This window comes from Vicugna pacos, chromosome 16 (assembly GCF_048564905.1).
Source record: "Vicugna pacos chromosome 16, VicPac4, whole genome shotgun sequence".
Classification (NCBI taxonomy): Eukaryota; Metazoa; Chordata; class Mammalia; order Artiodactyla; family Camelidae; genus Vicugna; species Vicugna pacos.
In genome coordinates, this window is record NC_133002.1 from 24,571,514 (window position 1) to 24,643,602 (window position 72,089).

Below are 72,089 nucleotides of genomic sequence, written 5' to 3' on the forward strand. Positions count from 1 at the left end.
CACTTAAGTCTCAGAATAGAGCATTTTAAGATACGTTCATTCATCTACCATAAAGGGAATGGGTTGCATTAGAAAGACTTACTCTGGTTTCTCAGTTTCGTTCCTAGTGCTGGTTTGAATTTCATGCAGTTTTCACTGTAAAGTTGACTTGGAAATATTACCTCCCATATATATGTGTATATTGTTTTTCTCCACTCAAAAGGATCTGTGTGTTCCCTACAAGCTAACCGATAGATGGCTTTTGAACACATTCATCTCTCAGAACTGAGCATGGAGAGAGGCGTTCATTCATCTAGGATGAGGGCAATGGGTTGCAGTAGAATCACTTAGTCTGGTTTCTCATTATTTTTCCTAGGTCCGGTTTGAATTTCATGCAATTTCCACTGTAAAACCAAGTTGGTGCTAGTATCTCACCATATAGATATTGTGTAGTTTCCAATAGAAAAGAAACTGTGTTTTCCCAACAAGCTAGTTGTTTGATGGCTTTCACACACATTCAACTCTCAGAATTGAACATGTGTAGAGGCATTCGTTCATGTAGCATAAATGGATTTTGTAACTTTAGAAACACTGTGATTTGTACGTATGTTTTCTAGTGCTGGTTTGAAGTTCATGCAGTTTTCAGTGTAAAATCGTGTTGGAGCTACTAGCTATCTATCTATATATATATATATATATATATATATATATATATATATATATATATATATATATATATTTAGTTTAGTTCCACACTCTAAAGAAACTGTGTGTTCACAACAAGATAGGTCATTGACCGATTACACGCACATTCAACTCTCAGAATTGAGCATGTGGAGACGCGTTCGTTAATGCCGCATAAAGGGATTGAGGAGCCATAGAAACACTTAATGTGATTTCTCAGTATGCTTCTTAGTGTGAGTTTCAAGTTCATGCACTTTTCTCTGTTAAACCGAGTTGGAGCTAGTACCTCCCCATATATATTTATGTCGTGTATTTTCCCACTGAAAAGCAACTGTGTGTTCTCAACTAGCTAGGTGATTGACGGCTTTCACACACACTCAGCTGTCAGAATTGAGCATGTGGAGAGGCGTTCGTTCATCTAGCATAAATGGAATTTGAAAGCGATTATAATGACCTATGTTGGTATTAAAACAGTAAAGGGAGGATTAATTTAGAGCCTGTATAGTTATGATCAGCATACATGACAGAATTTCATTTTCAGCATAAATTTCTTTTTTTAACGTTCAGAAAACTTAATTCTTTCCTGTAACTGGATATAGATAGTGAATGTTTTAAAGTCTTTGAGCAACTGCTTTAAACTAGAATTGTTACTTTGCTTCTGGTCTTTAACCTAAGGGAATATCCAGAATTCCAGTGGCAGTTCAAAGCAAGGGCCTGAAACTTGCCTATTACTTGTTTTAAGTACAGTAAGAATAACTGTATACTAGGGTACTGTGGATAACTGAAGGGCTGCTTGGATATGTTGTATGTAAGTTATATTTTCAAAAATTATTAATATCATGAAAATCAATCAAACTTGGTGATCTATTTGGTATAATTTAATCTTTAATAACGTAAATTTTGATAGCCCTTTTATTTATGTAACTTATGAAAAATAAGTTGGCTTTATATAACTACTTTTTAAATAAATGATTAAATTTTGGGTTTTTTATCATTTGCTTATTAAAAATAGGATATTAATTACACAATATGTATTTTCCTTCAAGTTCATACATTTTTCCCAAAACTATCTTGACTTGTTTAGATAAGTTAACCCATAGTCTGATTTATTTTAAACACTCAGAATGTTCTTATGTATGTTGCTTTATTAGAGAGCAAGAATTCCTTATTATTTTTAATAAAATATACTTGCAGGAAACTATACTGGGATTCTTTCATTCACAGAGTCAAGCAATGATTCCTGTTTTGTTAGATCAGGTGTCTAGGTCTCTCAACTTCCAAAAGATTACATGGACAAAGTTAAAAACGCCATTAATGATCTACTAAGAATGTTTATTGTGTTCCTTGATTAAAAGTATAAATATGGGTCAGCCTTAAATTCGGATGTAAAACTGTTATGAATTACATGAGTCTTCTCCAAAATTCTTTTTTTAAACATTTTTTATTGATTTATAATCATTTTACAATGTTGTGTCTAATTCCAGTGTTCAGCACAATTTTTCAGTCATTCATGGACAATAACACACTCATTATCACATTTTTTCTCTGTGAGTTATCATAACATTTTGTGTATATTTCCCTGAAAAATTCTTTAATTTGGGCTTTAAACCCTCCAGTAAAATACTGGTTTGAAGGAAGAAGAAAGTTGAGAAATGATTCAATCCAAATTCTATGGGAATAAACAAAGCTAAATGTTTCAGTCATTATTTGAAGCAGAACAGATATGTTTTCTGCACCATATGATTTTAATATTATTCATCTGAACATACGGTATAGACACCATGAGACCACAAGCCAACAAACAAGATGTCAGGTAAAGCAAGAAAAACAACTGAGGGGATTTTCTACTGCAAAATTTCCCCTAACTCGAACTGTAATAGAGAACAAATCTGACGCCACATTGGATCTGTTCCTTTAGTTTGAAGCACTGTGCCCTGTTTTCCAGGCTTAATCTTGCTGGCTCTGCACCTTTTGTAAAACAACGTTGCCTTTAGCCTAATACCTACAGGAAAGCCTATTCTTGGGGCTCTGACCTTTAATGATGTTAGCACTTCTGCACTTATGCAGGGATGGCAAGTTGCAAAATAGAGAATAACCTTTGTTTTGTTGGAGATTTACAGGGACACCACAGCCTGACACACATGGATGACTGCAAGAACAAAGAATGCCTGCAGCAAGAAGTTTGCACAGTCAACCACACTCCCACCCCTTTTTAGCTTAAGAGGGGCCTGAATTCTGACTTGGGCAAGATGATTCTCCAGGACATTAGTCCCCCATCTTCTTGGTCTGCCAGCTTTCTGAATAAAGTTACTATACCTTGCTCCAAAACCTTGTCTCCTGATTTATTTTTTTATCGCTGTTGTGTAGCGAGCAGAACAAGTTTGGCCTCGGTAACAGAACCAGCTTTGTCATTTCGTCTGATGTGAAATCTCTCTGGGTGTACACGTGCTTGCCTGGTGGTGGTGGTGGTAGTAGGCAAAAATATTTCACTTCTCCTGATTTCAATAGGCTAAAATTTCCTGCTATTTAAGTCAACTCTAGACTTTTACAGAATCACCTGCAGATGTGCTTCTGGAAGCTAGAAAAATTCCAACAATGAAAATAATTGTATTGTCTCCAGACAAGATACTTTTCCTCAAAACTGAGTAGCTGTGAGACACAATTCAGGAGTACAGATAGATGCAGTGTGCTTCATTTCCCATGTTGTTCCAACACAATTTTCCAGTTATATCAAAGTAAATTAAAATCAGTCTTCAATAGCAGATGCTCTGGCATGATACAACAATGTCAATTCCACATATTGAGCCAGAGCAGCTTTAGAGTAAATAATTTTATACCAAATCCTGCTTGATGTCCTGTCTTCTCCCTGGTGGCTAATTCCTTCTTCTGTCTTCCTAAAAGTTCTCCTGTTATGGGAAGTTAGCCTTTACTGTGCACATTCAATTGAGAAGACACAAATTAAATATAGGAGGGGATGACATGCATATTTAATTCTTACTTATACATAAATACAAACACACAGGACCTGTGTCTTGGAAGACGTCACTTCCTAATATGGGCAAGAGGATGGTCTATAGTTCAATCAATGATCTAAAAGCAGTTTTCTAGGATATAATAAAGCAATGCCTGAGTTATAAGACAGAACAACCCCTGGATATGAAACAGTGGCACCAATCAGTGGGGGCACATGTGTGCACACACACGCCCATGCACACAGAGCAGCCTTGGAGACACTCCATCTGTGCTGATGGAGCAAAGTCATGCTGGGGAGATGAGGAAAAAGTGCCTAATACAATCAAACCAGGACACCTGAGGAATGGGTCATAGGAGTCAATTAAATTTTCTGGTTAGCTGTAGGTCAAACAAAAACACTTTTAGTTTCAAACGTCATTATTAAAAATTTTGTTAAAGCACAGGAGCCTGTTTTCCTGCCTTGCTTAGTGTCATATGCCATATTAAACATGACAGATTCATGCTTCTCTGACTGTGGAATGGGAAAGGTCTTGCTGTCCTATTCTGAATATTAGTCTATGTTTTGCAGCACAGTGGATACTGAAAATGGGGCAATTTGAGTGAATGGGAATGGACATAACCTAGCAGTCATTGACTGTGTGTGATCTGCCAACTTTCTCCAAAAAGAAGGGGTAGCAAGCAAATCAGATTAATTCAGGGATCTTGGGGTGGGGAGTCGGGTGGGCTGACAGCTGGGTGGTCTCATGTAGCTGTTTTACTGTGTAAAATAGTGACTATGAGCCACAGTGACACATTGTCAAATTCTTGTGCCTGTAGCTGTGATACCTGGCCAAGTCTGTGCAGCCAATTTTATCGATGGTGCATAATGAAAATAACTAACCTTCCCTGAGGACCATCTTATGTGAAATCCATTCATTGTCTCACTGAATTCCCTAAGCACACTTTTTGGTACATAACAGTCTTAAAATATGAAGCAGGGATAAAATGAAGCTCTGAAGTGTTGAAGCCTTGCCCGAAATCATGCAGTTGGGAAGACGCGGTGCTGGGAGCTAAGCTCGAGCCAGACTACAGAACCTGAAGGGCCCAGCAAGTCCCCTCACCCAGGAACCTGGCCCACAGCCACTGCCAGGTCCTGTTCTGTTTCTATGAGTGCTCATGGGAAAGTGCCAGGGACTTAGTGTAAATATGACTTGATTAAGAAATTCAAACTGGGATAGCCTTTTGTTTGGGACTGCAACCTGGGAGTGAAACTGGCAGTGAAGTAAGGGAGGAAACAGCCCTGGTTGTAAGAACATTTCTAGGGAAGAAGGCTCCCTGATGGGCTGGCATGGGAATCGCTGTGGTTGTGAGCTCCCTGTTGCCCTGTGGGGGTGTGGGCAGGGAAGGAGAGAGACTGTTCAAACTGGTCATAGTCACTACAGCTTGTAAACAGCTGAGTTCTGTTCCCTCACAGCTCAGACACATGCAGGACATGAGGCTGCTTAGCTAATGACCAACAGTGGGTAGCAAAGGCCAAGAGTGGGGTGGGGAGGAGAGATGGGACCACCTTCTAGAAGAACCTCTGCCCCAGGGGTCCAGGAATGTAATGAATGATTGGGGATTCACAAAGGGTTTATATGACCTCATCAGGTAGTTCCTACTTTAAACTGAGAGTCTGGAATATATGGTAAAATACGGTGGAATGACTGCTCTTATTTTAGGTTCTGCAAAAACTTAAACAGATGGATTTCTATCTCCATTATACAAGCACTGCTGGGTAACCTTTAGAGCCATGTGAGGATCAAACGAGTGAGTACTTATTAATACTATTACCATGCTTCTACTGAATTAACACTTCTGCAACAGTATAATGGCCACGCTTCTTAACAACTGCCTCTGTAAGAGCTCTTGTAAGTCATAAATAATATTTATAAAGAAAATATATTAAAATAATAACAATTACAGTTACAACAAATATGTTGTTTATAGCGATGTCAGTGTTAGCATCTGCCTCTCATATTAAACAATGCCCAACACTGGATTCCTTAGGAAGTAATGCCAATGCATGTTTGGACTTTTCAAAGTCTTCAGCCCATGAAGACTTTTTACTCACATTGGTCCACCACAGCCAGAATTGCTGTTCCTTGCATGGTGGGCTGCCATGCTGCGATGTCCTGGGCTTTTTCTGGTACCATGCGTCTATACAGGGTAGTCAAGTTTCCACATACCCACTCTGATTTGCAATATATTGTTCTCCAGAGCCAACAGATTGGCCACTGGAAAGAGGCCACAGATAAGGTGGTGAACCCAAACTGAATACCTGTTGAAGGAATGGACACACAACATGGAGTGGTGGATGGATGGAAGGACAGCATCAATTCCTTTACTCCTGTAAAGAGAGAGGGGCAAATGGTGAACTAAATCCCAAAGAGAAAAGACATTCATGGTAATAATAATGTTCAACAGTGAAAGAATCCAAACAAAAGGCAAATATAAAATCTCTCGGAAGAAGACACATTACAACCTGTTTCTTTCACGTATATACCCTTAGTAGGAATAACATACTTAAAAATTTTCAACCAATCATAGTTATTTTCTGGTAACAAACTTGGGAATCTTGAAGCATATTATTCACTCTCAGTGTTGAAATAATACAATCTTGGAAGATGATTTGTCATTGAGGATTAAGAAAAAGAATATTGTGGTTGTATATAAGAATTTAAAAAGGAATAAGGAATGTACTTTTGGGAAAGCTCTGCATAGAGAATGTTGGAGGAAATGCACTGAAAATAGGCAAGTGAGCAAGCTCCCTTGAGTCTGGGAAGGTGAGTGCAGCACATTCAGAGAGTCTATGAAGTTATTACAAGTCACAGAAAGGTATGCAATTAAAGTGTCTTCCTAAGCAAAATATCCTTCTTCAGGAATTTTTATCTTGATATTTCTATGGTCTGTGTGGTCACAGGAAGTCAAAGTTATGGTGGTGGCTTAGAAGTTCTTTTCTCTCTGTCTGTAATTTACAGGGCATTGCTACAGATGGGGCAGCAGAGATCTGCGGTAAGCTGTTCCATGGGGTGGGGGAGCAGTTAGAAATGATAAGGCCAGAGATCTAAAAGACTTTTAGACCCTAACTGGCAGACTTTTAAGTAAACTACCACAGGTATGTAACTAAGACAGTGAATGAAAGGCAAGTTTGTAGTCCCTTTAGTGTTACTGCTCAGTCAAGGGATAGGGACCACTCTGGCCAGGAACGGCAAGACCGTGGATTGGGTGGATGAGTAGGAGGAGCTGACATTTGCTTCTGACCTGAGAGGCAGGGGTGTGTTGCCGAAAAACCGACAGTGCTGGAAAGAAGCCTCATGTCCCCAGCCTAAAAGGAGATGTCATATTCAGGGAAGTCACAGAGAAAGAACCAGAGTTAGTGATGCCACAGGGTCAGCAGCGTGGCAGCAGTGATGTCAGTATCTGTTTCCATAACCCACCTAACCCTACATGAACAAGTCTGCCTACAGGGGGCGGGTAAGTATCAGAAAAATGTGGAGTAGGTGCAGCCACTGGCAAATTGGCAAGTGGACATCTTAATGAAATGCACTGCTCACAGTCACCATATTGGAAAGAGGGCCCCACACTGTCAGATCCCTTTCTAATTCAAGAGAAACTAGAAATTAAGACTTCATTAGCAATCATCCCTGTTCAAACCCAGAAAAGATATCATTTATAATGACAACCAAGGCACAGACTATTCAGAAATAAATTAATGAAAAATGTTAAAATGATTCTGATAAATGACTTAAAAAAGAAAAAAAATGATGATTGAATGAACAATAGAATGCACCATCCTCTTCAGTTGGCAGACTCAAATTTGGGGGACATAGAACATTTTTTCTCCAAAATAAATTTAGTATCTGAATGCAAATTTACTTAATAAACCCGAATGGATTTAAGAAAAATTTCTGAAAGGTGATCCTAAATTACTTCCAGAAATATACACAAATATACAAATAAAATAATGAGGAGAGATGTTTGAATTTGTAATATTAGGCACACTCTGGAAAAGGATAAAATAGGACCAACTGTAGGAGATATTAATCTATGGTCATGGAAACAGTATAGAAATAGTGCACTGAGAGTATGAATGAAATAGAATACATTTCAAGAATAGATGTGGATATTTAAGAGATTTTAGTAATATTATAAAACTGACACTTAAAATCAGTGGATTCAGGTACTGGTGTAATTAACTAAATCATTAGAAGGCCTGGTACATTGTCCGCACTTTTGACATTAAAATAAATTCCAGAAAATTTTTTAATTAAAAATAAAACACTAGAAATAACCCAACATGATTTAATCTGTTCAGATAGTCAAGCGAGAAGAACTTTCTAAAAAGCTTTTGGAACAAATACCAACAAGAGCAAAGGCCTAGCAACACAGCAAGGCCAGAAACGCCCCCTGTAAAACAAAACTGACCCTTGCCCAACCCTCTCTCACTGCCCTGTATTGCTCTCTGATACTTTCTATACTTTCTTCTTCCCTTTAAAGTCCAGTATCTTGGAGAAGTGCCTGCGCTGATGACTCCTCCAGGGCTCAGAGCCCTGCATCCCCCACGGCCTTCACCGCGGCACTGAGAAAGGAGTTGCACTGCCTGTGGCTGCGTGTTTCAAACCAGTGGGCATTTTCAGCTCCTGTTTATTTGATTACCAGGTAGCTTTTGCCGTGGACAAATATTTTCCTCTCAGTGGAATGTTTTCCCCCCTTAATTTTTGTTTTAATTAAATAAATATTAAAAGCCCAGGCAGAAAAGTGTGTGTGCACATATGCACACACACAGATACACACAGATCTGTTTTTTAAAAGCTACCTAAGTGTAGTCCTCCTCCGCCTTTTCCTCAGTTTAGACAATTAGAGGTGGGCTTTAGCCCTTGCTTTTATGCCCCACACAACCCCCTTTCTCACTACGCTCCTTTTATTCAGTGTTCAAATCCCTCTTAAGCCAGGTTACAGCCTTCTCTGTGTTGCCTCAACTCGTTTTCTCTCAACTGCACTGCTATTCTTCTTTCTCTTGGTGGTCCTCTCTTCTCCCATTTGCCATGTACATGGCCCTTTTCCCCAAGGCCTCGTCTTCAGTCCTCCACCTGGCAGGACTGAATCGCCCCCACAGCCTCACCCACAGCTCCTCTGAGCTCCTGACTGGTGAAACCAGCTTAACAATGGACATCACCCCTTAGATGTCCCATAGACACTTCACACTCCAAATGTCACACACAGAACCATCTCCTCGAAACCAGCTCCTCCCCTTACACTCCCCCTGCAGATCTGCTCTCTGGATGGGTCACTGAAAGTCAACTCAGCAGCTCTGCGGCCCGCCGCCCCGGTCCTGCAGTCCCCACTGCAGCAGTCACCACTTATGCCGCCCATGTCTCTCTCCTTCTGCCCACGGCCTCTCTGCAGGCATGTGCCAATTGTTGTCTGGGTTACCTGGGTTGGTCCCCGAAATATCCTTTCCCCCAAAATATGGGCCTCCCCCCAAAAATAGTATCTTCCATTCTGCTGCCAGAATAACCAGATATTCTGCAACATAAACATTATGCAATTCTCTTACAAATATTCCAATATATCCCTGCTTCCTTAAGGATATATTGAAGTCTAAGCACACAAGGCCCATCGTGACAGAGGCCTTGTGCACCTGATATTCCCACCTATGGATCCTTTGTTCTAGCTCTACTTGTTGTTCTTCAGTCTGGCCAAGCCACTTCATGCTGTGTACACATATATGTCTCTACCTCTCTGCATGAAGTGTCCACTCCCTCTACCACAAAATTGAGAGCTAACTTCCTTTCACCTTTCAAGATTCAGTTCAAATATTTCCAGCTCTAGGAAGTCCAATTTGTGTTCACCTGCTTAGCAATCCATTAACTACTTGCCATGCCTCGCCTGGCCTGGGAAGTGCAGACACCAAGTCTTACCTGTCTTGGTCTCCCCAGCAGTTGATGCAGTGTTTGGCATAGCAGTACTCAATGTTTGTTGGTTGGATAAATGAATGAATCAGTAAAGAGATGAGAGGTCTAAAATCGCCCCCAGTTACTCAGCTGCCATTTTGGAAAGTTTATTCTGCGGAGTTAAGGAAATGTCAGTGCAGGTGGTGGGCAGTCAGAACAGAGGTGAGGGCGTGGGGGAGACAGGCCTGTTCCTGGAGAGCGCAGGAGAGGAGTGGGTGGGAGAGCACTGGAGAGATAGGGAAAGGAGGGGGCGGGTGCAAGGAGATGTTGAAGAACAACTGATATTAAATGCAGTAAATTAAATGGAGAACATAATATATGAAGGGAAGATCAAGTTAACACAGCAAGGGTGGAAAAGGCAGTACCAGAGATGCAGAGCTCTCACTTCATCCCTCACAGCATTCCACTTATGGCACCCGCCCTCTGGGAAGGCAGCGTCAAATTCTTGAGAGACTGGTGTTTGTGCTGTGGGTGCTCTAAGTACAAAACGGTATCTTATGGCTTCCAGATTTTAAGACTGATAGATTATTTCTCTTATGTCCCATGTCTGAGTTCTCAGGCAGCAGGATCATTCACTGGTGGGGGGAGAGATATTGTGGTTAACAACTCAGGGTTACTCTAATAATCTTCAAAGGACAGTGGGGAATTCATGAAAACAAATAGAAGATAAATTTCACTCAGAAAAAACCATTTGCCATATAGAACCTTGTGGGGGCATTGGGGGCAATGTTACCGCCACCTCATCTAATAGTTGTATGTGAGTGTGTTGAAACTCCAAGCTCAAGTCACTTAAACACGTAGGAGAACCAGGGTCCAGGCTGTGGTGCTCCAGACATGGACGGGAAGATGAAAAGTCTGACTACTGCCTCCGACAGGATCACTACAGTCGGGGAGCACAATGGACATGGACACGATCATGCACCATCAAGACAAGAATCAAGTACAATTCATGCCTAGACAGGAGAGCAGATAATCTCTAAAAAGTGGAGGGGTCCCTGTCAAGGCTTGGCAAGAGTCCTTCCAGGCAGAAAAGCAGAGAAAGGTAATTCAGGCAAAGGAGACTAGGGTTGGTGGCTGCGTGCAAGGCCTAACGAAGCACGGGTGGAGGGCTCCAGGGTCATCTATCAGTAGCTGTTCCCCTTCAGCAGCTAAGAGGCATAACTAAAAGGCAGGTGGGGTGTCATTAATGATCATGGGGAAAACTGGGAGGAGGAAACTGAGGTCAGGAGATCACCACCAAAGGCAATTTATTTTAGAGGAACAAAAATAATTCAAAAAGCACTTGGAAATTCTATCTCCCATGAATGAAAAGAACACAAAATAAGTTTCACTCCAGCATTGAATACAGAATAACAGACTTCCTACTCTCAGAAATGGATTGAATTTTCTAATTCGTCAGGGATTATTTAGATAATAGGAAAACGAATAAATCTGAAAAATCTCTCTAGAATAGCTGTTACTCCATCCTGTTATGTAGGGTAGAGTTAGGCTGAATTATTTAATTGGTATTTTAATGAGACTATAAAGTTCTAAAAGCCCTATCAATTTCTCCCAAAAGCGTACAATTTTTCCTTTCATGACATTTATTTGACTTAATTAGAACAATAACTTTTTTCCAAGGCTTTTTTTGTGTGTGTTAAAATACCTAATGATATGCTGCCCCCAGAATGTTGTTGTTATTATTAATGCTGATAATACCCCCAATAAGACATATTTACCATTATGACTCATTTTGGAATAACAGGTCATTGGCTTAAAGTCCTTTTGAAAATAAGAAGAATAAACGAACATAATTTCTACACCAGGGACAGCAGCTGCACCCTTCATGGAACCTGGTCACTAAACACAGCAAAATCAAAGATGAAACTCAAATCAGACACCAGGCCACAAAGCATAGCTGACTGAAGATGCCACAATATGACCTTTCATTCACCGAGGGAACCAGATGCATTTCTATGTATAATGTATATTTTTAAAAGCAATTATTTTATATATAGAATGTAATTTAGGAAAAAGAAAACTCCATCTGTAGACTTATAAACAGGAAGCACAAAGGGTGCCTTTGCAGACAAGAACCTGCATGCATAAATGCAAAGCCTATTGACAAAAATCCTTTCCTGTCTCCTAAGTTTAAAAAAAAAAAAACTACTTCAAGGCAGTGGTGAGCTGAAAGGTTTCAGATACAAAACGTGCACATCAACAGCCTTCTAGTAGATAAAAGTGCACCATGCATAATAGAAAAGATAACGTTTCCTATGGAAATCTATTTTGAGATGCAACAATTTAAAGGCAACTGAGAGCTCAAAACCAAGTTCAACCAAGAGGAACAGAGCCCAAGCAAATGTACGGAAATGGACAAAGACATTGGAGAAGGAGGGGATCTGTGTTCTACCGATACTCCAGATCAGCAAATTCATCCTGAATTCAAGCCAGTGATGTGTCATGAGGTCACTCAAGGAACCAGGCAGAAACCATCAGCCAGAAGAAATAGGAACAATATCAAAGGCAGGTGTGAGATGTGGAAGGGGTGACCCGGTGCACCTTGCTGCAATGAGGCAGGATGCGCTTGCGGGCTTTCTGTACAGGCTGACTGGCTCACATGACTCTGTTTAGAAGGATATCAGCCAACAGCTGTGCCACACGGGCTACAGCCTGAGCTGAGTCACATCTAGTAACGGTTCTGAGTTCATCCTTAGACGACATGACCAGAAGGATCTGAGAATCAATGGTGGAGACATATCTGAATAAGTATTCCATTTCATTCCTTGGCAGTAAATCTTCAGCTTTGTACAACATAAATATTGACAAAGATATACACAGGCACCCTATTTGAAAGCCTGACTGCATAATTGCATCTAATGGAAAAAAGCGGGCTCCGTTTCGGTATGCTAGGACATTGTTTGGCTTGGTAACCGATGCTTCTGAGACCCAAAGCATACTCTAGTATAACCGACAGCACAGAATTCTCCACTGATGACTTACTCATTTCAGGGTATTCATAAAATAACCCCAGTTTGCTCATGGGATACAGATGGTTTTCCCGTTCCCATCGTGGGTTGGTCTGTTCTGCTCCCGAAATTGTGGCATCATTAGATTCATGATCCAGCTGTCAAACAGATCAAATTATAAGGCAGGATATTATCAGACCAAGGTCATAAAAGTATTACTGATATCTCAAGCTGAACACATCATCTTCCCAAGAATTTAATTTCTTGTTTTCAGGATAAATTTCTTTTTATTGCTGCCTCCCTACCCTCAAATATTGTGAAAACTAGTCCTGACTACGTGCCTTGGGTTTACCAAAATTGTAACGACTACTACTACTTTATCTCCTACCTCCTTTTCAGGTGGGCATTTTAGCTTTTAGAAGATGCCTTCCCTCATTTGTCTTTTTTACCCCCACTTTTCTGCTATTATCCACCATGGCCTTTCCAGTCTGAAAATCGTCAGAGAAAATAAGTAAAAGAAAGAAATACAGGTTCTGTGAGCTGGTGATAAGTGCTGTGGAGGAAAATAAAGGAGAGTGAAGAATGTGTGCTAGGGAGGAGTGGGGATGGGGCAGTGACCTTTGAATAAGGCAAAGACGGGAGCAAAGGGGTTTGCAGAGAATGGGCAGAGGAAACAGTGATCACAGGCCTGGAGGTCCCTCACGCTGGACAGACAGCATGGAGACTGGTGTGGGCCACAGTGAATAGGAAATAAGTGGTGGTTTTGGGGGTGGAGCCTTAGAGGCTGCCGTGAGGATGTGGGCATTTTTCCCTTTGAAGGAATTGCGGAGCCCTGGAGGGTCACCGAGCAAAAAAGTGATACTCTAATTTGGATAGAACAGGTCCAAGACCCTAATATAAGCTGAACAAATCAAGGGCCAAAGAAGTGACATGCCACCTCAAATTCAGTGCAGAGCTTGAAAGAAACACAGCCTCGACTCGCAGCCCAATGCTCTGCCCCCTTCTGGATGCTGTCCCACAGAGCTGTCTCTAACGTTATGTTTTTTCCTCACTCAGAGGCTTGTGGGCCAACTGAATGCTTCCCCCTTTTTCAAATGGCAATTTGTCCTGAAAGGAAATCAGAGTTGGCAGTGAAACAAGGCATGGACCTGTAGCCTACAGAGCTGTTGTCTCTGAAAGCAACAGGTGGCACGTGGTTTACTCGTGGAGTTCAGCAGAAGAGACAGAGCAACAACAGACAACTTAGCATCTGGCTGAGCTTCGGCTGACAGCACTGCACGTTTGGATGGATTTCAAATTTGGACAGTGAGGCGGCTTCACACGAAAGGCAGGTGTATACATCATACATGCCCACACGTCTGTATGCATACACACGTAGACACACACAGAGCATATGATGTGACTTGTAAAGAGCTGCCTCTGCTTGGTTTCCCATGGCCTCTAATTTCAGCATTAACCTTTCATTGGCCATGCTCCCAGGTCTGCTACGAGATTTCTTTGCAATGGAACATGCCCTTCGCTTCACAATCTTTCCCCACTTCTTTCAATGACATTAGGGGAAGAGCAGGGAGCCCTGGGAAATGCTGGGGATATGGACTCGAGATACCGCTGAATCTGAATCCACACTTCATGGCTTATTTGTTATTTAACTTTATTTACATTCAAAATGCAATTGTTGCAGATCTCAGAAGATGATTTACACTCACTGCTATGGCAGAATGTTGCGGTTAGTAGACTCACCACTGGATCCTCTTATTCAACACGTTCTTCCAATATTTCAGATATTACTGTATCACAAATGCCCATTTCTATATTTTGATATCTGCTTTTCAGTATAATTATCTTCCTTCTTTATTCTCTAAATCTTATGGTTTTAAAACATTTTTCTGAGAAGTGTTCCACAGGCACTTTACATATGATAATTTGATAAAGAGATCCTGGAGATCAAAACCACATTTAAATCCTGAGATAAACTCAACTGTGTCATATACATGGCTAGGTTTAGTCTGCTTACTTTGTTACTTTGTTTAGTAATTTTTGTTTCAAACAACAAGATCCTTCTGTATAGCACAGGGATCTACACTCAATAACTTTTAATAGCCTTTATTGGAAAAGTATATGACAAGGAATATATATATATATATAGTCCAAGAATTAAACAAGAATTAACACAATATTGTAAACCAACTATAGTTTCAACAAAAAAAGTTGAAATAAAATTGAGAGATGAAACTTCCACTGCCCAGGCTGCTATGAGGATGAAAAAATTCAAAGCAGGCCAGGTATTAGCAACCCCCCTGACACAGCAAAACCCCATGTGGGGTCTTCCTTTTGAGCAGCACAGGCTAACCGGCTGTGGTCACCTGTAAATAAGGTTGAAGTCACTTAGACCCTTGGCTTGGGATCACCGTGGCCACAGGGGTGGGGGTCACTGTAGCGCCTACGAAAATGACGGGGCCAGCCTGCTGCTGAAGCCACTCCCCAGGCTGCAGCCCAGAGCGCTGCAGGCAGGTCTGTGGTCCGGCCGGGGGCGCACAGCTCCACAGCCCCTCGGAGCCCTGCAGTGCGGGTGGCGCTGGGACCGCACTCGTCCATTACCCTCCCTGGCACCCAGACTCGGGATTCTCCTGGGGGAATTTTTCTCTGCCTCATACTTCCTGTCTCAGCCACTTGTGGAATCCGGTCCATGCCCCAGGGAAGAAGGGCTTTTACCCTCTGGGACCCAAATCCATCACGGTTTGGATCCAGAATGAAACTTCCATGTTAACTCACCTGGCGCTCCCTTCTTGTGCTGAACTGCCCTCCCCGGTCGATGGCATTAGGTCATATTAGAAGTCCCGACTTGCTTGTCCTTAGCTAAGACTCTGAGCCTCTTGCTCATTGTTCCTGAGTGGAATCACTCATCTGTGGCAGAAAAGCTTGGGCTGTCTTCTACCCATCATTGTCCACGGTCTTTTGGGCTTTCTGTTGGTTTAAGGTTCTTGTGCAGGGATATCAATTTGCACATGAGAAGCAACTGTACACATTTTAAAAAATACAGACACTGGATCCTCCCCCCTCTCCTGCCAAGGCTGGAAGCTTTCTCCCTCTAGCAGGGGTTACACAATCATTTGCTTGGGAATTGACCACACATATTGGCATAATCATAGTATATTGCCCTTTACTCTGTGCTTGCCATGTGGCATTTTCTACTTCATGTTGTCTTTGTACCTTCATTATCACATTTAATCCCTGCATTATAGATTATCACCATTTCTGTTGAGGACACTCCTACTTGCTAATCTTGAATACAAGTATCTTTGATTCTCTTAAACTATTTCATTCCTGAGTTTCCTGTTCCTGAATTTAAAGAGTGAATTATGGACGCATGTATTTAAGATTCTCTTATTATATGTATCTGACTCATCCTCTAACCAAATCATATCTGGAGAAGAGAAATTTTCTCTTTTAAACATTTGCTTTTTCTTATTATATAGTAGTGCATACACACAGTGGAAAATGTAGAAACATATAAAGTAAGAAAATTACAGCAATACATTATCTAAACACCAAAGGACTATGCTATGTCATTTTGGGCATTTAACTATTTTTCTTTATATTTTATCATAAAATTTCCCTAGGAAAGTTGCTTAACCCTGGAATTGTACTAGCCTTTTGTCCAGTACAGAATAACATTCCCAGAAATGACCCCAACATCAAAATAGTATGTGAGGCTGGGAAGGCCACAGGGCACTCAGCTTATTGTCTGAGTCCTACAAAGTATGCTGTTAATTCACTGATGTTACGCATTCGATGCCTGTGAGTCATTCACTCACTCAGCTGGCTCGGACTGAGACCTACTTTATACCAGGTGCCGATCCAAGTGCTGGGGAGACCCCAGAGGGAGCCTGGATCACGGCATCACTGTCCTTAATTTGCTCCCAGAATCCTACTCAAGAACCCTACATGGGATAGGGGGGGCGGAGGCAGGTGAGATATGGTGAAATTCATTTCATTATGTTCCTTTAGACATATTTAAAAAGCATGAAAATAGTCGCTAATTTTGGTAAGTTTTCTTTTCCTTTCCTATGTATTTTTGAGGATGGGTATAGTTTTGGTGCAGCAAGAGTAATTGATAGATCTTTGGTTTGTTAGGATTTTATATGAAAAATTAAGAAGGAAACTGCACTTATACAAAGAGAAGAGGCAGTGAGGAAAAAACAAGCCACCCTCGAACTTGGCTTCAATTCAGAATTCCTGGTTTTCAAAAAAGGGAAACATAATTCAAAATAAATTCCCTAAATATTTTAGCCCATAGTAGAAATACATGGAGGCAAAGTTCAGCTCACTGGAACCTAGAACAATGTGCTTACTTAAGCGAAGGTATAAACAGACCACAGATACTATAATGCATCCTTTATTTTAAACTAGTTCATGTGAGCAAGTTTCATTTCACATAAATTGCTAAGTAACAGTTTTGGAAATATATCCTTCTTGATTGGTAAAAATAGCTCACGGATTACCAGATTCAACAAAATTTAGTATTAAATAATTTACTTATTTCCTTCAGGAAATTATTTTGAGTAATCTGAGTTAAGTGTTTCCTCTATCTGATCTATTACTTTTCACAGAGAAAAGTAGTATTATTTGCACATGACCTACTTTTACTCCTCTGGAAATATCTGACTGTGAGCTCAGGTTAAGGGTTGTCTACTGCACAGTAGGGAAAAAAAAGTTTCATTTCACAGCGGAGATCAGAATCATTTTTTTGAGGGGCGTGGTGAGCTGGGGGACAAGGGAAATGCCTTTGTTTCGAGACAGACCCCAGGAATCCACACTGAAGCTGAAAGATGAAGCCCTTGTGAAGAAATGTGGAAGGACACACTGACACGAAAATGTGTTCACTCTGCAAAAACAGAAAGAAAGAAAGAAAAAATAATTTAACTGCCCTATAAAGAGAATGGACAGAAACTTGGTAATAAGGGAGAGAGAAGGAAGGTTAAGAAAGGGAGGAGAAACAATGAAAGGAAACTTGGATGCGGTGGGCAGAATACCAGGTTTCTGGAGCCTACAATGAAGGATGATAAGAAAAAAAGTACAGTTTAAAAAAAGTTACAAAGTTTAAAATAGTTTAAAAATTAAAAAACAAAGTTAAAAAAATAAAATTTTATAGTGGCATGGAAGATTTTAAAATGATGGAGGTTTTTTATTTCAAAATTCAAGTTGTTTGAGTTTCTCCCCCATGCTACAAACAACAATAACACCTGCTTGTGTAAGTGGTTTTGGGGGACACCACAGAGAGGGACGAGCTCTGCAGTTAGGTTGGCCAGGAGCATAATGCTGGTGTGGAAGGCAAGACAGAAGAGAGATCAACAGTTTCATGAAAACAGATACTCAAAGCCAGAAATTATCTTAAAAAGGTTAGTGTGGTAGGCAGAAAAATGTTCCCCGCCAATATGTCTATGTCCTCATCCACAGAACATAGGAAGAGGTCAGATTCCCTGGCAAAGGGGCCTATGGTTGCAGATGTGGTTAAGGTTGCTAACCAGTCGACTCTAAGAGAGACCAGCTGGATTATAGATTTGGGCTCAGTGTAATCACCAGGGTCGTTAAAGGAGGAAGAAGGAGGCAGAAGAGGGGAGAGAGGAGAGGAGATCTGACCACAGGTTCAGAGCCAGAGGCACACAACCATGCTGACCTTGAGACAGAGAAAAGAGGTCACAGGCCAAGAGACGCAGGTGGCCTCTGGAAGACAGAAAAGTCAAAGATACAGTTTCCCCTGAGGCCTTCAGAAACAGCCGTGTCAACACTTTGACTTCAGCAGGCTTCTGCGTTCAAGAACCCTACAAGGTTAAATTTGTGTTGTTTAGTGGAGACTTTTTCTTTTTTCTTCCTACTACCATGATGTTTGGGGATACTAGTTACAACAGCAACAGAAAGCGAATACAGTAAGCTCCTTGAAATGTTCAGAAATTGCAGATAACACTGGACTGTCCACTTTGATGTGGGATTGGGCTTATGTGAAAATCAAAAGGACAGTGTGACCTTTGCTAACATCTGCTTTTCTCATTTTTAGGAAGAGAACAGTAAGTCAAAACCTCTGTTGTTATTATTTTAGACAGTGTCTCTTAAAACATTATGTAACCCTGTGCCTTAGGACCCTAAGAGAGTCTCTGTTCTTAGAAGAACCTGGATTCAGAGAGATAGGGTCTTACATCTGAGTCCCACAGTGGTCTCTTATTGGCAATGAGAGCTTGGGCAAATCAGTTACCCTCTTTAAGCCACAGGATCTTCATTTGCAAAAGGAAGATAAGAATAAGGATTGTTTGGGTGATTAAATTGTACACACACACACATGCACACATACATATATGTACAACATTTAATACAGTGACTAGCACATACTAGGCACTCAACAAATTCCTGTTATGGATTTTTAAATGCATATATAAAAGGAGGAGAAATTTGCAGGAAGTTGTAGGAAAACTTAGTTCATGGCCCCAAAAAGGGCTCTGATCAGTCAGTCCCCAGTGCTGTGCTAATAAGCAGAGACTATAGCACTTGAGGATTTATGTTAAACATAAAAAGGAAGGTATTTAAACATAATTATTAAACAGCAGGTACATTTATAATGTTGGCTGGATCATCTTATCTGGAGAGCTTTAATAAGCAGAGAGTCTCCCCTGTTCTAGAGATGGCCACGCAGGAAAATGACGTGGGTGGGTGGGCTGTTCTCACCCCAAGATCACATGACTGAGTACTCACGGAAGTAACACCTCTTGTATGTTATTCCAGATGGACTGTCCTCCCATGATTATTGTCAGCTGTGTCATCAGTTCAAGGAGACAGCCACTTGAGTCACACTGGAATATTAGAAAGAAAATCTCATTTAAATTTTGGATAGCTCTAACATGAAATAAAGTCATTATTTTATGCCTAAAATATCTAAGGAACAGAGAGTAAAGACACTCTTCATTGGGCAACTAAGAGAAAACCTGAAACAGGTTAGACTGTCAGAACACAAAGCTGTATTCACACCTCTTCAATTCTGTATTTTTACAGCCAATACACCAGATCTCACAGATAAGTCACAAATCTGCCCTTAAAGAATGTGTTGTAGAAACACGAGGAGTAGTAGTTGACAAAGTGGAACAAGAACACCTTCATGGCTGGGTTGTTCTCATAGTCAGTCTGGTCCTTGGGAGCTCTGCAGCTAGAATAAAGAAAAGGTAAGTCTGCAAAATTGTGAATGGCTTTGAGACCCTAATCAAAGCCACGGACACATGAGTTAACACGCTAAATATGTATGTGTATATATATATATATATATATATATATATATATATATATATATATATACGCAATTCACACTGTTTTATATCAGCTGTTTTGAATTTCTTAACTTATCCACTATGTTATTTCCAACTGTACACAATGTTGTAAGAGTTTCTCCCACTAAGAACGCAATATCCCACAAGGCAAAAAAAAAAAAAAGTCACCCGTTCCTTAAAATTTATAAGCACAACAGTATCCAATGGTCAAGAACTGTCCTCTGTCAGGTGTAATTTGAAAGAAAGCTACTTCTCAACATCCTGCTAAATAAAATTCTCTTGTCTCCCTGAACGGCAGTAAGGTAGGACTATTGAAGAAGACAAACAAAACACGGGGCAACTTGCTAGAAACATTTGGGGAACATAAAACGATCATCCTCCTAGTTCAGAATTTGAATTGGTCTTAGTATTTTCAGAAGATGACCACTGAGCAGACCACTGGGAGAACCACCCAGCCACATGCAACGTGTGGGAAACACTTAACTTAGGCCGCTAAGCCGCTGGGTGGGATACAAGCCAGAGAGAAGAAACATTTATTATAGAAGCCGCAGCTGATGAGAATGGAGCTACACTAACAGGAACAGCATGGGGGGAGACACATAACAGTGTGATTAATTGTCCTCTCCGTAACGCGCAAGCAAATCTGCCACTGGAACCATGACCCTCTTCCACTTATTTGCAATACAGAGACTATTTACTTTCAACAATAGGGTACATTATCTAATGTAATTGAAATTATTATTAAACACTGACATATTTACACAGAGCTTGGACATTCTAAAGCGTCCTTTGTCCCTTTTACTAATGCAAAAATGGAGCTAATTCACTTCTCATATAGGCTAGAGAAAATAGGTTTGCAGTTGAAGTTAACTAAAGACTGTAATGTACTGCAATTCAAGTTCCTAAAAGATAGTCTCTGTTTTGACCTGGTTCTAAAACTAGTGTAGAAATTATCTCAGCTGCAGGAGGAGCTTACCAGAGTCAGTCATCATGACTGACACGTTCTCATATATGGCGTTCAGGGTCATGAAGATGATAAAACTGATGAGGGAAGCAGTGATGGGCGTGGCCCACCTGCACAGTCAGGTACTTTTGGATTGGGTCTGTTCCACTCAGGTTCTTGGGAAGTTTTGCAGAAAATACAATGAACACTGAAAGTCCGTAGACAATGATCCCAATAACTGAAGCAATGGTCAACAGGACCTGACAACCCAAAAACCCAGCAGCATGAGACTCACTAATGATCGTATTTTTACACAGAAAACTTGCCCCCAACCCAGCTTAAACAGAAAACATGCATGTGTTGTAAACTTCACATAAACGTGAGAAGTGATATAAATCGCACGTAAATGCCATAAGAGACGTGAATATCAGGCATGTTAAATTTTAGGGGAGGAGGAATGAAAGATGTCAAAAAGAATGAGTGCATCCACTAATGTAACACGCTGGCAGCAGGAGCAGCTGTGTGCAGGGCATAGGGAATATATGGGAACTCCACTTTCTGTGAATTTTTCTGTAAACCTAAAACTGCACTAAAGAAGAAAGCCTATTAAGTATATTTTAATGGGTCAAAATGGGGCAACTGGTGGCATGTTCTTTTGGAGGGAAGTCTGTGATAGCAGAACAAATGAAAGTATCCCTTCTACATCTGTAGAATTACTTATGTTATGAACTAGTTGTAACCCATGAAGGGGATATGCTTCCTTTCAAGGGGGAACCTATCACTGATTCAGGGTTCAGCAGGTGCTAGCTGTCATCTTCATTCTGAATAGAACCAGTGAAGCTGTGGACATGCCCTGAGGGAAACAGTAGAAGTGACAGCATGTCTCTGCTGATGAAAGCTTCACATGCTTTTCATACTCCTTGAGATCTTAAAATGGCAGGTATTCCTACTCCCTGCATTTGCACAAGATTCATGTCCCTGATCCACTGTAGTTCTGACTGTGTGGACCCAAGGGCAGCGGGGGTGTCTGAAGCATAATTTGCACGTGGCTAATAGGGTTTCAGTTCCTCACTAGGCAGGTTTTTTTCTGGCCACTGAAGAATGCGCATTAAAGATCCCATTTTTAAACTGTTTTCCTTCCATCTACCTTCTTGGTCATAGTCCAGAAGCATGTACTCAGTGTCCCTGGCTGCTCCTGATGGCTGCCCCAGAGAGAAAGCTACAAAGAATATGAATTTCAGGACTAAGTGAACCACATCATGTTATTTACAGCAGCGGGCGGCTGGTTTGCACCTGCAGGGGAGAGCAGAGGGAGTGTTTACAAGCCCCTCCTGGAGCCACACTCCTGCATCTGGATCCCAGCTCTGATGCTAGCTGTGGGGCCTTGTGCAAATTTCTTAACCTCTTGTGGCTTCAATCTCCTCACCCATATAATGGGGGAATAACAATAGCAATTCATAGGACTATTGTGATGAATCAATTATTTACTAATTGTGAAAAAATTTGGAACATTAACCGCAGGCATGTGAAAAACTCTGCGTAAGTATTAGCTATGAATATGGTGACCAAAGTCTTAAAAAGGTGTTTTTATTAGTTTTTAAGCCATCAGTTTGTAGAGAAAGCATTTTATTTTCTCCTCTACTCTCTTTCATCATCCTTTTCTTCACAGTTAAATCTTCATGCTTGTGAAAGGAATAACTTTTTGGTGTGTGTGTGATTAAATGTGAAAATTAGTTAAGGCTGAGAAAAATGTATTATAGAAGGTATATTAAGCCTTCCTCTCTTGTACAGCACATAAAGGCCATTTAAATAGTATGTATTTTTAAAAGTCTGCATAATAATTTTTTAATTATATATGAAGTAAACATAATAGTTAAGAATCCTTAAATGCTTACTATTGCTTCAGCACACATCTATTTTTCAAAATCCTCACAATCACCCTGTGGGGAAGGTAATATTATATCTTTTACAGATGAGGAAATAGAGCCACGTGGAGATGATGCAATTTGCCCCAAATCAAGCAACTATTCAGTGAAAGTACTGAAATACTCAAAGAGCCCAAAGACACACTAACTGTATAGCACTGTCTCCTACATGGTCTGTAAAATCAATTCTAATTCATTTCAGAACTTTTACAAACTTGACACATTTCCATTTTTCTTCCAAGCACTTAATGGGTTCACTATTTCTTAAGAAACAGGAAAGCTTTCCATTCTCCTTCCTCAAGTTTCTTCTTATTTATCACATTTTCTGATCATAAATTTAACATTTGCTCATTAAAGAAAATTTGAAAGTACTCAGTAGTGGACAGAATTGCTGTCCTGGATCTGTCCCCAGTCTTAGAAGAGGACCCAGAACTTGCTATAGGATAAGTAACCTCTATTTTGTTTATAGTCCTGTGATTTAACCTCGATTGACCCACTCTTTCTGAAGCACCAGAAGTAGATCTCAGTTGGTTTAAGACAAATAATACCCCTCATAGTATTGGCCTCGCACATGATTGGAGAATTGGCAAATAACCCAGGAAGAGCCACTATTATGTGAGGAGATACTTACTAGTGCCCATGTGAACCATAAGCTTCCTCTATTAAGAGAGGAAGCTGCCAAAAGAGACCTGTCTTGGTTTGGATGGATGATCTGGGATGCTGCGTGCCTAGAAGCAACATGCTGAGACATCTTTGGACACAGAATGAAGACAGGACAAAAGCAGCCCTTGACATCATCTAGGCTAGAGTATCTCTCCTTGACTGAAGCCAGACCTCAGACCTGAGGTTTTCATTTACAGGAACCAATAAATCCCATGCATCCCCATTTTTTGGTTGTTGTTTAAACACATTGGAGATTGATTTTGTCACCTACAATCAAAAGACTCCAAATCTGAAAATGAATAAAAAAAAAATAAGAATAATGCTTTGACCTATAGACATAATTTCTTCAGAACGGTGCATTGTTTGTATATTACAAATCATTTTATATATTAATTTTATTCTCAAATCTATCATAAGCATAACACTTTGACATGTCATAAAATATTTTCATGGACACACTTTTTCATGGCTGCATACTATTCTACTTTGTGAATAGTTGGAAGAATATTTTGGCTGAGATTTTATATATGTCTGTGACTTGCATCCATAATGACTTTTCCCTGTCATTTTGAAATAATTCCTGATTAAAAGTTTTTCAAAGCTGAATTAGTGGATTAAAACATATGAATATTTTTGACTCTTGATATCAACTGTCAGACTGCTTTCTAAGAAGGCTTGAGGAGTACACCAGAAATTAACACAGCATTGTAAATCAACCATACTTCACAAAAATTATCCAGTAACCTAGGCATGGGATTGGTGATCACTGACATTTCATCCTCATAAACAGAGCTGTGTCACTTGAGAGGTGGAAAACTATTTCATTTTGATGTGCACTGAGTGAATTACCATTGAAGTGTGACATCTATTTTTTCCTTTGTGAATGTGTGTTCATCTTCTCTGCCTTCTACGCTCCTGAGATATTTTGATGTTACATTTGAAGTGATCTGAACTCTCTATGTATTGAAGGAATTAGCCCCTTGTCGGATTTGTAAACAAATAACATCCTCTGGTGTTTTGTTTAAAATTAGGATGCTTATGATGCATGAAAATCTTTGTATAATTTCCTCTGAAACTTACTGTTCATCTAGAGGTTGTATACTCATCCATATTTATTTCTAGTTTTTTTTCTAATTGTGTTACTTTTTAAATGTTTCTGGAATTTATCATAATATATGGTTCACTGTATGATTTCAATCTTTTCTTTTCCCCCCAAGTAGCTAACAAGTGTTCCATTCACTGAATAACCTTTATTTATCTCCCTGATTTGTAATGCCTTCCATCTCTTATAGTAAATTATTATTGATATCAGAGCCCATATCTGGACTTCCTGCCCTACTTTCTAATCTGGCTATTCTTGAACTAGTAAAACTCTCATTATCTTATTAATTATTATATTGCTAATATGATTTTATTCACAATAAACCCAAATGAATTTTATAACTTCTGATATTTTGGAGATATGATCTTTTAATCTAGAATCATGTGATTAAAGCATCTTTTATATCTTTCAGTAGTTTACTTTTATTTTTTGATAGTTCCTACTATCCTTTTGTTAGGCTACTCTTAGATATTTTACCTAGGTTGTTACACTTGGAAAATTTTAGAAATCTTAATGCCTCCATCTGGTCTCTTAATCAAACCCTGGAGAATCCTAAACCACTGATCTGATTTGAACAAATGAGGTGAAAAGAATTGGGGGAAGCACTGTGTGCAGAAGAGACTGTGGAACCTCCAGAGTGGCGCCCTGCGTTGGCTCAGATTTTCTCTGGAAAAAGTTTTCTCTATGAGACTACATAGTTCCCAACTTGACTTTCAGTTTTCTCAGCATTTCACATTAGATTTTAAAAGTCTGTGGCAGGTTCTTACCAAGAAAAAGAGCACTTGCACAAAGGGTTATATGTATACACTTTCCCCAGGTGGTAAATGGAACACGCTCTTCTTCCTTATTAAAAAAACAAATTTAGTCAATCAAGGGATTACACCAATGAAATGCTATTTCTCCTTACTGGTCACTAAATCCTAAACATAAAAAAATAATAATAATTTTCAGACATTGCCTCCTTGTTTGTAAATGCATGGGTTTTTTTCCTGTTTTTTTTTTCCTTTTCTTTTCTGTTAACAATGTCAAACACACAACAAAATATGTACAGTGTTCGTTTTAATACTATTTTTTGAAAATGCACATGTGAACAGTAAACTGTCCCTGCCATGGTCTGAGCACCTGACGAGGCCAAGCTGTAAAGCTCTATTCCTTAGCTTGCCTTTGATTTCAGAAGTGAAGGTAGTGACAGCTTAGAGTCTGTGCAGGACAGAAAGTATCATAGGTGTCTGCAGCTAACTGGTCTCCACTGTGTGTTTCTTGGTTGAGCTTTATGTGTTAATTAGCTACAACTATGAAGTTTAAGAGTTTCCATTTTAGAGTTTATATTTAGAATTTTTTAACAGATGAAATCAGTTAGACTCAAGATTTAACTGGATTATAAAACCAGATATAGTATAATAATAGCTGTAACTAAGTACATGGCCCTTCCTCTATGCCAGGAAGCTTTCCAAGTAGATTCTGTACATTACTTCGACCCGTCCTTACCACTGTCATGAAGAAGCAACTCTCTTATTCTTATTTTATAGGAAACTATGGCACAGAGAAGTTAAGTTGTCCAAGATCACTCAGGAAGCAAGCTACTGTGTTCAAATATGAATTTAGGCAACTTCATTCCCAAGATCTCACTACCACAACGCTGACCTCTCTAAACAATGGAGCATGCTTTCACAAGTAAAGTAAAATACTTCAAATACAAAACTAAAAAAAAAAAAAGGCAATTTTTTAAATAAGGAAGAACTATAAAGTTAAATGAGTCTTCATCTTCAATTTTTCAACAAGCATGTTCCAATGAAAATTTAAACTAATTAGCTGGCAATTTTAAATTTAAACTTGGTAGTTTAAATGACCAAAAAACTTTTCTTCAGTATTTTTTGTATGCTGCCAATATGATAAGTTTTTTGTTTTTCAGGACTCAAAAGCATTATGAACATCTAATTTTGTCTAAGATTCAGCTTTCATCTCTGAATGTACAGTCATTCACCAACATATGCTTTTACCCCCATCTTCAGTTGTAAACAATGGGAGCTATTCATAATGGGGATTATTAGAAGCTTATTACATTGTAAAAGACAAATGTCACTTTCTATTGGTAGCTGAACCTCATTTTTTTCCATTTATAAAAGAGGATTTCGACCTGCTTTCTCCATATCTTTTCAATGCCAACATTATGTAGATCTGTGATTCATTTATTAAATCTATATTTGGAGACATTTTCAGATGCTCCTAATAAAAGCATTTTTTCCAAGTGTTATTCATGCTCATAACCTTCTGTCCTGCTGCTGCTGACTGCAAGAACAAACAGCTCTAAATTATCTCAGCTGATGGAAAGAAGCAATAATACAAATGACTCAAAAATCATCTTTTCATAGCTCTGGAATGTTGATACAAAGATATATAGTTTTATTTTTTTTAATTTTGCAGCAGGAGTGGCAGCAATAAATTTACATTTCCAATTATGTAACATGACTAGCTCAAACACTGCTCAAACACTGATGGCACCTCAACAAATGTTTCCCTGCTTCTTCTACCCTTTCTGACTTTAGGATGAGAGCCATGCTTCTTTGTGCACATCCCAACAGGAAGGGGTAGCAGTGACTGGGACTTAGTTCAAGACAAAGGGGCACTTAGTCTACTATGAAAACGAGGCCGCATGTGAAAAAATGGGAGTCAACTATAAAAACCAATTTGTCTTTCCTTCTACAACTATGTCATTGTAGCTAATTTATATTTTGCATTTTTTTTTGGTGTTATGAAAGGATACAAATCAATGCCTCTTATACACTTATACCAGTCTTTTTCTTTTCCCCCTTTTTACTGTTATTATGAAGGAAGGGCCTCACTTCTCTTCTGTGTCCACCATTCCAGGCAGTGCTCCTTCAACTTGGCTGCACATTAGAATAACCAGAGGAGCTTTAAAAACTTCCCTATGCCAGAATGCACCCCAGGCCACTAAGTACCATCAGAGTTTGCAGTGATGGAATCCAGGCACCAACATTTTTTAAGGTCCCCTGGTGATTCCAACATGCAGCCAAGGCTGACAAGTCCAGAAGTAAACAGACTAAAGTGCATCTAAACAGCACCCGCTCTTCCTGGGTAATCTCATCTATCTCCACGTGGGGACACCGCGCCTCCTATTCTGGTCGGACTTGTTCTTCCTGCTCAACCGTGTCCCATTTGTACTCAAGTTCTGCCTGGCGCTGCTTTCAGAACTCCAATAGTAAGGTGACTAACATCGAGAGAGAACAGCAGAATGTGGATCTTCAGTGATGACTGATGCTTCAGAAATCTGTACTTAATATTTATTACACTTAACACTTTGGTAAATGGTTAATAAAATCACATTATATTTATAGGCGATACTAAAAAAATGAGTTAATACCTTTTGTTTAAGAAAAAAGAAAATGTAGATAATTTATTGAACTTTTGGAAACAGACTAGCTCTCTAGCTCAGGGGAAAGGTATTAACGTGATGGTCAGAGGCAGGTGACTGTGTCTGATGCTAAAGTACCTGCTACCAGCACATTATGCCCACTAAAAACACAAATATCGGGGGGAAGGGTGGGTATAGCTCAGTGGTAGAGCACGTGCTAAGCATGTACAAGGTCCTGGGTTCAAGCCCCATTACCTCCATTAAAAAAAAAGTAAAAAAAAGCACAAGTAACTGTCACAATTTAAAAGCACTGCACGGTGCACCCTCCAAGCCTTCTCCTCACATCCCTCTGTCTCTTCTGTCCAAAGGACCTGAGAGTGGGGAAGGGGATGAGAATGCTTTAGTAGCCCCTGCATTTCTATTTTCCACCACCACAGTCACACAAACTTAAAATAATATTCTTAAATATGGAAAACTGCCATTTTCCTCAATCATCGGTAAAGTAATTTTTAGAAATCGTCATTCTGTTTTAAGAATCGTAACTTTAAATAGCAGACAAAAACAACATGAAATGGTAATTGAAAATGTAGCTTCAGGGGAAATCCCCTAAGCCCTTCTTCCCACCAGACTGTTACCCCTAGGCCCCAACTCTAGAGAAATTGCAGAATAACCACTGTGCCCTCCACCATTGTACCTGAGTCTGTACAATGCTCTGAGAATAAAGAGGAAAAAGACACAGTCCCTGCTTCTGGGAGCTCCTAGGTGCACAGGACTCAGTGAAGTGATGGCTGAGGAGGCGTGTTAAGAGGGCTTGGATAACAGTCAGCAGAGGGTGCTCAGGGCAGAGAGCCGGAACTGTAGCCAAGGCTTTCCCAGAGGAGGGAAACACTGTGCTGAGTTCTGAGATGCCCTAGAAGTGATCAGGTGAACGTATAATGTTAAGGCCATTTCTCCCTGGGGAGCTGCGCATGCAAAGGAGGGAGGCCAAAGAGAGCCAGGTCCCTTCCAGGAACTGTAAATAGTCTACAAGCGAGCACAGGGTGCGGGAGGCAGATGAGCAACCAGGTGGAGAGATCACAGGTGCACATCTCAAAGGACTCTGTGTGCCTCCAAGGTAGAGGAGACATGCAAAGTGATCTAGAAAGAGACAAGATAGAGGCAGGGAGGACTATTGGCAGGTTCATGTGGAGGCCTGCTGAGGCCCTCTCAGGAGGAGAGAGAAGAAAACATTTCAGCAGGTGGACGGATTGGCCACAGGTGTGATGGAAGGGCAGGAAGAAGTCAAAGATGCAGGCCAGCTTTATGGCTTTGGCAGTGTCTAAATTATAGTGCCATTCCCTGAAATAAGAAGGGCAAGAACCTCCTAGCGGAAAACATAGGCAAAACATTATCTGACATACATTTCAAAAATTTTCTCCTAGAAGAAATAAAAGCAAGAATAAACAAATGGGACCTAATGAAACTTACAAGCTTCTGCAGAGCAAAGGAAACCAGAAATAAATCAAGAAGAAAACCTATGGAATGGGAGAAAATTTTTGCAAGTGAAACCGACAAAGGCTTGATCTCCAAAATATATAAGCAGCTCATATGACTCAATAAGTAAAAAATAAACAACCCAATCCAAAAATGGGCAGAAGACTTAAACAAGCAACTCTCCAAGGAAGACATACAAATGATCAAAAAGCACATGAAAAAATGTTCAATATCACTAATTATCAGAGAAATGCAAATCAAAACTACAATGAGGTATCACCTCACACCAGTCAGAATGGCCGTCATTCAAAAATCCACAAATGACAAATGCTGGACAGGCTGTGGAGAAAGGGGAACCCTCCTACACTGCTGGTGGGAATGCAGTTTGGTGCAGCCACTATGGAAAACAGTGTGGAGATTCCTCAAAAGACTAGGAATAGACTTACCATATGACCCAGGAATCCCACTCCTGGGCTTGTACCCAGAAGGAAATCTACTTCAGGGTGCCACCTGCACCCCAATGTTCATAGCAGCACTATTTACAATAGCCAAAACATGGAAACAACCTAAATGTCCATCAACAGGTGACTGGATAAAGAAGATGTGGTATATTTATACAATGGAATACTACTCAGCCATAAAAACCGACAACATAATGCCATTTGCAGCAACATGGATGATCCTAGAGAATGTCATTCTAAGTGAAGTAAGCCAGAAAGAGAAAGAAAAATACCATATGAGATCACTCATATGTGGAATCTAAAAAAAAAAAAAAACAAAAACAAAGCATAAATACAGGACAGAAATAGACTCATGGACAGAGAATAGAGACTTGTGGTTACCAGGGGGGTAGAGGGTGGGAAGGGATAGACTGGGATTTCAAAATTGTAGAATAGATAAACAAGATTACACTGTATAGCACAGGGAAATATACACAAAATGTTATGATAAATCACAGAGAAAAAAATGTGACAATGAGTGTGTATATGTCCATGAATGACTGAAAAAATGTGCTGAACACTGGAATTTGACACAACATTGTAAAATGATTATAAATCAATAAAAAATGTTAAACAAAAAAAGAAGGGCAGGAAGAGGGGCAAGTCATGAGAGCAGACAACTGATTCAGTTCTGGCTGGGTGCCTGTGGGCTCCAGGAGAGATGTGCAGTAGGCAAATAAAAGTCTAGAAATCGGGAGAAATTTCTAGGCCGAGCCAAGTAGTTTTCCTGTTTCAAGAGGCTAACGGGTATGAGTGGACAAGCTCACAAGAGGTGTAAAGGTATAGCTCTCACCCTCCTGCATATGGGAAGCATCTGGGAGCCTTTAAAAAATAGTGCACCACAGCCTGGAGTGGGGCCTTTGTACTGTTTATTGTTTTTTAAACACTGTTTTCCTTTTTGGGCGGGATAGTTAGATTTATTTATTTTAATTGAGGTACTGGGAATTGAACCCAGGACCTCTTTCATGCTAAGCACATGCTCTAACACTGAGCCGAACCCTCCCCACCTTTTTTTGTTTTTAGACATTAGCTGTACCGAGCAGTCAGGGTTGAGAATCAACCTCCAGAGAGCAGAGAGTCTTGGGGGTAGAGAACAAGGAGAACCTGCCTAGAGTCCTGAAGACCCCACCAGGGGCAGCCGGAGACGCAGGGGACCTCGGACGGGCTGCGAGGAACGTGAACTCAACACTCCCCAATGGTGAAGACGACAAACATGTTTCAAGCACCCACTTCCCTGCAGTGTTTGTTCTGACGTTACTAGTTTTCCAGTAATACTGAGTGAGAATAGAAATAATCTAGACACAGGGATCAAATTCAAATGCTGATTATGATCATACTTAGCTGCGTGATTACTGATTAAAAGTTACTCGTCTGCCACGTGTAAAATGGGGGACCTAGCACCTTGCTCGTGGGCTGCTGTGAGCGTAATGAAATGACATCTATAAAGGCGCTCCTGACTCTCAGAGGTAATTGCTACTATTGTCCCCAATTGGGACACCAAGAAACAGAGGCACAGAAAGCTTCAAACATTTGCCCAAGATGAGGGTTGTGATCTGGAATCAAGCCAATGACTTCTTGGATCCAGAGCCCAGGATCTTCTTACGAACAACACGGCACTGCCCAGGCTTCCTGCTCCAAAACACTTCTCCCTTTGGCTCAGTTCCACGGTGCCTGCGCTGCACAGATGTCCTCACTGCCTGCCTGCCCTCCTGGTGTCTGACCCCGGCACTCCTCCCTCTGTCCCACACAGCGCTTCCTTGGGCACACCATCGCTCATGAGGCCATTGCTGAGGCTACTCGGATGTTTACACGGAAACGCAGGTGGCAGCCCAGCTTTTTGCTATAGATGCTGCTGTCAGTGGAGGCAAAGAGCTCACAGTTGGTGGGGGAGGCCTCTTGTGGTCTCCTCCTTGGCTGGAGAGCTGGATGAAATCCAGTTTCCCTTTGCAACTTAGACATCCAGTATGAGAGATATGTAAGGCCATCTGGCCTCTCAACATAGAAATTATGCCCCCGCAGTCGTTCTTAACATTGTAATCTCCTGGCTCCACCAGGGAGCAGAGGCCATGGCCTGTTGTCCACCAAATTTTGTTTCCTTGCACAACAGCTACAATGGGGTGAGTTAACACCAGACCAGAAAATCTACAAAGCCCTAGTGTACTATTTCCTGACACTTGCAGGTCACCGAAATACCCCAGATCCTCCAAGTAAACAACTAGTAAGAGGAACTGAGCTGGCTCATCTGTCAGACCCCTGATGGCAGGACTGATTTGGCCTCTCCTGCTCTCGGGATGATCCGTTCTCCTTCTGTGTGCCCTTCCCCGAGGGAAAGGGACTGTTCTTTGTTTATGGGCTAGGGAGTATTTGTGGCTCTCTGACCGGAATCTTCAAAATAGAGCTCTTGGTGAGAGTGGAAGCATGGCACCCACGTCTCATGAGCTCAGCTCCCCAACAGCCTCATCTAGCCAAGACTGTGGCCAACACCAGGGGTCCATGCTGTTGAGTGTTGGGTCTGGAGAGCAATGCCTCCACCACTGAGAAGCTGCCCCACCACTTGTGCCCTTGTCCCCTTCGAGGGGGAGGTGACGCATCCATGGGATGAAAGCCGCGAGGGCACTAGGTGACTGTGGACCAAGCTGTGACTGGCCGGTCCTGCCCCCCATGTGACCCATGTTAGCCTCAAGTGCAGAAAATCCCCAAAGAGACCCCTGCTTGAGTGAATGGGTCACCTATAAGCCAACTGTCCTCGGGCCGCCTAAGAAGCAACACAGTATACACAGTGAGCCACCCACTCACTGAAGTCCCCAAGGCTCACAGCTCCCTAATGTGAGACCAGGTACCCCCAGCAAACAGAAGACACTTATTTTATAATTGACTTGAGAATTCTACTGCCAACACTGCCTTCCACCTTCCACTTATAAAGTTCTTTCCACTCTGTCCCCTGCTCTGCAATTGTGCAATCACTCCTGAGCTCCTTCATGAGACAGGAGGGAAGGGGGCCGGGCACAGCCATTAAAAGGATGGCACAGCCATTAGCACCTTAGACGGTGGAAAAGTCAACTCCCAGTAGATCTTGAGCTTCAATACACTCACTGAAATACAGCAGGATGCTAAAAGGCACTCCCACAGGTGCCAGGACAGGTTCAAGGCTGACCATGAAAGTTCAAAGGGTGAGTGGTGGCCCAATTCCTGGGAATCCCAACACCTTCCCCAAAGCGGTTGGAATAATCCTCACACTTATTAGCATATGAAAATCCTGAGTGCCTAAAAACTAACAACCACACCTCATGGCTGCTCTCTCTGCTGAGGGAGACAGCCCACACTATGTCAGAGGAGTGTGTAACTATTTTTACTTTAAACTGGAGCACCCAACCCCCACGCCTCATGGCCTTTCTGTTGCCTTCTGAAACAGCCCACTCTGTCTGTGGAGTATATATCTCTCTGAATAAATCTACATTTACTGAACTGTGGCTCTCTCTTGGATTCATTCCTGTGCAAACCAAGGACCCACATTTCACGAGGTGCATCTCAGGGACCCAAATAAGTCCTGGGATACGTCCATTCTCTCCCCCACATTTTCCTGTATCATACATTCCTTCCCAAAGGATCTCACCTTGTGCACTCCAAAGTAGACAGCACTCATGTGTCCTGACCTGGATCTGCTTCTGCGTTTATCATTTCTTATGTCCACTAGAACGTCACCTTCATGAGGACAGGGATATGGTTCTGTTTACAAAGGAAACACCAGAACATCACAGGTGCTTGAGAAGTATTAGCTGAATGAATGAACTGTGGGAAGTCCTGGGAATTCAACTTGGAACTCCTAGCCACTTGGCTCCAAGCTGACTCCAGTTGCTCCCTCCTACTCATGGCTGACCTCTTGCCACCATTCTCTCCTCTGCCATCACCTGAGCCGGGATGAGCTGAGATGAGCACACACCCCGGAGAGCATGGTGAATGGTTCATGTCGTTGCAACACACTCGCCCTCTGACTGCCAGGGGTTATTTTCGATGGACAAACTGAAGGCAGCACCATGTGCACCGCCCTAACCTACAACTCACTTGAAGCACCAGGACTGCACACAGGGGAAACGCTGGCCCTTTCCAACCTAAGGAGAGGGACTATGGGTGAGAAGAGGGTCTCTGTCAACTAACACTCTCTTTACAAGCCCAGTCTTAGAAAAGCTCTTTAAAGACACTTTTGGTATCTTCCTTGTATTTCTGTAATCCCTCTAGATTTTGTCATTTTAATCTATGCATCAGAAATACAGATGCTCTTGAAATCTCTTTTGATTTTCAATGAAGAAAATCCTCAATTTACTTCTCTGCTAAGAAATTTACTGCACTTTATATTAAGAAAAGCAGCTGCCTTTCATGAGTTTCTATCTTCAAACACCTAATTTCACAAGAATCAGTGAAGCAGGACATGAAAATCACGCTGTGCTTTATCTCCTACAGGTGGGCAGGAATGAAATGAATGAGTACTGATCTCATGAGACGGGAAGGCTGGGGCTGTCTTATTCCTGCTACAGATTGAAGGGTCCATATCTGTGAGAGAGAGGATGGACCAAGGATGAGAAACCACCATTTTCTAACCCATTTCTCTTTTTCAGAGTCCCAGACAAAACAGTGTGATTGCATCAACAAAACAAGAACATCTGCACCCTTTTAAATGCACGCTACAAGTTTACTACTACACACGGCACTCTGTCATTGACCTAAAGGCTGATGACAGCCAAGAAATTTGCAGGGATCTTATTCTGTGCTCATCCCTTTTTGTCTTTGGAACCTCAGGAAGTTTGCCTCCTCTCCTTGAGTGTCATTTTCCTCATCCTTCAAATGGAAGTGTAACAGTCATTCATTTACTCAGTGTCTATTCGACAACAGGAGACGGCTTATGAAAACAATAATTAAAAAAAAGCAAGACAGCAATTCTAATCTGTGCTGTCTTCCTCCTCCTCCCTGAACATGAACTTACAGGCTAAAATGGCATCTTTCACTAAATCCCGAACGTAAGAAGCAGTTCTGATAAGGAAGTCACAGGACTGCCGTTTAACCGAGAAATGACCCGGTGAAAAAGAATGAGTTGCCAGCAAATCCTCAAAACCCGTAAGGGTGCAAACCCTGGGAGCTACAGCCATGGGTGGGAGTTCCTTAGTTCCCCATTTCACAAAGCCGAGAACTTTGCAGGGCACGTGAAAGACACAGATAGCCCAGTACAATTACACCATGTTTTGGAGTACACCGGGGCCACATCACTGCTGACCTGCACTGCTGTGTGGCCCAGAGCAAGAGCCCTGGGCGGGGGTGACTGTGTTTGAGGCTGGACAAGAACTTCCTGTTCTGTCTCTTTTACTCTCTCTCTTCCTGCAATAAAACAACCGGCAGCACTCTGGTGGGGAGCACTGTACCCACATTCTCTGGCAAACCACACACCAGACAGCTCTAGCTGATCTGAGAGAGGACTCTTCAATGAACATATATACACCAAAGTCAGGCAGAAGGCTGCCTGTGACCTTGGGAATCCAAACCAGCTTGTCCTGTTAATCAGGATATTACACATCTAAAGAAAGTGTGCACCAGATGAAGACGATGCTTTAGATAGCGTCGGTGGTTATGTCCAGCAGTGTCTAAGGACAAGTCATGCTCTGGTAGATGGAAGCATTTTGGTTGCTTTAAGAGTTTGCTACTGAAGGGCTGGGACATTTCATTGGGCCTTGAAACTCCAGACCCCTTTACTCACAAAGGCAGACAAGGAAGGCGAGCCAGCTCAGCCTTTATTCCAACTTCCTAACCAAAAGGCTATGAGGTTGAAAATATATTTCTCAGACTCTTCTGCAACAAGGGTTCCAAATGTGGCTTTAAAAATGCCCATTAGAGACTGAGATTTGCAAATATTAACTACTATATATAAAAATAGCTTAAAAAATAAATTTCTTCTGTATAGCACAGGGAACAATATTTAATATCTTGTAATAAACTTTGGTAAAAAAATATGAAAAGGAATTCATACATATATATGTGAATATGAAGGACTGGAACATTGTGCTGTACATCAGAAATTGACACATTGTAACTGACTATACTTCAATTAATATATATATATATGTATATATATATAATGCCCATCAGCAGCATGTGAGTGTCACTTAAAGCAGAAACCCAGATGAATGGAGGCAGAGGTGGTGGGAGGAGCTACGTTATTTTGCTGGGGTGGATGCAGCCGGCATGACAGATATCTAGAAGAATGCTCACAATAGCCACTCACTTATCTGCAAGTGAGTTAGGTTAACAGCTTCCTGAAATCCTCCCCACCCCTCCTGATGAGCCAGGTGTCTGGAGTTTTTCTGGAAATCACTAGGCGCAGCCTGGAACTCAAAGGTAAAAATTAAAAACTGCAGTCAGGCAGCGAAGAGACCGGCAGGACGCGTTGGACAAAAGTAAGTCAGAATCAACAAGGAATGGGGAGGGGATAGAACGTGTGCTGAGGATCCTGACTTCAGGGGTGGATTGTCTATGTTGAGGACTCTGAGTCAGTTTGAGTAAATGGATTGGTTGTGGACTAAAATGGTGGCCATTGTTCAGATAAGTGTGTGATTTGGAATATATTTATTTGAGGAGGGTTTTTTTTTCCTCGTTCAACATTGATCATTTCTAGGGAGCAGAAAAATACTCTGTCACACAACATCTAATGCAAAAGAGAAGCTACGGGATGATGGTGGTATGAGAAATTTCAGTACTGCAGTTTCAAGCTTTCCTTAATGTGGTTAACAGCAGTAGGTACTTAAAATAAGGTACTTATTATAAAGACATCATCATATGTACATATCCTTAAAGATACACATATGGTACTATAAGTGGGCCTGAAATGTGTTCTGCATTCTAAAATCCGATGAAATAAAATCAGTAGCTTAATATGCCTGTCGGCTCTAAAAACATGATGTAGCTCATGATCACAGAAAGCAAGATCAGCAAGGAAATTTGAGAGTTGTCTTTTCCAGTGTCAAAGTTAGTATTTTTTGCTTTACTTAAAAAGCATACTTTTAATTAGGGCTGTTAGCATCCATTGGTATACGGGGTTCAGTAGATGTGTTCAGATGTTCCAGACAGTGAATCAGAGCAAAGACTGAGGATTAGACAGTAGTTAAATGCCTCACCCGTGTGATCAGCATCCACAAACTGGTATACTGAAAATCCTTAAAAGTGAGAACTTCATTAAAGCAACGAAAAGTGAGGGGAAAAAATAGCCACAGACTAGTGGAAGTTCATAACTTGTAAAAATGACAAAAGGCTACTCATGAGCATATTTTTAAAAAACCCTTCACTTTAATAAAAAAAAACAACAATCTGACAACAGGTTGCACACTGCTCCCTGTAGGAGAAGCCATGCAGGTGGACTCTTATGTGAATGGGGCTGGATCTGTAGAATTAGTTAGTCTTGCAAGTAACTCAGTTAAAAACAAATGCAAATGGGATACACTTCTAGAATATCTGAGTAAACATCTTGGAAAACTTACTTCTCTATGAAGCAATGACAATGGCAAAATTTGTCAAAATTAACCTCTGTAGAACTCTGGAAATTAAACCAAGACTTCCAGCAATCTGGGGACTGTTTATTTGAGAAAAAAAAGCTAAATCTCCATAAATATAGTGAGTTTTGTGGCATTGTAACTTGATCTACCCCATCCCTGTATCCTAACCTAAATGGTGGCCTTTAAAAGCAATAGTCTCACAGTCAAGGTAGGGGCAGAAGTGATTTAAAGTTACCCAAGAAATCCGTCCCCAGAAAGCTGTCACTATTTGACCTATCACAAACTCATGCTGTGCAAACAGCCTGTCCCCAGAGTGTGTGTGGGAAACAATCAGCAGTGAGTATTTAACATTACAACCGCCTGAGGCAGCGGGACCAGTAGAGGCTAACTAGATACTGACTAGGAAACTTAGATGGCAAAATTGAGTAATGAGACGTTCTGGGGGTGAAGGTAGGGTTAAAAAGCTCCAAAAAATTTTGAGAATTGTAGAAGGCCGTACACATGTGTGGCACAGGGCAAGGAAAGATCTGAGACAACCTTAAGCCTTCAACTCTGGCTGAACTTTAGGTTCTGCACAAGCAAGAACTAAAGGCCACGGAAGAGCTACAGACTGCCTGCCGGTGCTGAGGGCATACCTCAGCACGCAGACACACAGCCACCTGGCATCAGCTCAAATGATAGGCTCCACGCATTGAAAGAAATTACTGTCAAATCATTATTACAGTGATGACAACTACGCTTTCTTCACACACACTATCTCATGGCCATGCATGATAAAGAATACAGACTTTACAGAATTTGTTCAGGACTGTAACTAAATAAATAGCTGCAGCAGCAATGACATTGGAAGCAGCAATAAACCCTTGAGATGAGGAAAATGTGGCTTTCAGATCTGCCACATTGTAATACTTTAAATGTCCAGTTTCAACAGAAAATTTACATGATGTACAAAGAAACAGAAACGTTTGGCCATAAAAGAGGGGAAAAAGGAGTCAATAGAAACTCACTGAGGAAGCCCAGACACTGGACTTACTAGACAAAGACATAAATAAGCAATTACACATATGTTCAAAAAACTAACAGAAACCATGCCTAAAGAAATAAATTATGTGAACATCTCATTTTACAGAGAATATCAATAAAAAATTTATATTAAAAACCAACTAGAAATTCTAGAAATACAAATATAATGACTAAAATGAAAACTTCAATGAGTGGTTTCTCTGTAGATATGAACTTGTTGAAGAAAATGTCAGTAAACTTAAAATTACTGAGATTATCCACTCTGTGGAACAGAAAGAAAAATGAATGAAAAAAATGAACACTGTGTCAGAGATAGATGGGACACCATCAACAATACCAATATACACATAATGGGAGCGCAAGAAGGAAGGAGAGAAAAAAAGGGGCAGAAAGAATATATAAAGAAATAATGGCTGAAAACTTCCCAAATTTGATGAAAACTTTAATTTGTACATCCCCGCAGCTCAACAAATTCCATGTGGTATAAACGTAGAGACATCTAAAATAGGCATATCAGACTCAGTGTGTCAAAACACAAGAACAAAGGATCTTGACAGCAGAAAGACAAAAGTGGCTCAACATATAGAAAGGCTCCTCAGTAAGACAGTTGATTTCTCATCAAAAATCATGGAGACTAGAAGGCAGTGGGATGGTATCATCAAAGTGATAAAAGGAAAAGACTGTCACCAAGTATTTTATAGCCAGCAAAATGATTCTTTAAAAAAATTAAAGGAGAAATTAAGACACTCCTACAAAAACAAAATCTGAAACAATCCATTGCTAGCAGACCTACCCGACAAGAAATACTAAGGATAGTCCAGCAGGTGTAAATGAAAGGACACTCACCTGAAAAATAAAGAACACTACTACATGAGTAAAAAAAATAAAACAGTATAAATTGAGTATTACATGTAAATGTTTTGTTCTATTTGATGTAAAGGACAACTGCATAAAACAATACTTATGAAACTGTGTAGATGCACTTATAAATGCATAAAGGTGTAATTTGTAAGACAGTGACATCATGAGGGGGGGAGGGAAAAGATTGATACCAAAGCAAAGTTTTGGTGTACTATTGAAATTAAGTTGGCATTCATGTGAACTAGATTGCTTTAAAACAAGATGTTAATTATAATCTCCAGAGCAATGGAGGAGAAGTAAGGAGGAGGAAGAGGAGGAGGAGGAAAAATATAAAATAAACAACAAATTAAAATGGCACACTTGAAAATGCCTACTTTGTACAAAAAAGTGTAGTAATAGAGGAATGGGGAAAAAAGACATATAGAAAGTAGATAGCAGATGTAACTTCAACCTGATAAGAAATTACATTAATGTAAATGAATTAAACATTCTAATCAAAATACTAAAGTCAGAAATAAAAGGAATAGAGAATAGATGAACAACAGAGAATAATCAACAAAAAAAAAGTTGGTTCTTTGAAAAGATCAACAAAATTGACAAATTTTTAGCTAATATTAAAAAAAAGAGAGAGAAGATTCAAATTACTAAAATGAGAAATGAAAGGAAGGATGTCACTACTGCCCTTACAAAGATAACAAGGAATATAAGGGAATATTATGGATAATTATATAGCCAATGAATGAGATAATCTAGATGAAATGGATAAATTCCTAGAAGGACATAAATGGCTGAAGCTAATTCAAGGAGAAATAGAAAACTCAAATAATCCTACAGTAAGTAGTGACTGAAATAGCAATCCAAAACATTCACACAAAGAAATGCTAGGCCTGTATGGCTTTGCTGGTGAATTCCATTAACTACTTAAAGAAAAAACAAAAATAAAAACAAACAAAAAAAGAAAACAATGCTTCACAAACTCGTCTAAAAATAAAGAGGAGGGTACACTTCCCAATTCATTCAATGAGACTAGTATCACACTGATACCAAAACCAGACAAAAGCATCACAAGAAATCTAAAGACTATCTCTTATGAATATAAATGCAAAAATCCTCAACAGAATACAAGCAAATCCAATCCAGTAACATATAAAATAGACCACAATTAAGTGGGATGCATCCAGGTATGCAAAGGCAGTTCAACAAACAATAGTCAATTCATGTAATACGCCATATTAATAGAAAAATGGATAAAAACTAGAAATAGAAGAGAACTTCCTCAATTTGACAGAGAACATCTATGAAAAACCTGGAGTAAAGATCATACATATTGTTGAAAGACTGAATTATTTCCTCCCACAATCAACATTGTACTAGAGGTTCTAGTCAAAGCAAACAGACAAAGAAAATAAAGCCTCTAGATTAGAAAGAAACAAATAAAAGTGTTTCGATTCCAGATGACATGATATTATATATTGAAATCACAAGGAATCCACAAAGGAAAAAAAAAGAGAGAAAAGAAAAAAATCCTATTAAAATTAATAACCCAGTCTGACCAAAATTGTAAGATACAAATCAATATATAAAAAACTAATTATATTTCTATACAACAGCAGTGAATAACCAAAAAATAAAATGGAGGAAACATTTTCATTTACAATAGCATCAAAAAGAATAAAATACTTAGGAATATTAAGAAAAACATGTGGAATACTGAAACTTGTATATAGAAAAATAAAATACTAGTGATAGAAGTTAAAAATGACCTTAAATAAATGGAAAGCTCTTCTGTGTTCATGGATCAGAAGCCTTATTATTGTTAGGATGGCCATTGTCCTCAAAATGACCTATAGATGCAATGCAACTCTGGCTTTTTGGCAGAAATGAACAAGCTGATCCTAAAACTAATATGGAAATGCAAGATACCCAGAATAGTCAAAACAATCTTGAAAAAGAACAAAGTTTTGAAGTTTCCAAATTCAAAACTCACTAACAAAACTCATCCACACAGTGTGGTACTTGCATAAAGGACAGAAAAATAGATTGAGAGAAAAGAACTGAGAGTCCATAAACAATCTCTTACACGTAACCATTTAATTTTTGAAAAAGGTGCCATGACAATCCAATGGGGAAAAAATAATCTTTACAAAAATGATGCTGGGACTCCTGCACATACACCTGGAAAGAAAGAAAACTGAACTTTTATCTTAACACCATTTATGAAAGTTAACTGAAAATAAATCACAGACCTGAAACTATAAAACTTTTAGAAAATGAACAATGAGAAAATCTTCAGGACTTTGGATTACAAATACTTGTAATATATGACACCAAAAGCACAAACAACAAAAGGAAAAAATCAAGTAAACTGGACTTCAGTAAAATTAAAATCTTTTGTGCTTCAAAGGACTTCATAAAGAAAGTAAGAAGACAATCCACAGGATGGATGAAATTATTTCCAATATTTTCCCTGATAAGGGACTTTTATCCAGAATAGACAAAGAAGACTTAAAATGTGACAATACAAAGACAAATACAATAAAATTGGGCAAAGAATTTGAATACATATTTCTCCAAAAAACCTACGAATGGGAAATAAGCACGTAAAAAGATGTTCAACATCAGTAGGCATCAGGGAAACAGAAATCAAAAGTACAATGACATGCCACTTCATACCAACTAGGATGACAAATATATATGATATAGGATATATAAATATGTATTTATAAACCCAGTAATAAATAGTGTTGATGATGATGTGGAGAAACTGGACTCCTCATACATTACTACTGGAAATATAAAATGGTGCAGTCACTTTAAAAACTACTTTAGCAATTCCTCAAAATGTTAAAAGTAGAATAAATCCCAGCAATTCCATTTTCTGATATATCGTCAAGAGAACTGAAAATATGTGTTCACACAAAAACTTGTCCATGAGCATTTACAGCAGAATTATTCATCATCAACTGATGGATGGACAAGCAATGTGGAGTATTTATAACAATGGCATATTATTTGAACACAAAAAGGAATTTGGGTACTGATATATGCTACACCATGGATGAGCCTAGACAACGTCACACTAAATGAAAGATGACAAACAAATAAGGCGGCATACTGTATGTTTCTACTTATATGAAATGCCCAGAATAGGCAAATCCATAGAGGCAGAAAGTAGAGTGGTGGCTGCTGGGGGCTAAGGGAAAGGAAGGTTAGGGACTGACTTATTATAGGGTACCCGTTCCTTTTGGGGGTGATGGCTACAAAGCCCTGCAATGTACTTAAAACCCTAATGCACACTTTCAAATGCTGCATTTTATGGTATGTGAATTATATCTCCATAAAGCTGTTATTCTTGAAGCTGAGCCCACCTATGGAGCAAATGGTATATCACTGACTGTGACATCTGGAGGGGGAGTGACCCACCTGCTCACCACGAAGGAGAGCAGCACCTGACCCAGTGTTGGAGGGGCACGATATTCTTGCTGACGGACACTGTGAGTAGCACAGACAAGGGGGCCAACAGAGCAAGCTGAGTTTGTGAAACAGGGTGAAGACACAAACACCTCTCAATAAAACCATTAAGAGTGCACAGTCTCTAGGAGAATGCATCTTTGTTTTTTAAATCTTTTTATACCTGTTTTATGTTCTATTACCTTATTAATCCTTAGTGTTTAAACAGTTCTCTACGTTTACACTTCTCATTTCATTTTTAATTCTCTTGGTTTTGATCTGTTATTGATTATTCACAGGTTTTAAATATTGTGTTTTGATATTTTTCTTCATTTTATTAAGGCTTTTAAAAGACATCTCAACTCGACTGCTATTCTGCTTCAACTTGCTCTTCTATTACTGATTATACACTGCTTTCAAACCTTCTTTTCCTCCATTCTTTTAAAATTCTCTCTCTCTCTCGTTTTTAAGTTTTATTTCCACATAGGCTTTAGATAGATAAATGAATAAACTCCTTTAAGGACCACAATAGATAACTGATATACCTTAAGCCACAGTGCCAGAGAGATACGAGCAGTATGAGAAAGCAGAGGAAGTATTCCCAATTAAAAGAGCAAGAGAAATCCCCTGAAAGAACGATCAATGAAATAGACATTGATGGCCTACTAGATCAAGATTTCAAAAAAGAAGTGATTAAATTACTGAAGGAACTAAAAGAGATAGTGTTTAGAGACATAAAATATGTCAAAAACAAAATATGTAGCTATAAAGAAAAGCCAATTAGAATTGTTAAATTCATTGGCTGAAATGAGATCTGACCTAAAGGCTGTAAAAATCAGGCTAGATAAAGCAGAGGAACGAATAAGTGACCTAGAAGAGAGGACAACAGAAAGTACCCAATCAGAACAGCTGAGAGAAAAACAAATATAAAACAATGAAAGCAATGTAAGGAACCTATGGGATAATATAAAGCATGCCAATCTATGCATAATAGGGATTCCAGAAGGGGAAGAAAGAACAAAGGGGATGGAAAAGGTATTTAAAGAAATCATGACTGAAAACTTCCCAAACCTAAAGAAGGATTCAGACACCCAAGCACAGGAGGCTCAGAGGTTCCCAAACAGGAAGAGCCTAAAAAGACCCACACAAAGACATATCATAATCAAGATGGCCAGACTGAAGGATAAAGAAATGATTCTAAAGGCAGCAAGAGAAAAACAAAGAGTGAGTTAGAAGAGAAGGCTCTCAGCTGATTTCACTACAGAAGCACTACAGGCCAGAAGGAAGTGGCAAGATATATTCAAAGTTCTTAATGAAACAAAGGATGCAGCCTAGGATACTTTCTCCAGCAAGGCTATCCTTTAGAATAGAAGGAGAGATAAAGAATTTCACAGAGAAGCAAAAAACTAAAAGACTTTAGCAACACTAAACCCATGCAAAAAAAATATTGAAAGGTCTACTCTAAATAGAAAAGAAGCAGGATGCTACAGAAATGAGAACTCATAAATGGAAAGGTGATAACTACCATGAATTACAAATAGAATAAACATGAAACTGTAAAAGAAGATATCTAAATCATTGAGTGGGAGAGGGAAGCAAGAAAATATAGAGTATTTTTTCTTTCTTCTTTTTTTTTAAATATTTTATTCTTGGTAGAATGGGTTTGAGATTACATTTCTATCTGTTTAGTACACACAGTTAGAGTAATTGGTTAACAAACTTACAAAAAAGTGTAACCACAAGCCAAAAACTTACAAGTGAGTCACAAAAACTAAATACAATCCAAGATGATACAAAACAAAGTTACCATACCACAAAAGGAAGAAGAAAGGAACGAAAAAGAAATACCAAATCAACTGCAAAAATAAGTTCAAAATAGCAATAAACACTCATCTATCATTAATTATTGTAAATGTTAATGGAATAAATCCTCCAGTCAAAAGACAGAGTGGCAGACTGGATAATAAAGCAAGAACCTTCAATATTCTGCATACAAGAGATACACTTTAGGGAGAAGGGCACATATATATTGAGAGTGAATGGACAGAAAAGGATATTCCATGCAACTGGAAATGCCAAAAAAGCAGATGTAACAGTACTGATTTGAGACAAAATAGACTTTAAAACAAGGGTCATAAAGAAAGATAAACAAAAACATTTTATAATGATTAAGGGAGCAACACAAGATGAGGATATTACAATCATTAGTATATATGCACCCAACATGAGCACCTAAGTACATAAAACAACTACTAACAGAGATAAAGGGGGAAATTGATGGGAATACAATCATTGTCAGAAATTTTAACACCACATTAACATCACTAGACAGATCTTCCAGAAAGAAAATAAAGAATACAACAGAGAAATTAAATGATTCAATAGAAAAATTAGATTTAGTGGATATTTTCAGAGCATTACAACCCCCTAGAATAGGATATATATTCTTTTTAAGTGCACGTGGAACATTTTCTAGGATTGATCATGTACTTGGTCACAAAAGAAGTCTCAACAATTTTAAGAACATAGAAATTATCTCAAGCAACTTTACTGACGACAATGCTGTTGAAACTAGAAATCAACTAAGGAGAAACAAAGGAGAAAAAAGGGAAAGCATAGAGATTAAACAACATGCTATTAAAAAACCAATGGGTCAATGATGAAATCAAAGTTGAAATTAAAGAATACCTTGAGACAAATGAAAATGAAAACACAACCACACAAAACTTTTGGGACGCAGCAAAAGCAGTGCTAAGAGGAAAGTTTAAGGTGATACAGGCCTTCCTCAAATAAGAACAATATCAAATAAACAATCTAACCCACCAGTTAAAAGAACTAGAAACAGAAGAGCAAAAACACCCAAAAGTCAGCAGAAGGAAGGAAACAATAAAGATCAGGGAGGAAATAAATAAAATAGAGATTAAAATAGATAAAGAAAATAATCAAACCAGAAGCTAGTTTTTTGAAAGAGTAAATTAAATCGACAAACCTCTGGCCAAACTCACAAAGAAGAAAAAAGAGAGAACACAAATTTGCAAAATAAGAAAGGAAAATGGAGAAATTACATCAAATAACATAGAAATACTGAATATCATATGAGAATATCATGAAAAACTACATGGAAAAAATGGATAACCTAGAGGAGATGGACAAGTTTCTGGAAACATACATACCACCAAGTCAGAATCAAGAAGAAACTGACCACTTGAACAACTTGATCACTAGGAATGAAATCGAATAAACAATAAAAAAAAAATCCCTACAAATAAAAGTCCAGTACTGGACAGCTTCACCGGGTAATTCTAACACACACACAAAAAAGAACTCATACTAGTCCTTCTCAAACTCTTCCAGAAGATTGAAAAGAAGGAATATTCCCAGACACTTTCTATGAAGCCACCATCATCCTGATAGAAAAACCAGGCAAAGACACCACCAAAAAAGAGAATTACAGACCAATATCACTGATGAACACAGATGCAAAAGTTCCTTACCAAAATACTAGCAAATAGAATCCAACAGAACATAAAAAAAGATTATACATCATGCTCAAATGGGGTTCATCTCAGGGACACAAGGGTGGTTCAACATATGCAAATCAATCACTGTAATACTTCACATCAACAAGAGAAAGGAGAAAAACCACATGATCATCTCAATTGATGCAGAAAAGTTTTTGATAAAATTCAACACCCATTTATGATAAAAATTCTCACAAAAGTGGGTATTGAGGGAGCATATCTCAACATCATAAAAGCTATATATGACAAACCTATAGCCAGCATAGTTCTCAACGGTGAAAAACCCAAAAGCTTCCCACTAAAATCTGGGACAAGACAAGGATGCCCACTATCACCACTCCTATTCAATATAGTCCTGGAATTCCTAGCCACAGCAATCAGGCAAGAGAAAAAAATAAAAGGGATCCAAATTGGAAAAGAAGAGGTAAAAGTGTCATTATATGCTGATGACATGTTACTATATATAGAAAACCCTTAAAGGGCCACAAAAAAGCTACTAGAGCTGATCGAAGAATTCAGCAAGGTAGCAGGTTACAAAATTAATGTTCAAAAATCAGTTGCATTTTTTTACACTAACGATAAATCAACAGAAAAAAAAAGTAAAGAAACAATCCCCTTTAAAATAGCACCCAAAGTAATAAAATATCTGGGAATAAATCTAACCAAGGAGGTGAAAGAATTATACACAGAAAAATATAAACCATTGATGAAGGAAATTAAAGAAGACTTTTAAAAAATGGAAAGATATTTCATGCTCTTGGATTGGAAGATTCAATATTGTTAAAATGGTCACACTGCCCAAGGCAATCTACAGATTTAATGCAATCCCTATCTAATTACCCAGGACATATTTCACAGAACTAGAACAAATCATAATAAAATTTATATGGAACCATCAAAGACCTAGAATTGCTAAAGCATTACTGAAGAGAAAGAAAGAGGCTGGAGGAATAACTCTCCCAGACTTCAGACAATACTATAGAGCTACAGTCATCAAGACAGCATGGTATTGGTACCAAAACAGACCTATAGACCAATGGAACAGAATAGAGAACCCAGAAATGAACCCACAAACTTTTGGTCAACTCATCTTCGACAAAGGAGGCAAGAATATACAATGGAATAAAGACAGTCTCTTCAGCAAATGGTGTTGGGAAAACTGGACAGCAGCATGTAAATCAATGAAGCTAGAACACACCCTTACACCATATACAAAAATCAACTCAAAATGGATTAAATACTTAAACATAAGACAAGATACAATAAACCTCCTAGAGGAAAACATAGGCAAAACATTATCTGACATGCATTTCAAAAATTTTCTCCTAGAAGAAATAAAAGCAAGAATAAACAAATGGGACCTAATGAAACTTACAAGCTTCTGCAGAGCAAAGGAAACCGGAAATAAAACAAGAAGAAAACCTATAGAATGGGAGAAAATTTTTGCAAGTGAAACCGACAAAGGCTTGATCTCCAAAATATATAAGCAGCTCATACGACTCAATGAGAAAAAAATAAACAACCCAATCCAAAAATGGGCAGAGGACCTAAATAAGAAACTCTCCAAGGAAGACATACAAATGATCAAAAAGCACATGAAAAAATGTTCAATATCACTAATTATCAGAGAAATGCAAATCAAAACTACAATGAGGTATCACCTCACACCAGTCAGAATGGCCGTCATTCAAAAATCCACAAATGACAAATGCTGGACAGGCTGTGGAGAAAGGGGAACCCTCCTACACTGCTGGTGGGAATGCAGTTTGGTGCAGCCACTATGGAAAACAGTGTGGAGATTCCTCAAAAGACTAGGAATAGACTTACCATATGACCCAGGAATCCCACTCCTGGGCTTGTACCCAGAAGGAAATCTACTTCAGGGTGCCACCTGCACCCCAATGTTCATAGCAGCACTATTTACAATAGCCAAAACATGGAAACAACCTAAATGTCCATCAACAGGTGACTGGATAAAGAAGATGTGGTATATTTATACAATGGAATACTACTCAGCCATAAAAACCGACAACATAATGCCATTTGCAGCAACATGGATGATCCTAGAGAATGTCATTCTAAGTGAAGTAAGCCAGAAAGAGAAAGAAAAATACCATATGAGATCACTCATATGTGGAATCTAAAAAAAAAAAAAAACAAAAACAAAGCATAAATACAGGACAGAAATAGACTCATGGACAGAGAATAGAGACTTGTGGTTACCAGGGGGGTAGAGGGTGGGAAGGGATAGACTGGGATTTCAAAATTGTAGAATAGATAAACAAGATTACACTGTATAGCACAGGGAAATATACACAAAATGTTATGATAAATCACAGAGAAAAAAATGTGACAATGAGTGTGTATATGTCCATGAATGACTGAAAAATTGTGCTGAACACTGGAATTTGACACAACACTGTAAAATGAGTATGAATTAATAAAAAATGTAAAAAAAAATACAAACCAATTTGAACCTGTTGAAAAGACATTTGCTCAAAACAGCACGGTAGCAATGAAGTTGCTCTGGCTGGCAGGGACTTATTGGATTCCTGTGAGTGCTGGACTCCTCACATGGAATTCCCTTGGCACTCCAGGACGCCTGTGGTTGTCCCCATGGGTTTGTGGCCATATGTGTCACACACAAGTCTCTGGCTTTGCCACAATTTCAATGCCTTTTTTGGCTTATGAAAGGTTTTGCACTCAAATGGAGTTTTCTTGAGTCCACTCACTGATGTCATTTACCAGATTTATAGTCCAGATCTGACATTCTGGACTCTTAAAATCTTGCAGACATTCAAATGTTTCAGGTTTGGATGTGTATTCACCTCTGGAGGCCTGGACCATATTTGATAAAGCCACCCGGACAAGTTCAGCAAAATGCAAAGAAATTTTTCTCTCTGCTAGACTGAAATGTCTATGAAGGTATAAAAACTTCTGCATCTACAAATGTAGGGAACCAACTCATCAATAACATATCTATCCGTAATGCATGGACATTTAAAAAAAATACTGTATTTACTCCTATCAAATTCTTTCTGGCTTTTGCCAAATTGTGTCCTAAACTGTAAGGAAAGTATATAAATTTAGAGAATTTTTGACCTTTTAAGAGAGAAAGGAACCCTCCTACTCGGTTGGTGGGAATGTAAATTGCACAGCCACTTTGGAGGACAGTATAGAGTTTCCATAAAAAACTGAAAATAGACTTCCGTGTGATCCAGCAATCCCATTCATGCGTATATTTCTGGAGAAAAATATAATTCAAAAAGACACATGCACCCCAATGTTCACAGCAGCACTATTTACAATAGCCAAAACACTGAAACAACCCAAGTGTTCACTGACAGATGACTGGATAAAGAAGTTGTGGTATATTTTATATATATATATACACATATATATATATACATATATGCATGTATATACACACAGATATACACACATGAACACACACACACAATGGAATACTGATCAGCCATAAAAAATAAAATAATGCCATTTGCAATATCATGGATGGACCTACAGGTTATTATGCATAGTGAAATAAGTCAGAGGAAGAAAAACAAATATTCTATGTATTAACTTATATGTATATATAAAAAATTGAACAAATTAATTACTATAATAAAACAGAAATAGACTCACAGGTACATAGAACAGACTGGTGGTTACCAATGGGGAGAAGGAGGAGAGGGGAGGCAGGGAAGGTGTAGGGTATTGAGAGGTAAAAATTACTATGTATAAATTGGATAGCTTACAGGGCTGTATCATACAGCACAGGGAAATATAGCCATTATTTTATGGTGACTTTAAATGGAATATAATCTATAAAAATTTTGAGCCTCTGTATTGCACACCTGAAAATATTATGATGTAAATCAACTATTCAATTACAAAATTTTTCATCAAAGTTTTCTTTTCATATTATTTGCAATAAGTTAGAAGCCAGAATTGTCAATAGAAACATAGTGTAAGTCACAATTTTCCAGTAATACCATTTAGAAAATAAAAAGGAACAAGTAAAATTAATTTCAGTAATAATTATATTTATCCCAAAATATCCAATATACTATCATTTCAAAAGTGTGATTGACACTTTTAAAACTTATTAATAAATATTTTACATTAGTTTTGTTGTATGAAGTCTTAAAAATCTATTATGTATTTTCCACTTATAGAACATCTCAATTCAAAATAGCCACATGTGGCTAGTGGCTACTATACTAGACAGAGCAGATTACACCATTCACACTTCTGATAAATTACCTTCTGTTACTTATTTTAAAAACTTGCAGAAAAGGCTTTAGATATTCCCTATATCAAACAAAGCAACCTTGACGGGTGGGGAGTATCTTCATTATAAAGTGAAAAATAAAGGTAAGAGAGCCATGGTTACATGTATGTTAATGTAACAATACCTTCTTAATTCATTCAGGGCTTTACAATCTTTCTTCATATGCCAAGGATTCACTGTCACTGTACAATATTTTTCACTGTTATTATCTTTGGAATTGAGAGGCTTCTGATGAACCTGCTTTGTGCATCTGTACATAAAAGAAAACAACAAAACAGCTACAAGAGCTACAGTGAATGCCCCCCCATTAATTTAGAAGAAGTCTCACAGTATTTCCCAACATAAAGGCTAAAATATAATTCAGAACACTTTGTGATGGTCAGCATGATTTTAACAAAAAAGTAGATAATTACCTCCCTGGTGTCAAAGCTCTTTCAGAGGTGGGCACCCGAAATTTAGTAAAAATGATTTTGCATATATCTTTGAAAGAAATGCTAAGAAATGATCTTTTCTGTTGGAAATTAGCCTGCTTTTACATTCTGCAGTAGGCATACGTGTTTACAAACCAGGCAGGAACTGGATCATATTTTACACATACTTTAGAAACTGATTTGAATTTTGCTCTCTACCTGCAAGGCTATTTCTTACGTAATTACATAAGCTGGCCACTATACTAAATTTTGTTTCACTATTTGCTTAATCCTCACAACAACTCTGTAAGCTGCTATTATTACCCCCATATAACAGATAAAGAGCTTGAGGCAGAAAATAATTTGGGTAACTTGGTAACTGGTGGAGCTGGGTAAGACTGCAGCCAGTCTGACACTCAAGTCCATTCTTCTCACCGATGTCTGATACTGCTACCTACATTCAGCAATGACAGCTGAATTCATATTTAAGTGTGTCATTTCTAAAAGCCAAAGCTCTATTAGTACTGCTGTGTAAATTATTCTTTTGAGATGTGATTGCCAAAAAAACAAAAACAAATAAAATCAGGGTGCCACTGAGTGGAGGGTGAACTGCATATGGATGGAAAAAAGGGGACTTTGTGAGGACACAGTTGCACAACTCTAGAAATATCTAAAATGGCTGATTTGTGCAATTATAATTTGTGAATTTTATGGCCTGTAAATTACACCTTAATACAGATATTAAATTAAGAAACTGGATACCAAATTAAGACTAAAACACATATATATATATCACACAAAGAACAACAGGCAAATATCATTATTTACTGCACCATTCTTTCATGCATCTTCCTTTCCTCACCCGTTCCTAAAAGGATGACTCATTTTATAATATTTTAAATTATTTAGCAAATAATTTTTGACAGGCTACTATGTACCCAGGACTAATCTAGGCACTTGGAATAGATCAATAAACAAAACAAAATTCCTGTCCTCACGGAGCTGGGTTGGAGTCTAGCTGGGGTGGGGGGTGGAGATGACAATTCACACGACAGAGAGGCAGAGGAAGTGGCATGTTAAGAAAGAGGAACCATGGAAAAAATAAAAAAAGGGCAAGGTAAAGAGAGTTTGGGGTATGGGATTATGGTGATGTTGTATTAAATACCAGAGCAGGCCACACTGAGGACTGAGGTTAGAAATAAGACTAGGAGGTGAGAAGTCCCAGGTAGACGGAATAACCATCACCGAGGCCAGCGTGCACCTCGCATGTTCCAGAATGGGGGCACTGCTGGAGCTGCGGAGAAGGGTCAGTGCAGATCCTGTATGGCCTTGGAGGACGTTGCAAGGACTGTGGCTTTTACCCGGAGTGAAATTGGGAGGCACTGCAGAATGACGACACAATCTAACTTAGGTTTTCAAGGCTCACTTGACTGCCGGGTGAGAATAGTCAAAACGGGTCAGAGATGAAAGGAGGGAAGCCTCTGAGAAGGGCTGTGCAGGAGGAGAGGACAGTGGCTCAGGGCAGGGAAGCAGCAGTGGAGGCAGGAGCCATGGTGAGAAGTGGCTGGGTTCTGGATCTGTTTTAAAGGCAGTGTTAAACCAGATCTATTGACAGAATTCATGTGGTATGTCAGTGAAAATCAGAATAACTCCAAGTTTTTTGACCCAAGCAGCTGGAAGGATTAAGTTTCCACTAACTGAATGGGGGATGTTGCAGAAAGGACCAGTTTGGGGGGTTGGACGACAAAGAGCTCAGTTTTTACACATGTTGATTTTAAGATATCAGAGTTCCAAGTGAAGATGTCAAATCAGCAGAACATTGTAAGAGTTCAGAGTTGGAGAGAAAAATTCTAGAGGGAGGCAGAAATGTGGGAATCATGGGTCACACAGGTGGTAGAGGAAGACATGAAACCCAGATACTCAAACATTAAGATAACCTGGCATTAACCATAGAAGTTGTCCTTGAGGGCCTGCCTACTAGGTGTGGATATCAGTCCTATTTCCCAACCACTCGAATTTTATAAAGGAACTTACAAATGAATTCGTGCAAGACACTGCCTCCAGTGGGTGGATCCAGAGAAGGAGTGGGAGAATGGGATGCTGCACGCTACTCCTTACGGCAGAATATATGTGTGTGTGTGTGTGTGTGTGTACGCATGTTTGTGTGCACAGGGGGATGAGACATACCTAGCTTACGAAAAAGAGCTAGTAAGTCTAGAAGCCGAAAGATGAAAGAAAATCCAGATCTGGTAGAGGGAAGAGGGGAAACACTGTGTACTGAAAGACATATCCCCATACTGCCATTTCCCACCATCCTATCAGGAACACAGTTGGAAAGGGGGGAATTATGTAGATACGTGTGATGTACACAAACTTTCTGACTATGTAACACTGAACATCTACATATGTAGCAAGTTAATGATATTTATATCTGCTTCAAGTTTAATAACAAGTTCACAACAGAGGGAAAATAAAATATTGAGGACTGGTAGGAGTATCATAGAAGGACTTTCAACGCTCAGAATGGAAGCAAAATCAGCTTCACCCCACAAAGAATGTCATTAAGTGTCAAGAATGTTTATATTTGCTTAAGAAATTGAGAGTTACAGCTTCCTGCTTTAAAGAATTAACTTTAAGACAGATACCATACTATAAGCAACGTCTATACTGGAGCTTTCTTAAAGCTATTTTTAGTTTCTGCTTGTTCTGATGTACTCCAGACACTCTGCAAAGAAAACCTTCTTTTCAAAGGCTTAAAGGAATAAAAAAAGAAATAACACTGCATTCTTTTCAGTGTTCTATGTACTGAAAGACACTTGCAAATGAAGCACCCAGCCACAGGTCTACATTTTTAACAATAAAGTCGTTTGCACATTTTTTCAATTGCTATGTGGCTTTGTGTCAGTCTCTCACTAAGAAGCAGAATGGAGTACCAGAAAATGACACATCAGGTCTATAACTACAGATGTGCGAGATGAACTTACACCAGGAAACAGCTAAGTGGGAGGGTAAGGTTTACCTTTTAAGTTACCGTAAGTGCAGTTACACCTGCTCCCTGCTTCCCCTGTGAAGTGAAGAGCTAGTCTTTTCCAGAAAAGCTCTCATTCTGAGAACTGTCTTCTTTAAAATATTCGGAGATTCTCTTTTAAAGTTCTTTCATTTTTAAGTCTTTCCCCAACTCTACATCCCATAACAAGTGTAAAAATTATCCTATAGCCTATTGTTACAGAACATACTCTACAAAAGCTGAGGTTTCCCAGGGTTTGGATCCCAGAACTCTGCTACCAGATAATCCTAAAGCTTTCCTTCCATAACAGACTCTTCTGCCAATTCCCAGCTGCGGGCAAATTCGGCTTCTCAGACCAGGTAACTTTCTAACTCTGCCTACGAACACTCTACTGCCAGGAAAGGAACTCTCAGACCGAAAGCACACAATGCCCCTAGTGAGGGTTGCCTCCTTCAATCAATCAAGATGCCATCACCAAGCAAATATTTAAACCAACTGCAAAACCTCTGAAGACATCTTACAAACAATATACTTTCTATGGAGGCATACTATTTGCTCTGGAATAGTGATTTCCAATGGAAGGAACAAAGGACCACATGACCCAAGCAATTTTTTAAAACTGCACATAACTATCCCTCTTCACGTGAGGATTCAGGCAAGCCCGTCTTACAGGCCTAGGTGTAACAGAATGAGAGCACCTCTAGGAGTAGGATGAAAAGCATCGAGGTAGACTTCTAGTGAAAGGGGGTGATGTAACAGGGCCCATCGCCCACTTACCTCCCACCACAGGACAATCATCTCAGATCGAGAACAAACACTTTGGGAAACAGAGGTTGTTTATATTTTTATGGATTTCTGGTGGAAATAATGCCCTGAGTCATGTGAAGTTGTGGCTGCCAAATTGAACAGGGGACTGGACATTTTCACATTCAGGACAAAAATAGCCCCCGGATAGCCACCATATCTGCTCTCCCCTTTGCCTGTTCACCCCAAGAGCTGCAGGACTCTCCTGCTTGCAATGACACCCACCAATTCTCACAAATTCTTGCCAAGTTCATGTCATCAGCTGGTGGTGTCAAAGTCACTATTTGTACTGCTATGAAGTCCCTCCATTACTTTATATCCCTTCTATTTTCTCTCTTGTCTTCCTACCTACACTTGCATACACAAGATGGTTACTGCACTAACATTGCCTCTGTAATCAATCCAGGATATAGGAAGTAGAGATTCAACTGTAACCAGTCCCAGAATACTTGTCATGCCACTCTAGTGTCCCAAAAAATACTCTGGCATCCCTCATCTCACCCAAACAACCATTGCACTACTTAGAGGTTGTAAAATTAGAGGGCTTTCTCTACTGGGAAACACTGTGGCTTGTGGTAGAGTTGTGATTTCAGTTTTTGCAACTGGTTACAGGCAAAAAGACATGGTCCACAAAATTTCTTCAAGTGTTTGGAATTTAAACTTTCATTAGATACAGAGCCGGAGGACTAACCGTAATCTATGAACATATGGTCATATTATCAAATAATGTTCATGTCTACCTTACAGACATGTAAGAACTTGGATTACACCTGCAGCCTGTAGGCCTTTGGAATTGGATGTGAAGCATCCTGTGAAATAAAAACCTCCTATCCAGTCACAGAACACCTTAGAGGCAACATCACACTAATGTCACTGAATACATTAGTATAGTCCATGTATGGTTAAGTTACAAATCCAATTTCTCAGAGATGGAAAGGAGATGTCTAGAAAAGCTGGAAAAGCCCAATTACTAAAACAGCTCAAAAGTTAATGCAGACTCCTACACCTCCCAGAGCAGAGGGCGGAGGGGGCATTGCCCACCACTCTGTCCTTCCCCAGGACGTGGCATGTGGGGAAGCAGGCATGAATGGGTGGCTGGGACTCGGAGGTGGAGAGGTGATGAAAGCAAGAGTGGAACTGCTCTGGGCCTAGAACAACAGAGCTGTAAAATGCTCGGCTTCAGTACACCCCACTCCCTTTCCCACTTTCCCTCCCACCTATGTGACAAACAGAACATAACCAAGCACTTTCTGCCCATGATGGTGACTACTAGCAGGAAAGGGACCAAGATAAAAGCATGTCTTATAAAAGATGTCTGATTTTAAGGCTATGTTATAAACAATGATCAGAACTGTCAGAATGGGACACTTGTGAGGCGCTCAAGTAGGGAGGAGGAGGTTGAGGATCCATTTCCAGCACTTAAATGTGTTTTATCACTCCTATTTCTGACCTTTCCTTTGCCACTATTTGTAGCACTTCCATCACTGGCAGGTAAAGGGGCAGCAATGTGACTTGGCCGTTTGGCTGATGGGGCTACATTTCCCAGCACTGGAATGAAAAGGCACTGGAAGACGATCAGCTGGATGATGTGAACTGTGGTCCTGGCCTGTGCCAAACACTAACCAGGTGACCCTGGGTTAGGCTCTTAGTCTCTCTGGGCTTCCGGCTGTTTACTTATAAAAGAAGGTTTTGTCATTGCACAAATATATCCAATATGAAATGTAACGTGAAAGTCAAACATAATGACAATTCACCTGCTTGCCCCAGGAAACTGTACAAGCACTGAACACTATGTGAATGTAAATACAGACTTAAGAAAACTATTGAGGTAAAGCGCTAAACTGAACATGGAGATAAAGTTTTATGGATTTTCTTGCCTTTCTTTTTTAATTGCAACACTGAATTAATAGTTATTAGCTATAATCCACACCACCACCCTGCAAATAAATAAAGTAGGTAAGCACTGCCTGGATGCATGTTTTGTCCGATGCTAAGCAGGGTGAGGGGTATAAAGGAGGCTGAACAAGGTAGTCTTCTCCAGTTACCAGCTAAGTGAGGAAAAACATTGGAAACCACCCAGGGATGGTACCAAGTCAGTACTCAAAGCCAAGATTACAGGCTACTGATCATAAACAGTGCAGGAATACAAAGAGGAGCTAGAAGTATTTGGAGTAAATAGGGAAGACTCTATGAAGGGGATGGGGCTCCAACTAGTTCTCAGGGCAATTGTAATCTGTTTTAACTGAGGACTGGATAGGAAAAGGCTGGTGACTCCTGGTTTTTAATAAGGCACATGTTACCATAGGAGGCTAAGTTACATAATAATTGGAACACATAAGCTAAGTACAAAATGATGATGGGTCGAGACTACCTGACTGAGATCTGGTTGTGTTAACTCTTTGACTTGACTCTAGATGTTGGAGAGCCAAAACTGTAGGTTGACTGAAAGGGGGGGAGAGAATATCCAAGAATTCAGCAGAAGGAAACAATAACGTATCAGGGATGAAAGCTCTTCATCAGAGTATCAGCAATCAGAATAGACACTTGAAACCAAAAACATACAGTTCAAGAAGCTGACAAAATATGGAGGGTGGTGAGAAAAAGATAAATCAAAGACCACTCCAAGCCTTTGGGTATTTAAGACCGGAAGAATGATTATCCCACTGAATAAGTGGAGACGCTGCAAGAAGAAAGATTATGAAATCAGCTTTAGACATGTTGAATCTAACGTATGAGCTAAGAGTAGGTTTTCTCTAAGAAGCTCAAAATTCAAAACTGAAGCACAGATGTAGAGTACAGGCTTAAAGATGCAGATGGACAAGACATGATAAATCTCCTAAAAGGAAACATAGGCAAAACATTATCTGACATAAATCTTAGCAACATTCTCCTAGGGTAATCTACCAAGGCAATGGAAATAAGAGAAAAAAATAAACAAAAGGGACGTAATTAAACTCATAAATTTCTTCACAACAAAGACAACCATAAGTAAAACAAAAGTAAACAACAACCTACGAATGGGAGAAAATATTTGCAAATTATACGACTAACAAAGGCTTAATTTTCAGAATATATAAACAGCTCATACAACTTAATAACAAAAAAAACAAACAGCTCAATCCTAAAATAGGCAGAAGACCTAAACAAGCATTTCTCCAATGAAGACACAATTGACCAATAGGCACAGGAAAAAATGCTCGATATCACTAATAAACCGAGGAATTCAAATCAAAACTACAATGAAGAATCAGCTCACACTAGTCAGAATGGCCATCGCTCAGAAGTTCATGAATGATAAATGCTAGAGAGGCTGTAGAGGGAAGGGTACCCTCTTACACTGCTGGTAGAAATCTAGTTTGGTGTAGTCATTATGGAAAGCATGGAAATCCCTGATAAAACTAAAAGTAGACTTACCCTATGACCCAGCAATTCCACATCTGTGTACATAACTGGAAATAACTCCAATGTGAAAAGATACCTGCTCACCAGTATTCACAGCACCACTGTATACAATAGCCGAGACATGGAGGCAAGTTAAATGTAGTAACAGATGACTGGGTAAAGAAGTTGCTGCATATTTATACACTGGAATACTACTCTACCATGAATAGGACAAAATAAAACCATTTGCAGCAACATGGATGGAGCTAGAGATGGTCATTCTAAGTGAAATCAGCCAGAAACAGAAAAATACCAAATGATACAACTCATATGTGCAATCTAAAAAAAGAGAGAAAAAGACAATGTAAACTCATCTGCAGAACAGAAACAGACTTGCAGACTTAGTAAACAATCTTAAGGTTACTAGGGAAAGGGGAGTTCGAGATTTACAAATGTTAGCCACTACACATAAAAAGAGATTTTTAAATAAAGTTTCTTCTATATAGCACAGAAACCTATGTTCATTATCCAGCAATAACCTATAATGAAAAAGCCGATACAGCCACCAACTGAGGAAGCAAGAGAAGAAAGGAGAGTTAGTTACGCTGGGCTAGAGCCCACTTCTAAAATTCTTTTCAGCCACTGATGCTGCCCCGAGTACACTGAGCCTTCCTCCCAGGGACAGGCTGACATGACATGTGTCCTGCAAACCTGGGGCAGCAGAGGCCGTCCACAGGTCTGGCCCTGGGGGAGATGGGAGCAAGTCCACCTGCTTCCCTTGGGGCAGCATCCCTCCCCGCAGCCTCCGCCACCTGACTGCACCGCGCCTGCCTCTCAGGAAACCACTGGCTTGAAAACAAGTGATCCACGAACCTGGGGCAGCGGCAGGGAGATGGGCAGCGACCTGGCAAGCTGCCCCCATCTTCCCCACGGCCTGTCAAGGGCTCGGCCTCTGCTGCTCCAGGCAAGGTCCCCAGGTCAGCCTGCTCCCGGGAAGAGGGCGCGGTGTGGTCGAAGGGAGTGGCGGGTTATGGAGTCTGACCATGGGGGCCCGTGGATTTGCTTCAAACTCCCCAGCGCATGGCCTGAGCTTGGCCTCTGCTGCCTCAGGTTCGTGGAACTCAGGTTACAGGTCAGCCTGCTCCTGGAAGGCGGGTGCTGTGCTGTCAGGGAAAGGTGGCGGCTGCTATGGCGGGATTGGGGCTGCCCTATGAGAGCGCGGGGTTTGCGACCATTTCCCGCTGCCGCTGCAGCCATCCCAGCACACTGATCACACCGAGCCCATCTCCCAGGAGCAGACTGACCTGTAACCTGAGTCCCACGAACCTGGGTCTTTAGAGGCCGCCCCCAAGGTCAGGCCGCGGGTTAAGATGGGAGCAAATCCAGGGGCTCTCATGGGGCAGCCCCCATTCCATCCGAGGACCCGCGACCGCACCGCACCCGCCTCCCAGGAGCAGGCCATGATCTGAGGGCCAATAGGAGATGCTCCGGAGCCGTCCGGCGCCCTCCCACCTCCCGGGGCTGTACCTGATCTCCTAAACCCGGGTTTAAGCTGCGGCACAAACGCGAGGTCCAGGAACTACTAATAGCGGGGTTACCACGAACCACAGCGGCGGCTGGGACCCGCCTCAGGGTCCTAACGGGACGCGCAGCCGGGACCTCACCTCCGCACCCCTCCCTGGGCGTCTCTTCAGCCGCACAGCCCAGGCATCACCCGCCGGCTCCCCGAGCAGCGCGCCCCCACCAGCGCCCTCTTAACTGTCCGGCAGCGGCAGCCGAGCCGCGGGCAAGTGGCGGCCCAGGCCCCAGGCTGTGTTCCTCTTCCAGGAGCTGGTCCAGGAGCAACCGGCTGCCGCCAGCTTCCACGCGCTCTGGGTGGGTTCCGGCGTCCGCGCGTCTGTCCGTCTGCGCGTGCGCGCCCCTCCTCCTCCCGCCCGCAGCGCAAACTGCTCGGGTGGGTCTCCTGCTTTACCGGCCCTGGCCGCTGGGGCCGGGAGGAGCCAGGTGGGGCCCCTCCTGCTTGTCCCGCCGGGTCTCCATCCCCAGAGCCTTCACCCAGCCACTGACTGGGTCCTGGCACTGAACTAGAACCACGACTGCCCTTGGCCAGGCCACACCCCGCCAGCCCCACTTCCCCTGCACACCTTTTCCTCCCTGTTACTACCTTCCCACCCCTGGCCAGGCCCAGTCTCCCACCAGACCTTGAAGACACTGCTCCTTCTCCTCACACCGAGGTCCCTGCCCTGACACTCCATCCTGCTAGGTCCTAACCTATGGCCCCTACACCCACAAGCTTACCCCTCATATCTCAGCACAGGACACCCAACATCCTGAAATTGTCCCCCTCACCTCTCAACCAGGTCAGTTCCAATCTGATTGGGCCCCACACCTCTCAACCTGTACCGCCTCACCATGGGATCCCCTTCATTCTGAGTGCACCCCTACCCTGAGCTCACTCCCCCACCCCTCACCCTGTGGTTGAGGTGGGGAAATCCGTGCTCCAGTAATGATTACTACTGCCACCAGTAGGGGATCCAGCCTAGTGTGCACATTCATAGTTAATGTCTGAGGCTACAGGGTGAGGCAGGCTGGGCTGAAGGTGGTTCCAATTCCCGCCTTGGCACCCTGATTCCCACAGCCTGTGCCTCAACTGACCTGATGGGTCAGGTTGATCCCAGGCTGCCAGGCACTGGCCTTGGGATTTGGGTGGTTGATGGTACTGATGGTGATCTGGACCCCTAAGGCGGAGGCATTGGGCACGCGGACCTTTGGGGTGGGGGAGTTCAGAGTTTGCACTTGAGCCCAGGGGTAGACAGCAGATGGTGGGCTGTGTGCATGGGGCTGTGTGCATGGCCTGGTCTCAGCCCAGGTGGGTGCAGGGACCTTGTTCATTCACACCAGGCCAGAGGGAAGAGGGAAGGAAGCTGTCAAGGCATCAAAGTGAGGAAGCCAAAGTTTTAGAGCAAAGTAGGAAGGTGCACTGGCCAGGCCACCATGGATCTCACCGCGACGCTGGTCCCTTGCATCAGGGGAGACTGGCAGTTGACTGGCCAATGAGACATCCCCTGCTGTGGTATAGTTTACAGGCAATTGAAGGGATTTTGAGAGGTAATTTTAATCCAATAATTGTCACTTTCTCTGCAGTAGATTTGGTCCAAAGTCATGGTGAATCTGGCAGGGATCCTGCCTGAACTCCAGCCTTGGACAGTGGAGGACCCACCCAGGAATCATCCACTTAGCTCTCACCAAAAGTCACTGTAATAGAGAAGAACAAATCTGACTCCATATTGGATCTGTTCCTTTTCCTTTAACACTCTGCCGTGTTTTCTAGGCTTAGACTTGCTAGTTATGCACCTTTTGTAAAACAATGTTGCCTTTAGCCTGAAATAAACAGGAGAGCCTATTCCCAAAACTCTGAGCTTTAAGGATATAAATACTTTGCACTCCTATAAAGATAACAAGTGGCAGAATAGAAAAAGTTTGTTTTGTTGCAGGTTTTGCAGAAACACCATGATCTGACCCACGTGGACAGCTGCAAAGGATTCCAAGAACAAAGAATTTCTACACCAACAAGTTTGCAACAACCAACCACAGCCCCTCCCCTTTTTAGTAGAAAAGGAGCCTGAAGTTGACATGGGGAAGATGGTTCTCCAAGATATTAGTCCGCCATTATCTTGTTTTGCAGCTGTTTACGTAGACCAGGTCATAGTGCCTCTGTAAATCCTCTAACAAAACAAAAGTAGTTTTCTATTCTACAACCTGTTGTCTTTATACAAGTGCAAAAGTGTTAATATCCTTAAAGATCAGAGCCTTGAAAGTAGGCTCTCCTGTATATTTAAGGCTAAAGGCAACATTGTTTTACAAAAGGTGCAGAGCTAGTAAAACTAAGCCTAGAAAAGAGGGCAAAGGGTTAAAGCCAAAAGGACAGATCTTCTATGGAGTCAGATTTTTTTCTTTTCTATTATACTATATTCTATTTTTGTTTTAAGTATATAAGAATAAAGTTTAGCCTTTTCCCATTTTAAATTGTGCAACTTTAAGGAGCATTAATTGCATTCACAGTGCTGTGAGACCAACACCACTGGTTTCAGACTATTTCCTTCGTCAAAGTAAAATCCTGTATACAAAGTGCACCCCACGTCCTACGTCCCCCAGCCCATGACAAGCCCTAATCCCCTTTCTCTCTCTATGTCTTTACCTATCCTGGAGGTTCCCTATCAATGAAATCATATAAAAGTTGGCTTTTTTTTTGTTTGTCTGCCCACATATCTTAAGTAGGGATGGGTGAAATTTTAGCTTGTTTGTTTTCACGTGAATTAGCATTTTTGTATTTTGAGAGGAAAGTCCAGATGGATTAAAGATGAGACGTACCATATGAAGCCCTTTTAGTAACTCTGTGTATAATCTCGGGGTAGGCACTGCTGTTCTAAGTGTGAAATCAGAGCCAGAAGGGAGATGCTTAGCTCTTCTTGTGGCAAAATAAAACCAAACAAAAGCAGAAAACAAAGGCCAGGAAAGACAGCTGGAAAGACAAACCACAGCCTGGAAAAACCTTTCCTCATGACCCAAGGTCGGAGAAAAGCTTCACATCCCTGTGGTCCAAAACCCTCTTAAAGCCCAGTGTTCTGAAAAGAAACAAAACACACAGAGTCAGTTCCAACGAGAGGCGGTACATGTGGCCAGTGTCTGCTAGAGATGCTCGAACTCTCAGGTGAGGACACAGGTAGAAAGACAGACTGCAGAGACAGCATTGGCCACCATCACCCTGGCAGGTCTTTAGCCCGTTGACAACCAGCCCTGGTGACAACGTGAGCAGGCAGAGGCCCCAGGAGGTACTCTGGAAGGAAGAGCAAATGGACGCTCCTCTCCAGCAGAACAAGGTGCAGGATACATCAAAATTCCACAGGTGCATTCCTTCCCTAGCAGTGCTGAGCCTTAGAGAAGATCCCTCCAAAGTGCTTGCACAATTTTCAAAGATAATGTTTCTTCAGTAACATGAATTCAAAATAATCAATATGTCATCAAGGGATTTTCAGAAGTGACCTGCCCAGGACCCGAACAATACACACACATAAATACACACATATACACATAAATATATACACACATACATACAGGAAAAGAGACAGACAGACTGAAACACAGAGAAGCAGGGGGAGACAGAGAAACAGACAGAGAGACAAGTCAGAGAGAGAGGCACTGAGGGACAGAGACAGAGAGAAGGAACACTGGAGCTGGTAATGAGTGGAACTCACATACATTTTCACAAGTAAGTCTACGTGTCAGAACCTGGTCCCAAAGTCCATCCACCCTCCAGGTGAGGGTGTGGGGATCACACAAGGGTGTGGGAACAGAAGGCAAAAAATAGGAAGCCATTGACGGGCAGCCGAGGGCAGCACAGAGGCCGAGATGGGACACTGGGCCTGTATGTCAACATGACAGAATGACCTAGGAGGTTGTATTCCAGAGCCGACTATGTCAGAGTTGCATTTAATTTCAGTCTCACGACTGGGAGTGGGGAAGCAAGCAGCAAGGAAAGTGACTTTCTCCAGACACCAGGGGAGACCCCGGCCTGTGTGGCATGTGCTCTGCGCTCCGCCAGCCCTCTGTGGGGTCCTTCCTTTGCTGAGTCTGTGCACCAGCTCCCTTTGATGCCAGCCCGTGGGGGTGGCAGATGCAGTAAGTGTTTCTAGGTCTAGAGACAGGATGGCTTCTCTAGGAAGCAGGGGCCAGAATGATCCCCACTGTGCCGATGGGGGATTGGGGAGACCCTGAGAGTCACGTGGCTTGTCTAGGATGATAACACTGCTGAGTAGGGGGAGCCATGTCTGAACCCAGCTGTGTCTTCAGAGCTGCGGCACTGGTTGCATCCAGGCCTCCCCAGGGCTATGGAGGGGCTGAGTTGGTGTCACTGTGTGTGGACATGACATGGAGAGAGAAATGAGAGATTGGCAGCCCAGAAAGGCCCTTGAGGAGCTTTGTGTCAGGAGGAAGCTTGGATAAGTGGATCCCAGGAAGTGACCTCACTTCCCTGGCAATAGAGCCCAACAAAACTTGGAACCGAAGTCACCAGGCACCCACTCAGTAGAGAAGTCCCTACTCAGCTCACCTGGTTGGAGACAGAGGCATGTTCTGCTGCAACCCAATATCCCGAGGCCGCAGCCCCCGGAAAGCCCGCAGCAAGGGTCTCTACCAATGCTGCCGGCACTGGGTCAGGTCTCACCCAAGGCACCTCTGGCCTTTTGGCAAGAGAGACCCAAAGGTAACACAGGGAGGCCCAGGGCAGGCCCGCCCAGGCTGGGCCACCACTCAGATCCCACCCAGGTAGTCACACGGCCCCGTCCTGGCTGGTGGAGGTGGAGCAGTCATGTTGGGGATGGGTTTCTGCCTCCAGAAAGAGCAGGACAGAGGCCTGGGGGGCCCGGTCACATAGACAGCCCAGGACAAAGCTGGCTGGCTGGGATGTGGAGAGCCGGGGAAGGGTCCTGCCGCCCGAGGTGGAGCCCATGCTCTCTGGGTATGTATTTTCCCTCCCGGATGTCTGAGCTGAACAAGGTTCCGGTCTGATCTAGCAGCAGAGGGTAGAGTCGACAGAATCAGGAGTGTTCCTGGTCGGGAAGGACTCTGAGACTTCCATGCTGGGTCAGCTGCTGGTCACTATCATTGCAGAGCCAGATACCACATATTGAACAGAAGCTGATGAATAAGAACACCAACGCCCCCTCCCCAAGTGAAGGGCTGGTGTGCCACTCTTCTGAGGGCCAGCGCAGACTCCTGGTGGGTCTGGATATGGAGCGGTCCCCACCAACATGGCCCACAAATCAGTGGGGCAGGCCTCCGACCAAGACATCACCCAGGGCTCTCCCAGGGACCTACCCGGGGCTGACGGGTAGCTCAGCACACCCGGGTCTGACCTGGAACACCGTGCCCACCTCGCTGCAAGTCAGGTGGAGGACCAGGAGCCCCTGAAGCAGAGACCAAAGGTCAGAAAGGCAGGACTGGTGTATGAGTGTAGGTGAGGGAGGGGCGAGGGCTGGGCCACACAGGGAAGTGTCCCTAGAGGCTACTGTTGGGACCAGAAAAAAGAATGGCCTCAGACCACCTGTCTGGAAAAATTCAGTCACAGAACACATCCTGTGGGCACTTTCTGGGTGGGAGTTGTCTGGAAAGCTCTGGGAAGTTTTCTGTCCTTGAAGAGGCACATGGAAAGGGAGGTAGGTGCGTAAATTTTTCCTCTTTCACAGCATGAGCTCTTCCACAAGACTTAATACTGTCTCCACATCCAATAGTTACAGAGGAGGCAGGGGCAAGGGAAGATGTCAGAGGCCAGAAAAAGACGATCTGGATCCAGCAGGAGACACCGAGCTCCCTCCTGCCTCTCCTGCAGCTCCTCCTGAACCTTAATCTGCAGCTGAACTGCTGGGTAATGGAGAACCAGTTCAGGAAACACCACCACTTGGGGCAGAGCCACCTCTGCACCCACCCACAACTTCTTCTCCAAAATGATCTCCAAAATCCCATCATCAGTCCCCTCCCCCTCTCAAACTTCACGTCACATCCGCTGGAGATGTTTTTGTTTCATTTTCTTTAGTTTCCTTTGCTTCTTTCACATGATTTATGACATCCTTTATTTTTCTTTTCAGAGTTTCATGTAATAAAATATAGACTTTTCCCCTTTTAAATTGTGCAATTCAGGAGCATTAGGGGCATTCACAATGTTGTGCGACCATCACTACCATCTAGTTTCACACTATTTCTTTCCTCAAAGTGAAACCTTGGATCCAGAGCACGCACTCCCCTTCCTCCTCACCCAGCCCCTGACAAACCCAAGTCCTCTTTCTCTTTGCGTGTCTTTAACTCTACTGGTTGTTCCATGCCAATGAAATTTTAAAAAAGGGTTTTTTCCTCCCTGCCCACATGTTTTAAGCTGGGGCTGAGGACTTTTGTTTGTTTTCACTTGAAACAGCATTTTTATTATTTTCAAGGGTTATCCAGGGGGATTAAAGATGTGATGCACAAAATGAAGCCCTTTTAGTAACTCTGTGCATAATCTCATGGTAGAAACTGCTGTTCCCCCTGTGACACCACAGCCAGAAGACACAAGGGAGATGCTTAGCTCTTCCTGTGGCAAAAACAAAACCAAACGAATCAAAAAAATTAGTAAAAGCCCAGAAAAATTGCTTGGAAGACAAACCACAACCTGGAAAATGCATTCCTCATAACGCAAGGTTGGAGAAATTTTTCCCATCCCTGTAGTCCAAAATCCTTTCGAAACCCAGTGTTCTAAACAGTAACAGAACAGGCATGGGCAGTTCCAATGAGAGGCAATGCAGGTGGCCAGTGTGTGTTAGAGATGCTTGACCTCTCAGGTGAGAACAGAGGCAGACGGAAACACTGCAGAGACAGCATTGGTCACCATCACACTGGCGGTTCTTTAGTCAGGTGACAACCAGCCCTGGTGACAATGTAAGCAGGCAGAGGCTCCAGCAGATCCCCTGGAGGGAAGAGTGAAGGGACGCTCCTCTTCAGGAGAACAGGGTGCAGGACGCATCAAAGGGCGACAGATGCATCTCTTCCTCAGAAGATCTGATACTTACAGTTCATCCCACTAAAATCCTTACACACCTATTCAAAGATGCCTTTTCAAGGGTGTTCATCACAGCACTGGTTGAAACAGTCGGAATTAAAGCAACAATAATATTGATGGAGAGGGGATGGGGTCCATTCGTTCTGGTTCATGTGGATGAATGAATGCTGTTCAGTTGGAAAAGTGGGTGCCTGGTCTCAACCCAATGTCAAGGGAGGCCTCAGGGTGGAAGTATGCAGACCCACTCTCTGCATCCAGGGTCCCATCTGCACAACCACATGTGTGTGAAATCAGTATAGATGGAAATTGATCTGATTGTGAGTGTGTGAGAGACAGAGATGGAGAGAGACATACTGAGAGACACAGAGACTGAGACATAAGCACCAAATCATTCATGACAGACACCGCTGTGGGTGGGAATTACAAATCACTTCTTTTTTAGGCAATATTTCAATTTTTTGTACTGTGTCTGTATTACTCTACTAATTCTAAAAGGATTAAAATCCTATGCTAATGTGACCCATTCATTACTCATCTATGGAGTAATTAAAGTACATTAATCCTATTTTTAAAAGAATTTAAAGCCTTCTCAGGACTCAGTTCCATTTCAGCTCAGTGGAAGCAGAGGTTCTCCAGGAGGTTGTGTCTCTTCTGAATCAGCATCCAATACAGGTGAGCAAGAAGTACCCGACTTGGACACTGAAGACTACAATAGATGAGAGAGTCTGTTGAGAGAAATTAAGACCTAAATTCAAAGAGAATAATCCCATATTCATGGAGCAGAAGGCTTCATTCTACTAAGATGACAAAGGTCCATGAATAGATCTAAGGATTCAAAGAATGCCTACCCAAATCCCAGGTGGTATTTTGCAGGAATTGACAATCAATCTAAAATTCACGTGGAAAATCCAGGGGGTCAGAATACATGAGTGAATCTTGAAAAAGAAGAACAAAGTTCGAGGAATGGAAAGTCAGATGGAACCCACGGTTAATACAAAACCTCTTTAAGCTGAAAATAACTGAGATTCAAAAGATGCAGAAGAAAACCTGTCATGGAAGCCAATTCTCTCCTTTCCCTTTTCCCTATTAAGTTAGGTTGATAAAAAAGCCTTTAACTTTCACCATTTAACATGGTAGGTACTTTTCTGGTTGGCTCCTGCGTGTGTATAAATAAAACGTTTCTCTCGTTCATCTCCTCTTTACTTCTGTGGGCTCTTTGGGAGGGACTCTGGATTATGGGGACCTGATCTTTTCTCACCTTCTTTAGTGACATCTTTTGCCCATGGTGAAGTTCTTAAAAAAAAGAAAAGTCTCATTGGTTTTGGGTCAGATTTGGAACATGTATACCTTTGGAGACCCCCTGGAGGAACAAGGGGGTTCAATACTGCCTGGAGAATTCACTTGTCAAAATGCCTAACAAGACGCTATTTGCAAGGTTTTTTTTTTTTAAAGATTCTTACCCTAAAACAAATCCCCTATCTAAACCTCTTGGATGATCAAATATAAAGAAAAAAGGAGAATCATGTCTGGCCTAAGAACACTTGCTTAACAAAACAGAAGGACAGAATCAGTTTCAGAGCAAAAATTAAAATGCATTTATACCATCAACCCTCCCACCCTTTTGTACACTGTCCTCATGTAATCTGCCAGATGGCCCCCTGGAGAAGGCCCTTTGCCCGGAACTCGTGCTCATTTTCAGAGCTCGGCCAAGCGGGAGGTTGGTCCCCAGGGCCTGAGAGGGGCTATGTGTGAAATCTTCTCTGCTGAGACCCAGTGGGCTGAAGGGAACTGTGTTCTCCGAGGGAGAGAGAGCACACCGAGCCTCTGTGGAGGCATCTCTGAGATCCTCCCAAAGGCACACATCTCTAACTCTGGACACGGGAATTTTTGATTAGCATCTTAGTTGGAAATCTCCTCCTGGATAGAAAGAAGCAGATTCAAGATGTTGCAATTGGATGGGCAGGTTGGCCTCTCGAATTAGTCGATGAGGAGGACACGCAATTCTCTGCAGAAGTAGGAACACCCATCCCTGCTCGGCTGACGTCATGTACAGAGAAACAGACGCGACTCTAGGGGGAATTCAAAACCCACCAACCTTTCTTACCGACGTCAACATCCCCACTTTATTCTCCTGTCAGGTCTCTGCACAAAAACTGTGGCTCATCCCCAAATATCACATACCCATCACCCTGTACCACTCTGTGTCTGTGTCCAACTCGAGCATTAAGGCCTGTGACCGTTACTGTTAATTCATGTCCCCCTTTCTGCCCGTCTCCCGCCATCATCCCAGTCCAACCTCGGTGTCTCTCTCCAGGTCAGCAGTACTCTTCCCACTGGCTTCCCATCAGCTTACCTTGCCCTGCTTCCATTGCTTATTCCCCATACGTTACCCACAAGGGTCTTATTAAAGTATGAATCAGATCAAGTTGTTCCGCATTGCAAAATACTTTCGTGATTTTCCATTGTATTCAGAAGGATATCCAGAGTCCCTACCAAGGCCCTATGTGATCCGGGCCCTCACCGATCTCTGCAGCCTCAGCTCTCACCGTTCTGCTCCAGCCCATCTTCACCGCCCCGATGGTCCCCACCAGGACAGCTGCGTTTCTAACTCCAAGTCTAGTACTTACACTTCTTCCGGCCTGGGAGGCTTTTCTTGTCTGTTACATACGTGGCTTATTCTTTTGCTTTATTCAGGACTTTGTTCAAATTATTTACCCTCAGAGAGGACTTATCTGACCAGATTATTTAGAATAGCATGCACATATTTCCTATTCAAACATTTTCCCTCCTAAAATGCTTTATGTTTCTTTGTGGCAATTATTAGTACCTGGTAGTACATCATATATTTATTTGCTTACTGGTTTACTGTCTGTCTTTCTTACTAGACCTATATTCATGGAACCACAAATAACTGTTTTAACCAGTAACTTTCAAACCACCTTTAAATGAATTCTTTTATAAGATGAGAATTTCAGAGGCTTCCACGGGTTGCTTAGGGGAAAAAAGAAAAAGGATTCAGGTTGAAATAATTTATTAAGGACCTGAGAGTTGTTTATTTATTTTATACATAGTAGTGTGTACCTGTTAATCCCAAACTCCTAATCTAGCAAAAGACCTAGCTGACTACTATTTTTAAAGGAACTTTTTTTCTTTTTAAACTGGGGTTGTTTGAGATCTCTTTTCTTCTTCATTATTTTTCTTTTTTTAAAGATTTTTTCTTATTATTTTTTTACATTGAGGTTCCGCAAATTGAATCCAGCATGTACTCTACCCCTTGAACTATACCATCCCCTCCAAAGACAATTATTTTTATACTTTGACAATACCATATTGAATTAAGATTTTTGTTCCATTTTCCCTTCATAGAGTTTATAACTGAGGGAGAGACTCAGAGGAAGCCCTGGGCCAACCCTTCCTTCTCAGCGGGTCACTACACAGCAGAGGAGCTTGGCTGTCTCCAGGCCCAGCTCACCTTTCTGCTCTGAGGGCCGACTCAGGCCACTTCTCTTAAAAGCGGCGTGTTAGAAGCAGCAGAAAGCCAACTAGCGAGCAACAATGACAAAACTGACCCACCTGCAGTTGGACATCATCTGCTCTGAAACGAACCTCTTAAATTTCTTCTTATTAGTGGATGGTTTTCAAAAATATTCCCAAGGAGATGAATCTCACTCCATTTTTCTGGATTTCTTGGGCCTTCTATGACTTTAACTGCAGGCTTCATTTTCTGCACAACATCTGCAGGGAAGCCAGGCAGAAAACGTGAACAGACCCTGCAGGCCGCGGCTGAGGCCTCCCGTCAAACATCCTTGTTGTGCAGAGCCTACGTTCATGGGACCAGTTTCATTACTGCTGTAATTAGTTCTTGTCCAAGTGTCCCACCGGAAATGTTTCTAGATAGAACGTGGCCTGACGCAGATGAGCAGTGGGGATGTGGGGTGCAGATGACACACAGACTGGAAGGAGAAAAGGGAAATGTTTCTTCAGGCTTCAGTTTGGAAGATTTCTGATTTTTATATGGACATTAAACTTGGTCAGGCTGAAGCACCATTTGCTCTAAGACGGGGTGATGTACACGTATCCCTACAACTTCAAAAAATATGTTGAAGCTGGGCGTAACAGCCTAGGGGACAGACAGCTTTGAGTGACACCTCCGTTCCAGGATGCCTATGATCTAGGGCTCACAAAGAGGAAAAGAATACACATATTTTGCCTCTGTAGTTCTATGTGAAATTATTTTGACCCTTGCCGGATGGTGTAAGATCAGAGAGCATGTAGTCTTTCGTACATCGCAAAGACGACAAGTCTTCTTGATGAGTCAGCAGACTGTTTCCGATGGCTCGGGGCCTATGTCAGACATTAGCTGTCTAGACAAATACCACACAGCCCCCCATCCCTCAAGGAGATCACAGTGTGTCGTGGAAGGGAAAAATTTAAATAGGTTTTCAAAACAATTTGGTAAGAGTCACTTTGCATCATATATACTATATGTTCAGAGGGGCTCTTGCACTGCCTGGGGCTGTGTTCTAGAAGGTAGGGAAGGTGTCAGAGAGGAAATGCTTTCTGCACTGACATCTGACGGATTCCAGCAAATCTCTAGACCAGGAGAGTGCGTGGTGGGGACGGGATTCTCAGCAGCTTGCGTGTCTTGTGCAGACCCCTGGTCATGTCTAAGAGCACTTTGCACTTAGGGAAGGAAGGTCCGTGAGGCTAGAGGCTGTGAGGAACTAACGGAAGCTGAGGCTGAAAAAAAGCAGCAACGAGGTGATGAGAAGGTGTGACGTTAAATCAGAGAGCGTGGACTTCCTCACACACGCAGCGTGGAATTCTTTGCGGTTTTAAGGAGGAGAGTGACACAGATTAGTCATTAAAAGTGAGCAAAGTGGATTGTTCACTCTAAAGTACAGCACTGGGGAGACTAGAAAGGGGTGGGAATTATTGCAGTGGGGAGCGAGGAGCAGGGACTTAGTTGGGGGACATTAAGGAATAGAATTGTAGTACTGATGGGGGTGAGGGAGTGGAAAAGTAAAGGAAAACTCCCAGATGTTTGGCACAGAAAAGAGATGGGACAGTGATGCCATTGTTTGAAAAAGTAAAACTAGTTCTGGGCGAGTGTAAATCCAGACAAACAGAGCTTGAGATTTTTATGTGCTAACCAAATGTGAATGTCTACTTGTCAATTAGAAATATATTTCTGGGACTGAACTGAGATGTCCATGCTGGAAAAGATTTGACAGTTAATCATTGGACAGAGAGCAGTTGAAGCCACGGGAATAAATGCCACCCACTGACAGTTTACCAAAGAAAAGGGAAGGAGGGCACTTCTGGTTCAGAAAATATGGCAGACCAGAATCTTGAAGACCCACTCACTTAA

The 72,089-nt window shown here is 41.2% G+C and overlaps 1 long non-coding RNA gene across 1 annotated transcript; it reads right to left on the minus strand.

Annotated features, from left to right (window-relative positions):
* Positions 1-5,773: 5,773 nt before the first annotated feature.
* Positions 5,774-60,009, minus strand: LOC140686244 (uncharacterized). Its single transcript, XR_012059951.1, has 4 exons — positions 59,796-60,009; positions 19,304-19,401; positions 12,594-12,717; positions 5,774-6,004 (listed from the first exon to the last, which is right to left on the minus strand). It is a non-coding gene; the product is annotated as an uncharacterized lncRNA (long non-coding RNA).
* Between the last annotated feature and the right edge of the window lie 12,080 nt (positions 60,010-72,089).